This window comes from Labeo rohita, chromosome 25 (genome assembly GCF_022985175.1).
Source record: "Labeo rohita strain BAU-BD-2019 chromosome 25, IGBB_LRoh.1.0, whole genome shotgun sequence".
Taxonomy (NCBI): domain Eukaryota; kingdom Metazoa; phylum Chordata; class Actinopteri; order Cypriniformes; family Cyprinidae; genus Labeo; species Labeo rohita.
The window spans coordinates 23,995,417-24,067,505 of record NC_066893.1 but is presented as its reverse complement, the minus strand read 5'-3'; the positions used below and the strand labels follow the sequence as shown (position 1 = coordinate 24,067,505).

Sequence of the window (72,089 nt, the reverse complement as noted above, 5' to 3'; positions counted from 1 at the left end):
GTTGATAGAGAGAGCTTGAAGATTTCCTGCTCTTAACCAAGGTGAGCGCCGTAAGGGAAGCCGTCTCCATGGAGAGGGCACAGAACCAACCGACTGAAGGGGCTCAACGGATCTTACTGTAGGCAAGAAGGACCACAGGCAGATCAAGAGGGGATGTGGTGCAACCATTTTTTTTGGAACAAATCGTGCCCCACCGATCTGCCTTCTACCAAGTCATGGTAGCTGTACATGGACCTTGGTGTAGAAGCAGAAAAGTGCCTATCCAGGCCTCCTTGGAGGAGGGATAGCACAGATTTGATGCTGCAACTCCGTGGGTTCTACCCTTAGGAAGAACACCTGCACCATTTCCAGGACATGTCACTGCCTGGTGAAGGGGGCTCAGTCCTGTACAAGGTGCTAACCACTGCGTGTGGAAGGTTTCTGGAGGCTTTCTGGTCGCGTCCAGGGACCAAAGAAGGAAGTTCCAGAGATCTGGGCGCAGGTGCCAGATTGTGCCCTTCACCTGAGGAAGGAGGTTCCTTCTCAGGGGGATGTGTCAGGAAGGAAACGATGGTAGGAGCACAAGCTCCGAGAACCAAGTTCCGTTGGGCCGAACAGGGCTACCAGGAGAATCTGTTCTGAGTCCTTTGCACAGACATTGCACCGTGTCTGTGCAATAAGGCTCACTGGGGAATAAGCCGCATGGTCAGCTGAGTGCCAATGGATCTGAACCGAGGGAATCCTCGGTCAGGCCGTACCACCACTGGCAATGAGTGGATTCTGGTGAGGCAACAGATCTACCTGTGCCTGGCCGAATCGACTCCAAAACAGCCGGATCGTCTGAGGGTGGAGCCTCCACTCACCTCGGAGCGAACCTGTTGCCTGGAAAGTGAGTGGCACTTGAGTCTGTGCTGGCTCCAGAGCAGGAGATGGCGGGTGAGTTGTGACATGCGAAAGTAGCGTACACCATCCTGGTGGTCGATGTACACCACAGTCACTGTGTTGTCAGTGCAGACCAACACATGCTCGCCCTCAACAAAGGCCAAATCCCCTTCAGGGCCCAAAGCATTGTCAACAACTCCAAGCAATTGAATGCCCAAGCAGCCGAGGGCCTAACCGGACCCTGAGGCTGCATACCCATTGCACATGGCACCCCAACTTAACTTGGAAGCAACTTTTGAGACAGTGCGTCTAGACACTTGTCCCAGGGGCACCCTTGCCCACAGAACCAATGTGTCCCCAAGGGCTGAAGGTTTGCAACACAAAGTGTGATGTACACACGATGTGTGCCTGGGTGCCATGCCCATCTCGGGACCAGTGTTGGGGCTAGTTACTCAAAAAAGTAATATATTACATATTACATATTACTCTCAAAAATAGTAATGCCTTACTTTACTTTATTACTCCCTGGAGAAAGTAACTAGTTATATTACTAGTTATATTACTAGTTACATTTTTTTTCTTAATTACTCTATAATTGCCTGAGATGCATCAGATGGAGGGAGAACATACAAAGGAGGAGTGTTCTTTAGGGTCTTTATTACGCCAACAACAGACTGGCACTGTCTAGCACAAATAACTACAAACAACTGTACTTGTGCAATCAAGTACAATGGGGCTGCTCGTTCATGTCACTCTGTCGCTTCGCAAGGAGCTTGATGTGTCCGTGCTGTCGCTGCAGGTGCTTCTTCAAGTTGGAGGTAGAGTTACAAGCGGTGGAGAGCAGCTTTCTCCCGGGCAGAGTGTGCACTTCACCGTCAAGTTATTTTCCTTCCGTTGAACATATTCAAAATAATGACTGAATCTCCACCCGTCAAAACTAGTTTTCTGTTGCTGGGAACTAGGGCTGCACGATTTGGGAAAATGTTCATATTGCGATTATTGAGGTCAATATTGCGATACGCGATTGCGATTATAATAAATGGTACTGTGAGTCAACTTGATGGGTTCTTAAAGAAAATGCACACACAGATTAGTGATAATGCGGAAATGTGTATTTGTAACACTAGAAATGGTTTCAAAATAAATTATTTTTACCAAATGAAATAGCATTTGCATTAATGTAAACTCTCAAAAGTATAGCTAAATTAAATAAAATAAAAACATACACAGTTTCACAAAAATAAGATATTTTAAAGATTTTGCCCAAACAAACAGACATTTATGAAGAATTTAACATGTACTCTGTGTAAAATCTTTTGAAAAGGAGACAGGATATGTTTTTGGTCGATCGGATCACAAGTGGACAATGGAGACAGTCGTTTACACCTGGCGTTTTAATCCATCTCTTCTGTCCACTTTCGACCACTTCTGACCACATTCCTGCATTTACATACATTACAAACTCCACTGACTGGCGTCTCTCCTGTATGATTTCATGTGATTCTCTTCAGACATTAGAACTGTACATGAATTATGAGCTTCTAGAACGTTTGACCTCCTAACTGAAGATCTTTTTTACAAATATAAATAAAAACAGTTTAAATAAAAATAGTCTAAACAAAAGAATAGCTGTATTAAGTGCAAACAATAGTGCAGCCATAATCAAAGTAGGCCAGGCTACTCTCTCAATGTTCAAAGTGCAAATAGAGACCAATTTTTTTAAGCCTGATACAGAGCTAGACAACTACACAACCTATTATAGGATACATACAAATAACAACATATATGTGTTATGTAGCCTAATTTGCGCGCACTGTGGAACCGCTCTCTAAAAGCGCGTGTTAAAATTGCTTTTGAAGGCGCGTGCGCGTTTTACTTTCGGTTTCGTTTTAAGGATCGTGCGAATTCTCAGCGGCGCTGAGCGTGCTTTCTACAATACGAGACATTAATTTAACAAACGAATTTGAAAGTGAGGGGCACACAAACGGGATTTTGAAAAGTAGATGTGGTCAAAAGTGGACAAGCTGAAAACGTTTTACACCCCTATTTACACCTGTACTTAGCATTGTCCACTTGTGATCAGATCGACGCATCAGAAAACGCATGTTAATACCAGGTGAAACAGGGCCTCTAATTCTTGCACAGTACCTCTCTCTGGTCAGTGTCAGTAATCTCAAATCCAAATCCAAAACAAAAAAAAAAAAGTAGGTGTTCTCAAGTCCAAACTTATTTAATATAATCACACAGGCTGACATCGCGATTGCGATACGATTAATTGTGCAGCGCTACTGGGAACCTTCCTCTGAAAAAGAGCTTGCCGTTGTTGACGCTTCCATTTTTCCCCATCTGTCTTTGCGGGTGCCGCTCTGCTGCCGGCTGCCGGGTATCGACCAATCGGTGATGGTAAATGATACCTCGTGCCAAACCCAGACCAATCACTGTTCCATTCACGCCCCCTCCCCTTCCCTTCTGTTCTCTGTGTTGTGTGCCTTGTGTGTGATGAAGGTGCTACTGGCAAATGTAACGCAAGTAACTAGCTCGGGAAAACTGTAATAATATTACCATTTTCAGACGAGTAATGCCTTACACTACTAGTTACTGAAAAAAGTAATATTATTACAGTAACGCGTTACTTTGTAACGCGTTACACCCAACACTGCTCGGGACTCAGTATGAAGTCAGTGCTACAGCGGTTCCATATGCATCGGGTCCAGCAGCGTGACCGCGGCTGGGGATGCCATATGTCCCAGAAGCCCTGGTACATGAAGGGGGCCGCTGTATTGAATCTGAGTGCTCTCACACACTACAGCACTGACTATGCACAGTCTTGGGCAAGACGTGAAGAACAGTGAATGAGTCCACACAGAGAAAAGAGAAACCCCATACTGAACAGAGTTTACTCTTTTCCCAGATGACCTGAAGTCCCAGTCGAGCCAGGTGGTTGAGAACCACATCCCTGAGAGTGCAAACCGAACCTTGTGAGTGTGCTAGGACAGCCAGTCAGATTCTCTGGTCTGAAGAAACAAAGATTAAACTCCTTGGCCTGAATGGCAAGTGTCATGCCTGGAGGAAACCATCCAGCCAATACTATCCCTACAGTGAAGCATGGGGGAGGCAGAAACTGGGAGACTGTTTCAGTGGCAGGAACTGGGAAATTAGTCAGGATTGAGGGAAAGATGAATGCAGTAATGTACAGAGACATCCTTGAAGAAAACCTGCTCCAGAGCGCTCTGGACCTCAGACTGGGATGACCCTAAGCACATAGCCAAGATAACAAAGGAGTGGCTCCAGGACAATTCTGTGAATGCCCTTGAGTGACCCAGCCGGAGCCCAGATTTGAATGATTATCTAAATTGCACTGGAACAACATATAAAAGTTCTCTGTTGTGTTTTACCAGAAGTAAAACCAGTGTTTGCTAACTGTGTTCTTGGTGGCACGCTCACAGTACATATACTGGATGTCTCTTGTGAGGAGATTAATCAGCTGTGTTTGATTAGGAACAGTTTGTGAAAATTTGTGTGTTGTTGTGTCTCCGGTAATGGTTGGAAACCTCTTTTTAACTTAACTCACTGCAACGATTCGATTAAAGGTAATAGGATTCCTTCTCAATAATAATTTTGTATACTTCTAATCATTCAAGCAATGAAATAAGCTAATAAGATATGGGTGGAACTACTCAATTGAAAATACTGGAATTTACTCAATATACCGTAATTGAGTTGATGTAACTAAAAAACACTAAATTTAACTCTTTTCCTTTTCTTTTGTTTTGTTTAGACATGTCAACAGGACCTAATGATTGACCAAATTAAATGCAGCACTCAGATGTAAAGCCTTAGATATCCCAGAATCAGGTTCGGTAAAGATATCACTTGAGATGTAAAATCTGATAGAAACTATTCATTAACAGAATTTACAGCCAAATAAACTTGTAATTATGTCAGTACAACTTTCTCAAGGATCTTTGAGATAAAAGGTAGGTTAGAAATAGGACAAAAGTTTATGTTTTGTCACCACAGCATATTCAAGACTGATAGGGAAGAAGCCAGTAGACAAGCATTTTGGTGGCCGGGGAACAGTTGGGGGTTCTGTGACTTGCTTTTGATATTTGTATTGCTCACTTACATGGCACTTAAGTTGCAAACTGTCCTGCTGTAGTATCGATTTGAGCCAGTTGCCTGCTATCTTTTCGCCTTCAAACTTTTCAGACTTTTACCTTCTGGAAGGTATTATAATCTGGTTAAACTACCATATTTCAGAATAGCTTTTTTCCAGTAGCCCTAAAGACTCTAAATTCTACCATGTACCTGCGTGACTCAACCAAGTAATGACACAGACAAGGCACTTAAGTACCTTTTATTTTCCCTTTTACACACTCTCCTTTTTTGCAGACGGCAACACAATCTTGCTAACCTGCGTCGTATCTGCACCTCTTATATTGCACCTCTTTTTTTCTGTGGGTCTCTGGAATTGTCAGTCAGCTGTCAACAAAGCAGACTTTATTCCAGCAATTGCCTCTTAGTCTACATTTAGTATCCTGGGCTTGACTGAGACCTGGATTTGTCCAAAAGACTCAGCAACCCCTGCTGCTCTCTCGAACAACTCTTTCTCTCACACTCACCATCAAATTGAGAGGGGTGGGGGTACTGTTCTTCCCATTTCTAACAACTGGAAATACTTTACCCACTCTCCCCTATGCAATAATAACTTCTTTGAATCTCATGCTATTACAGTAACAGCTCCTATAAATCTCTATGTTGTAGTAATTTAACACCCTCCTGGTCAGCTGGGCACCTTTATAGAAGATCTGGATGGGCTGCTGTCCTCATTCCCTGAAAACTATTTGTTGTCTTTGGCAACTTCAACATCCGTCTAGAGCAGGGGTGGCGAACGTCGGTCCTGGAGAGCCGCAGCCCTGCAGAGTTTTTCTTCAACCCTAATTGTTTTTATTAGGGTTGGAGCTGAACTCTGCAGAGCTGCGGCTCTCCAGGACTGGAGTTTGCCACCCCTGGTCTAGATAAACCTAATGCTGCAGACTTTCACTCACTCTTAGATTCATTTTATTTCTTTATAACATTTAACCTATATCTTACTACCTGTGTGCCGCCAACCCCTCTACTGGTTAGTTTTAGCCAAATCCTACGGTCCCTCACCCAACCATTTCTCATCTCTGGATGTGAATGCAGCAACTGACACTTTATGCTCCATTTTAACTTTTTGCCTAGACAGTATATGTCCTCTCTCTTCTAGGCCAGCATGTGCTACCTCTTCTAATCCCCAGCTATCTGATGTTCTTTGTGAACTGCGTGGCTGCACAGATGTCAGGCTGCCTGGCGGACATCTCGGCATGGATGAAAGAACATCACCTACAGCTCAACCTGAAAAAGACTGAGCTTCTCATCTTCCCTGCTACTCTGACTCTACAGCATGATTTCACCATCCAGCTAGGTTAATCAACAGTTACCCTTTCAAGTTCAGTCAGAAATCTTGGTATAATCTTTGATCACCAGCTGACTTTCGAAGACCACATTGCAAAAACTGCTCGATCTTTGCATTGCACAACACCAGAAAAATCAGGTCCTTCCTAATGGAGCATGCTGCACAACTTCTTGTCCAGGCCCTTGTCATTTCTAGGTTGGACTACTGCAATGCTCTTCTGGCTGGACATTAGAAAGATCAGGCCCTTCTTAACGAAGCATGCTGCACAACGTTTGTCCAGGCCCTTGTCATTTCTAGGCTGGACTACTGCAGTGCTCTTCTGGCTGGACTTCCATCATGCAAAATCAAACCTCTACAAATCATTCATAATGCAGCAGCATGACTGGTCTGTCACATCTCTCTTTATCTCAGAGAGACACAAAATCACTGTTTTTGTTGAACGTTATTGTTCACCATTCCTGGCTGGTGGAATGATTTTCCCACCACAATTTTCAACACAACTTTGCGACAGCTTAAAACACTTTTTTTCTTGAAAATCTCTTTCATCAATGTAGCGGCGTATAGTCAAATAACAATATAAAAGCCGCAGCAGGCTAAGACACAAGGAGATTATACTAAAGACGCGTCATACTGAAGCATTACATCTGATGTTATTTTTATTACTCCGTTTCACCAGCAGAAGAACAAACACCAATCACTTACTTTGGTAGATGCATTCAGTCAAGGGAAGATACATCAAACAGCGCATAGAAACAGATGATGATGGTAGTAACGTCATTGACAGTAGTGACGGTCAAAAGAAAGTTTTTTCCCCATGCTCACCCTGCAGCCATGCTCCAAACAACCCGCCATGTCCCACAGGTGAACACACACACTAATATAAACACCACGCCCCCTCACGGTGCCATAGTTACAAATGACGTCACACCACACGTGCACATACACAACAATATAGAAGGAAAGAAGAAATATCACAAGAGACTAATAAACCCGATGTATGGCTCCTACAATCAACATTTGACTGCACTGTCGGAAACTTTGTATTACAAGCACTTTGTAGGTTTGTTTGTCTCTTTATGATGAATTGCTTGTTGTATTCCTCAATTGTAAGTCGCTTTGGATAAAAGCGTCAGCTAAATGAATAAATGTAAATGTTCCTTTTACACCACTTTCTTCACCCATCCTTCCTTTTACTCAAGTCACTAATTCCGAATACCATAATATAAAGTTCTACATAATGTCACGGGAAGGAGCAAAGCGACAGACACAGTGGGCGTGACGTCAGGCCTCGGAGAGGCTTTTATTAAACAATATCAACAAAAAGTGTCCAAAAGGGGGAAATAAGAGTGTCCAAAATAAACAGGGGGTCTGGTGTCCTCGGCGTGAAGGGGTTCCATGAAGGAGGGGCAGTGTTCAGAAGGGAAGGGTCCAGGTAAGGGGCGGAGTCCGGCGGCCGCACACGCTGAAGTCCGTGATGCACGGGGGGGGCGGCTTCTTCTGAGCGGCATCATCCACCATCCACGGACTTTCCACTACGGCACTTCTGGAACGGCCCGGCATCCTGGCCCGCAGCCGTCTCACGTCCATTCGGCGGCGTCCGTTCCCTCAACGCACCCTTCCTGGACCCACGAGGACACCAGCGTGCATGCATGGGGAAGAGACCGGTCTCCCGAGGAGAGGCGCGCTCGGCATTTTAACAGCGGCGGTGATGAGGCTTCATTCACGTCAGGTGTGCCTCATCACACGCCGCCAGACCTGGTTGTTTTCGCGCCCCTCCTCCTCCCACACGCCCACTCCCGTCGGGAGCCTGGTGAAGGGCGGCGATTACCGATGGGGTGAAGTTGATAATTAGGGGGGAGGCAGCCGACTCGTCACAATAAATACAAGTGATATTTGCAGTCATATCTGGTATGATTTGAAATGCCTCAGTGCAACTAAAACATAATAAAGATCCTCAGAGTTTAGAGATATTTTGATTATTGTAGAGGGTGTGCCCTTTCCCAGTGTTTTTTATGCAAATCACCATCTGCCCCCCCCAAACTCTCCACATCTAGGCCTTGATCAATGCAAATTCCATTGGTTAGTTCCTGTCTCCATTTGGAGGATGTTTGTCTTGGTCTGAGTACTTAAGTGAAAGTTGCAAGAGGATCAGGGCGCTTCTTTAGCCAGATAAGGCCGTAATGTGGAGTGTGTCCTATGTAATTGGCATAATACATTTTACCTGACTGATAATAAATTGTGACACTTGAATTGATTGTGTTTACTCTGAAATGATTGACTCTAGTAGAACACGTATTCTTGTTACCGCATATCTGTGTCAGGTTAGAAACAGACCAGTTGAGATGGAGAATGGGGCACGCCAACTGAGATTTTAGAGATCCAGCTAACACTTGACATTAGTTTAAGTGTACTTAGACTGTAAGGAATTTCTGTTTAGGTCAACTGGATGTTGTTCAACCAACCTAAATTTGGATGGGCCTTACCTTTGTTTATTATAATATTACTCTAGCTAAGTGTACATGGGAATTCATGTATGGCATGACCATACCAAAACTATTATTAGAGTAAATAGTTCAGTAAATACTTAATAAGATTCATTCATTTCATTAAATGGATTCATTAAGTAATGAATCCAAAACTGATCTATGATGTTCTGACAATGTCACCATCAATGGTTTCCTGCGGACCCAGGAGCATAAATGGCTTGTTGCCACATAAGAAGCATGTTTGGAGTTTTAGGGTTGGAATCAGCCACGTCAGCCAAAGCGTATCCAGGAGGCTTGGAATTGAGGATAACTTCCACTTCAACTAGGATGGTGTGTAGTATGTCCTCTGACAATGATTGAGTTCTCACTGTGACCTGAAGTGTGTCATTGATGGAACAAATCTCCTGCTCCCATGCCCCTCCGAAATGTAACGTATTAGGGGGATTGAATGTGAACTAAATCTGGTAACTTGCTATTCCAATTCTTCAGCTGTTCAGAATTCCCTGTCAGCCCCTTGGAAATTTGTGCCTTAATATGAAATTATCACTGCTGATTTGCCTCACCGGGCAATAAATCAGTTAAGGGCTAATCCGTGTCCATTGAAGGATATCCGAGTGCACTGCACTTCTTGTAAGTAATTTAAAAATCAATCCCAATGAATGACCCAAAACAATCAACACAATTAAGACGAGCTGATGGCAAATCTGCCATTTGAGTAGCTGCCAGTGTGCTCTTCATCTTTGATATCCTGGGAAGTGAAGCTGGTATTTTTTTAATGACCTGTCAACCTTCATCAGCAATACTCTCTCATGGCTAGTATGTAGCAGAGATTATTCATAATGTTTGATTATAAGCATAGTAGCATGCTGACAAAAGTGAAGTATGGTTGAATGGATCTCGAAGTCACTGATCTGCTGTAACTGCCGTCCCTTCCACCTACTCTGATAAGATCTGTTGTTTGATCCAGCTGTGGTGCCAATAATAAATAGCATATAATTAACATGCTGTGTCTTGGCTATCTGTTGTGCTGAGTACTGATAACTGTGCACCCAGATGACTATGACTTGCCGAGTATGGATCAGGATAACTAGGATGACAGTCTGCATTGGTCCAAGGACCATGTTCTGAGTTAGAAGATGAATGCTGGTTTGATGTGAGCAATCCACTACAGTGCTCCCATTAAAGAACCCAGAGTCATGTATAGATGATATGTAGCTTTAAAGGTAGGGCAGATGATTTTGGAGAGGCTAGCAATAGCAAACTAGTTTTGAAAACATTAGATCCCACCCTCCCTGCAAATCGCTCTCCAAAGCCACAGCTCTTCCAAAACACATTGGTCTGCGTACACAGGCAGACCAATCAGCGACAAAATGATAGAAGGCGTTGGTGGAGGGTTGCATGCAATGCTCATGTCTCATTCACTGGTGCGAAAACATTACAGTACAAAGTGCATAAAATTACAATATTAACACCTTCTATTATCGCTCTGATTAGCAGTTGAATCACTGAAATGTCCATGTTGCAATAAAATAATCAACATAACTTAGCATTGGATAACAGGGCTAGACAATATGGAGTGCCCGATGGCCCGGGGCCAGCGTGAAAGACGAATCTGTCACTGACCCGATCGGACCACTGCTACGTCATCACGAAAGTTTATTATCTGAACTTGTTTTTAGGTCTTGTTCCTTTGAAAACTTCAAACGATCACAGAAAGATGCGTCATCTCATCTTTTATATAAAGTAACAAGTTTAATTTCACCAGAATATCTTTATTTATATAGCCTATATGACGCACAAGCACAGGATTGTGGGAAATCGAAGGCAGCGATGGATACATCTGTGCTGCTTTCAAAATTCGATCAGAAGAAGGTAGCACCGGAGACATGAAGTGAAGCAGAATTTGAATTCGGACGTGCCTTGATGCCTTCCTGCAGTGCCGGCCCGTCCAACAGGCGATACAGGCGGTCACCTAGGGCCCCACCTTAAGGGGAGAGCCACGCGGCCGCGAGGTTATCAATTCGATTTTTAGGTGCGTTCGACTTGAAGCGGTGCTACGCAGAAAGATCCGTGTTTAAAATCACGTACCGCAAGAGCTATAGAGCGCAGGCAGCTCTGGATGCTTTCAAATTGCTCTTGTGGTACTTTAATGTCATACACCGGTCGGTGTGCGCAGCGCAACTTCAAGCCGCATGCAACTTCTGACTACAAATAGAGTGACGTGCCAGGACTGCGGCATGTGTCGAAAGTATGAAAAATATGTCTGTGCGTTCAAATTTACCTCAGTAGAAATGGATTTTACATGGGTTTGAGTCTGTTTACAAACCTGCTGTCTATTGAGAACATTTAAATGACATGTTTTTGCTCCAAATTAATTTAATAACATCAGCTGAGTGTTTGAAATAACTTCCTTTTGGTCTGACCTGGTTTCACATCACAGAATGAGGCAAAATCAATATTTTATATAGCATTCTATAAAGTGATAAAGGCGGTTGATTAGCATTGTGTTGTATCCAACGTTTATTCATATAAAAATACCCGATATGGCTTGAAAAACAGAGAGAAACCATTTAGATGCAGTTGTACAGATATGTCTCCATATTTCATCAGTTAAAACGTCTCTATCTGAGTTTTATTCAGCTACGCGAAAGCATATTAGAGATATCCTGTATGAATAAAACATAATGGTGGTATGCAGCTGATAAGTCATGGTTGTAATCCGCCATAAAACTAAAAGAAGAAGAATGAAACATTATATGTGTGCACTCACTAAACACCTTATTTTGGGTAAAAATAGGAATAATAATACTTCTCTCCAAATTTTTTTTTTTTTTTTTTTTTTCTCCAGTGTAGAAGAGATTTTCCCGCTCTCGCTGTGAATACAAAAGATTTTCTGACAAAAAAAATAAATAAATAAATAAATTTAATCATAATATTATAACAAATCCTTACTTTCTAAACATTTATAGTTAGGCCTCCTTGCATGTTAACAGGTCATGCTGCAGTTTTCTGTAAAATATATTGATAATCATTAACAGTAATTATTGTTTTGTTTAATGTTTTTATTTAGCAATAACAATAATCTGAATTACTCATATTGATAAAAACAACATTTTGGCCAAATTGTGCAGCCCTACAAACAGGCACAACAAACTTAGTGTTCTTTGTCATTTTTGTCTGAAAACCTTTCTTGTTATGGTTTATTGTTATCATTTACATTTTGGAATTCACTTAATATTGCCTCTCAGAATAGTCTCTCAAAATGAAGTCTTGTTACACATTAATGCTATTTTTGAATTATTTGAAATGAAAGAATGATAGAGAGATTAAAGTGAAGTTGTGGTAGAAATGAAATCCTAGTGATATCTTTCCAGAGCTGGGAAAAAAGATGTTTTGAGTGCTATATACATATTTACTGCTGTAGTACTTGTTTTATACATGCAGTGATGCCCATGATCAGACCCGGATCCAATTTCTAATGCACTGAAGGTTTTTTTTTGTTTTTTGTTTTTTATATCATCAATAAATCCCTAAAAACAAGCAAAAAAGCCTGCATTTCTTATCATTTATGAATAGTAGTAGGCCTATGTTTATTTTGTTAATGCTCTTTTTATTTAGTTTCCTTTATATTTAATTTATTTGTGTTACACGTGTAACTTATTCACTTGCACTTCTTTTTTTTTTTTTGTTTAAATATTTTTGCATATATGTTCGTTGAATGTGTTACAATTAATACACATTCACACTTAAATATTGAAATAGGCATGTAATGTGCTTTCTCTTCACTTGTCAAATTTCTTTAACAGTTTTTTACATTAGTGGGGCCCATTTTCATCATCTGTAGGGCCCCACAAACCTACAGGCCAGCAGCATTTGCGTTTATTCAGTCCATCTGCTGATTTTCCCTAAGCATCATTTCATTTGTAATAAAATAATTATAATAAAATAATTTTAAAACAAACAAATAATGTTTGAACTTTATATTTGTTAGGCTAGTAGGTTTTGCTGTGATATCGAAATTGGAATCAAGAATTGTACAATTTAGTTGGTATGTAAATTTTTTATGTCATATATAAGCTTATTTATTAAAATAAAAGATAACATTAACATTGAAGAAATTAAGATGCTTAAAGGTTCCCTTAAAACCTTCAGTAGAACCTGGGGTTACCTTCTTGAATTTCATTAAAGGCTTGCTTTGTACCTCTGACACATACTCACGCTTAAGAAATGTCTCTTTTAGGACATCACAGAATGTTAAGTATGAGAGAGCATTATTTCTGTGTGTGTGTGTGTGTGTGTGTGTGTGTTTAATTCATTTGTTTATTTTATTTATTCATTTATTTTATTTTTTTATTATTATTGTTGTTGTTGTTATTATTATTATTATTATTATTATTATTAATTAATTTATTTATTTATTTATTTTTTACTCCCTTTGTAGGGATGGTTAAGATCTGGGGTCAGACATGGTAAGGACATTTCGTTGTTTGCTGATCAGTTTGATGTAAGTGAAATTCATACTGTCCTGACAAAATGCCAATAAAAAAGACTGGAAATAAAATAAAAGATAACATGGGTCAAAAACAATGATAACAGCAACCTTTTTTTTTTTTTTTTTTTTTTTGTGCAAGTAGAAAAAATCGTTAGCGTTGAGCCCTGGATAATTAGTATGGGATAACTCATAAAGCTAACTGTAGTTTCAGTGTCACATGGCAAAAATTGTTCGCCAGATATAGTAGCAATTTTAAATTATTTTTAATTAATCGTAGCAGAAGTTAAGGCCATCCACCACAATAGAACAGTATTTACAGTTGGGTGACAAGGATGTGCAAATCAGTCTAAAAATCTCAAACATCTGTTATCTCAAAAGTGCTCAGAATGCAGATAGGGCCTTATAATTCTAACGCAACAAAATGTAACTTTTATTGTAGATCAGACTTTCAAAGTCAACATTACTAAGTTGACATATAGCTTCATCCAATTTTATGCGCTCAACTCACTCCCATATTTATGATACAGCTTAGTTACTAGACAGTTTGGTTTGGTTACACCTTGCTCTGTCACCACTTGAGTTATTACTGAAATAAAAATTAATGGCTTCTTTGTTTAGGTTAATAATTGTTCATAAAAATGCTGGAATATGGGAATGTGTTGGGAATGCAGATGCAAAAAGAGAGCATTTTAGAAAGTGTGTACCTCCATGTCCAAGGTTTCTGACACTCAACGACACACATGATCTACAGTTGCAGTTGAATTTATTCAACCCCTTTGAACTGCAAGACATTTTGCTGCAAAGACCAAAATTTTGTGAAAACAATTCAAATCAGCACACTAATGGAGAAAGTTTATTAATACACATTTGAGTTATTCTGAGAGCGTAAGTTGATGAACAATTAAAAAATCAAATTGGTTCTAAACATTCATGTTCAAAATTACTCAACCCCCAAAAGTCAAATTTGGTGCAGAATCTTTCATTCTTTAACCTTTTATCTGTCACTCGTCCCCTCAGTGGGACGCCTATGTTTACTTCATTATATTACAAATAAATCCTAATCATGACAAACTATATATCGTTGGAAAGGTCTAAGAATACTGAATAGATATTTTACCACTGCTTTTTGTTACAAGTTTTGTAGAAACAGTAATAGATTTATGACCAGAGTGCACCTCAAAAATCTGCACGTTTTAGAAATCATCAGAAATTATATATCAATTGAAAGCGTAAAACCTCAAAATTCATCCTGTGAAAACCATTTTAAAATCTGACATTACATTACCATGGAAATGGGACAAAATTATATTACATATTACAAATATCATATTACAAAATGTATTTGTTCATGAATTTTAACAATTTGCACAGTGCACTTTCATGTCTATGTTCAAAAATGAGGGTGACAGTTAAAGGCTTAAAACCTCTAATAAACACTGCTTCAAAGTGCTTAGAAACTTCTGTCACCTCTCTACTGCAATCTTGGCCCATTCCTTGCCTGAAAAAGCTTTCAGATCACTGATAATCTTTGGTTTTTACTTTGCCACTGCTTCCTTCAAATTTAACCAAATCTTTTCAATGAGAATTAAATAGACTGAACGGGCTACTCAAGAACATTCTATAACTGATCCCTGAACCAAGCATAGGTAGATTTAAATGTTTAATTCAGGATGATTGTCCTGCAGGAAAGTCCATTGATTATCAGCTTCAGTCTTTGCACCAAAGGCATCACAATTCTTGTCAAAATGGCCAGATACTTCAAAGAATCCATGATGTCCTTCATATGGTCATGATTTCCACTTCCTGCTACAGTAAAACAACCACATAACAGGACTGATCCTGACTGATGTTTGACCATGGAGATAGTGTTCTTCTGCTCATAAGCTTTGCTTTTTTTTGCACCAAACATACCGCTGATCCACAGGTCCAGAAAATTCCAGTTTGGTCACATCACTCTTTTAGCATATTCAAGTCACCGTTTTATGTTCTTCTTGGTCAAGAGTGGTATTTGGCAAGATGCCCCAAAATGACGTCCATACTTGTCTAGTGTTCTTCTTATACACTGCATTGAAATGTTTTTCCTCCTTTTGTCCGGTCATCTTGAAAGTCTTCGGCTGTACATTGCAGGTTTTTCCTCAATTGTTCTGATCAAACATTTTACGATATTGTGCTTTTTCTTCAGCACCCTCAAAGGTTTTCTGGTACAACACATTTTAAAGTAAGGAATAAGGCTACCAGCTGTGTCTCTAGGAACTTTTAATGTTTTAATTGGAAATCTTCATGTAGAACTATTTCTTCTGTATAACTTTTGTGAGAGCTCTGTTGACTTTGCCATATTTGCTACTCAACTTTAGCACATGCATTGGCTAAATGTATGTGTAAGCCCAAGCTAATTCTGTTTTTTTTTTTTTTTTTTTAATAGAGTTTCTAAAGGCTTAATTGTGTTTTAAGACAATTTTTTCCCTCCCATAAAATTAAGTGACTTAAAACAGCAATGTTGAATAGTGGTTAAATAATTAATGTGTGTTAATTAGTGTGTTATTAAAAAAATCCTATAACTCAAAACATTATATTATGTATTAACATGATCACTTTTAATATGCCAGTGAACTGTTGTAGATGCAATTTTTATAAAGTCCTGGATCTTTAGAAAAACTTGTATTTGTAAAGTACTGCAGTCTCTGGGGGCTTGAATAATTTTGATTGCAACTGTATGCGTTATGTGTTTGGTGAGTAGCTTGCATGTTCGGTGCTCGAGGGCTCTGAATACACTCATTGTGAGAATTTTGAATAAGACAAGCACCTGTGTCTTGTGATTCAGGTCCCACTGCTGCTGAGGCATGTCGAAGATTCAGATCGCTAGGTTCGCAGGTCGAGCTTGCAGAAAAGTTTGAGAAGGGTATGGGTAAAAGTTGAGTCAGAAAAGTTTGAGAAGGATACCTGTCTCCGTGTTTGGATTCGAACACTTGACGGCATATTCTGACTTCTGCGTTATTGTCTCGGCGAGGAACACGCATGTTCAGTGCTATGTGCTCACTGTGATTAGTCACAATGTCAGGGCTCCAATTGGATTTGTTCCTGTTCCTAAAGTGTTTCAGGATAAAGTGTCTGTGTCTCGTGGATCGGTCCCACTCTTGCTGCAGCATGGTTTATCTCAGCTCGCGGTGATTGCTTTGATCTGTGAGATCTGTAAGGGTGCCTTGATCTCCTCGTGAAGCTAAAACTCAAGAAGTTCTCACAACACATGCCGTGCAACAAAACAATAAACTTTCTAATCTGACAGGAAGATCTGAAAGAAAGACCATTTGGTCATCTGTCCCTTCACCCATCCTTAAGCCCCCTCCTTGCCCCCTGGGCATATGGTCCAGGTCATTAAAAGGTGACTTAGAAGTGTTGGGAGACACTTGCATAATGCATTTACTCTTTCTTCAAAATCCATGATCATAACCTTTTCATGTTTGGTATCATTTTTATGGTCTCATTGCGGTTGGAAATATGATCTCAGACCCATGTCAGTGGAACAGACCAAAAATAAAGATCTCAAATTTGAGAAGAACTCTGTTCCACTGGTGTGGGTTGTGCCTCTGATAAGGTCTTTGCCAGATGTTACTTTTTCCCTCCAGGTTAGATATGGCTTTCAGGTCACCTCCTGTCCTAGCAAAAGTCCTGTGAAGTCTTTATTATACTAAATTTATGATTGTTTTGTTATGATTTGGGTATTTAAAGAGGATTGGCGAAACAGTCCAGGAAGCATCTGTAAGCAGAACTTCCCGCACAATTGCCGTGTGTCTCTATTTGCCAGGTATGCTGACTCTTCGAAACTATTTCTTATTCTATGTTTTATGCTGATCAGTTGTGTAATCCATTCTTTTTAACTGATGTATTTGCTCCATTGATTGATTGAATTTACTGTTTTTTAATTGATGTTTCTCTATGCCTGGCAAAATAAAACGTTATTTCTCGATTCATTTTAGACTCCTCAGAAATCATTATTTCTAGTAGATTAAATTGCAGCCTGGTATTTTCCGCAATTCTGCATCCAGGGCAGATCACACCGAAGTACCAATGGATGAACCATGGGGAACAGCATTATGGGCTTCCGATTTCTGACTGCCACTGGCTTAACACGTTTCAGTTCTCATGATTATAGAAAAAATATATTTTATGGCAGGGACACGCAGAGTGCAGTCCACTTAAGATACATTATAATCATCCCTCATCCTCTGAGTAAGTCCAGAGCTGGCGAGTTTGTGTCATGGGTTCACTAAACGGCCAAGTGAATTTCTAAGTGATACCAGATCATTAATGAACGGATAATTGAAAGTATAGTGAGTCCGAAATAATCAGACGTCTAAATTATGACATAACTGACATTACGATCAGCGCCTAAAATTACTATCACAATTGGTAAACACTTAAAATTGGAGTCAGATTTAAACGAGGAAGAAGTCAGAGTTAAAAACAGAGGACAAAGTCTTAATAAATCAAGTTACTTTTTACAGAAGCGCCAGAAAAGACATACACGCAGAACACCTTCACCCTAGCTGCTGGACCTCGCTTTTGGGCCAGTGGGTGGGACCTTACAGATCTGTTTGCGAGCTTTCTCTTCCAGGGGGTTTTAGTGACCTAGATTGGTTTGGGGGTGTCCTCTGAGACAGCTGTTGTGTTGCGCCTCACTCAGTTTATTTTGGCAATGCTTGAGAGCATTGGTGGCCATGATGGGCATGATGTTGCATTCCTAGTTAGATTGGCCTTCTGGAGGTTAACCAGTTTAAGTCTTCTTTACCTCTGAGGGGTCAGGCCCGTCATGATCTGAGGATCATAGACAGGGCTAGTGAGTGAGCACTCTCCCCTAAAGCCTCAATCTAGACTGTGCTATTTCCCTGCTAGGGTTTCTAAGTGGGTAGCCTCTATTTGTGGTCCTGGTATTATCAGTCTAAACAAAAAAACAAAAAATGTTTGCCAGATATACTAGGGCTGTCGCAATGCTGTTTTTTTTTCTAAATAACAGCAGAGGTTAAGGACATGTACCACAACAGAACAGTATTTTACACTTGGGAGACAAGGATGTGCAAAACATATGTTTGACTTTTATTATGGATCAAACATTTAAAGTTAACACTACGAAGTCGACATATGGCTTGGCTTCATCCAATTTTATGGGCTCAACTCACTCACATATTTACGATACAACTTTTGGTTACTAGCCAGGGGTGGTTTCTCCATTAGGACAATAGGGGCGACGCACCACCCAAGTGTGGAACGGAGGGATTTTTTTTCTGTCACATTCAACCACCGTGCTAGCTGTCACTGTTCTAGACTGTTTGCTCTGCCCCTGGATATATAGTCCCATCAGCATCAAGTCACATTATTGCCCCGAGTGTTCTCATAGACTTCCATACAAAGATTGCAGGGACTGCAATGCGAACTTTGTGTTCTGGGAGGGCTAGTAACATGCTAACTAACACTAACAACGATTCAATGTGACTAATAAACACACGGCTATGACAATATATGCAGTGCTAATCGACATAGCTTTCATCACTGCTTAGAATACTATGAAATATGTTGCATGTGCCTTATTCTGTGTAAGAAGCCATCTCACAGAAGGATTAATTTCAAACACTCAACTGACATTACGAAGTGAGTTTGGAGAAGCTACGCAAGCAACTTTATTATCGTAGTACGATTTGATAACATCAATGTATAGTATCGATGATATCGTCTGCGTGGTTTTGCGTAGTTAGTCAGTGAACTACGGCTCTGTGTAGTAAACGCTGCTCCATCTGAATGCATGAATATGATGGAAATTTACTACTGATTACAGAACCGGCTTTTACTGACAAGATGCGCATGGATATCGCATGCAAATTATCGTGCAGCCCTAGTTAATATACATATGGGCATCAGCATTTACTCTGACAGAGGAACTGTTTACTGGTGATGTCGATCTGCCTTCAGATAACTACATTCGACAAATTCAGAATTTACTTTTTAATTTCTGTGTTTAATAATTCTGAATGGATCTGTATATATATACTGTATATACAGTCAGGTTAAGATGACTGGTATAGCATTCTGTTGGCATCTCCGTGTGGTCCTGTTTGGTATTGCAGTTTGACTTGTAGTTATAAAAAATGCTCTGAACAAATCTGACATTTATTTTTTTCCTCACAGTTTTTGCTGTTGCACTGTATACATAAATTATGAATAATGAAAATTTAAAAAAAAAAAATGTTTTAAGAAATGAAAAATTTTGGCAGAAAATGTTGTTTTGTGAATCATTTCCACTTCCAGAACAACAGTTTACAGATAATGTACTCACCCCCTTGTCATCCAAGATGTTCATGTCTTTCTTTCTTCAGGTGTAGAGAAATTATGTTTTTTGAGGAAACAATTTCAGGATTTTTCTCCATATAATGGACTGCTATGGTGCTCCGAGTTTGAACTTCCAGAATGCTGTTTAAATGCGGCTTCAAGCGATCCCAAATATGGTTGTAAACGATCTCAGCTGAGGAAGAAGGGTCTTATTTAGTAAAATGATTGGTTATTTTCATAAAAATAATACAGTTTATATACTTTTTAATGTCAAATGTGCTCTTGCTCTCCCTAAACTCTGTGTATTGTGGCTCAAGACAGTTAGGGTATGTCGAAAAACTCTGATAGTTTTTTTCTGATCTTCTGATCTTCTTTGCATGTTTACTTTGCAAAGACTGGGTCGGAACTTCTGCAGCGATGTAGGATGATTTTGCAATGATTTTTGAAGTTGAGGGAGAAAATACGATCTGAGATTTTCGACATATTCTAACTCTCTTGAGCCAGAATAGACAGTTCAGGGAGTGCAAGACAAGACGAGTGTTTGAGATTAAAAAGTATTTAAACAGTATTTTAAAATAACCGATCGTTAAATCCTCGGCTGGGATAGTTTACAACCGCATTTGGGATCGTTTGAAGACGCATTTAAACTGCATTTTGGAAGTTCAAACTTGGGGCACCATATCAGTCATTATATGGAGAAAAAAAAAACCCTGAAATGTTTTCTTCAGAAAAACAGAAAGAATGACATGAACATCTTGGATGACAAGGGGGTGAGTACATTATCTGTAAATTGTTGTTCTGGAAGTGGACTGATTCTTTCATCTTGAACTTGGTAAAACAGGTATCTTCATTTGAAATGTTTCAAATCTTAATATTTTTCCTTTTGTTATATACTGGGATAATTCATGTGCGTTAAAACTGTTGGACGTGGCGCCTCACCTAGAAAGTTTTTCACAGGCTGCCACTTAATGGTACATCTGTAAACAGAACTGTACTTTAAATGTGTCTCAAAGCAGCGACATTCACACACATCAAATGGAGGTGGCATCACTGCTGGTGGCACGGTATACTATAATAAAAAGTTTTTTGTTTTTTTTTTAGATTTTCAAGATTATTGGAGTATGTTTTACAAGGAAATACTGTTCCTGTCTTTCTAATTCAAAATTCATGTTTAATTAAGTGTGTCACTTGTCATTTCTTTGTAATTATTTGTGAAATTTACTACAAATTTCTAAGTAAAAATTGATTCACTGCCAAATTTTGTACTAATCATTGGAACCCCAATTAGGCATTCAGCCACTGAAACTAATATGTGACCCTGGACCACAAAACCAGTCATAAGGATCAATTTTTTTAAACTGAGATTTAAGCATCTGGAATTCTGAGGGTGCAAAAAATAAAATAAAATAAAATAAAATAAAATAAAATAAAATGTGAAAAATCACCTTTAAAGTTGTCCAAATGAAGTTCTTAGCGAAGCATATTAATAATCAGAAATTACATTTTGATATATTTACAGTAGGAAATTTAAAAATATCTTGATGGAATATTAATATCCTAATGATTTTTGGCATAAAAGAAAAATTGCAAATTTTGACCCATACAGTGTATTTTTGGCTTTTGCTACTAATATACCTGTGCTATGTAAGACTGGTTTTGTGGTCCAGGGTCACACATTATCATCATTTGTTTTCTGTCCTAAATGTGTCTGGCCAGCCAAAACCATTAACACAGCAATGTAGACTATTAACTATAGTGTGCACAAAATGATTATCTAAATTGCACTGTAACAACATAAGTGCTCTATTGTATTTTCATAGGCATAAAAAGGTTTACAAGGTTGACAGCAATATACCCTTTAAGGCAGTGTTTGCCAACTGCGTAGTTGGTGGCACACACACAATACACACGTCTCTTGTGAAGAAATAAATCAGGTGTGTTTGATTAGGAACAATTAGAAAATTTGCATGTTGTTGTGCTTCCGAGAACAGGGTCGGAAACCTCATAATTCTAGCTGAACTTACTGGGACGGTTTGATGAAACATTAGGATTCCTTCTCAATAGTTCACAAGACAAAACGCAATCATCTGATCTTTTATTGATGCACTTGACTTTGCATGGTCTTTTTCCAGCACGTATCAGCTGAGGGGCAAAAAAAGTTCATGTTTGGAAACCAAAAAGTTTCTTAAAAAAAGTTCACTAAAATATATGATGATAGGTACACTGTATATAGGAAGATGACAAACAACATGTCCATTAAGTTAAGATCAATGAATGTATGAGTGAATGAGTGTATATTTAGGGTGATATTTCATCAGCTGAACAGTATTTTTCATTCTGTTGAATCCACTGTATATAGGTCCATCACAGTTATGTTTTCTGGAATTCCTTCCAGAAATTAAATATGGCTTTACCTTGACTAGGTCTATTAAATTTGAAATTTAAAATGCTTGAAAAACTACAGGCCTGCCCTTTTGGCAACACTTTCTACATGCATTGGCAGCATCAAGAATGTTGCTGTGCCAGTTTTAAGAAAGTTAAGGATGACCAAAATTACCTTAATGTTGCCAGTATTAAGACATGCACTGTAAAATCTAACAAATGTGCTAACTTAATCCTTTTTGTTGACTTTACTTAAAGTGCGATTGTTTGTTTACTTTACTGATGTAGATCTATTAAAGCTTACAGTTTATGTTAAAAGTTCTAGTTACTCAAACGTCCCTAGTTAAGGTTACATGATTTGTTTGAGTGCTGTGAAAGTCATGTGACCACTGACGTCATCAAGGTTTGGATTGAGAATTTTCTGATCAATGGCCATCTTGTTTGGTTGAAGACCTCGGCTGATAAACGATAGAACTGGTGAGTGTTTATACATATACTTTTGCGTTTAATGTTAAGGAACCTGATGATATGATATTAAAGTCAAAGTTAATGGATTAGTGCATGTGTTTTGTCGAATATTTGTTTGTTTTTTAAAGGCTAGTCAGAAAAATCGGCAGAGATTATACTTAGCAGTAAATTAAGAATAAAGTCACTAATGTACACCTTCTTTCTTAAAATGTAAGTCTTCTAATAACAAGCCATTGTTCATATAGTGTATTCTTGAGGCAATATAAAGTGTCATTGTATATTATATTTTGTTATATTGTCTATGTCGTGCCACAAAAATATATCTGCACAGTTTTCAGCGGTCGAATTACTGACACGTTACAGTGATGAAGCACAGATGAATGGGAAAACAAAGAACAGGACGTGCTTGACTGATAACTAACTTTAAAAGACGCGAAAGTTCGGCACTCCCGCACTTAGATGCCTGTCAGTATTAAAGAACAGAAATGTGACCCTGGACCACAAAACCAGTCTTAAGTCGCTGGGGTATATTTGTAGCAATAGCCAAAAATACATTGTGTGGGTCAAAATGATTGATTTTTCTTTTATGCCAAAAATCATTAGGAAATTAAGTAAAGATCATGTTCCATGAAGATATTTTGTAAATTTCCAACTGTAAATATATAAAAACGTTATTTTTTTTGATTAGTAAAATGCATTGTTAAGAACTTTATTTGGACAACTATAAAGGTGATTTTCTCAATAATTACATTTTTTTGCACCCTCAGATTCCATATATTGAAATAGTTGTTTCTCAGCCAAATATTGTCCTTTCCTAACAAACCATACATCAATGAATGTTTCAGATGTTGTATTAATCTCAATTTTGAAAAATTGACACTTATGACTGGTTTTGTGGTCCAGGGTCACAAATGTGTTCTGTTTCACGGCATTTTAATGTTTAAATAAACGCACAGTTATGTAAAATACCAATCTTGCCATTTGGCCATTACATGCCATTACATGTCTAAAACAAGTAGGAGAAAAACAGTTGTGGACCAAATTATTTCCTTCTGTCCAGTTAGTAATGGCTATGCTTGTCTTTTTTAGGAAAGAGATTTTTCAAACAACTTTGCACAACAGAGATGTTGCACATCACAAACAGTAAGTGCTTACAATTTTGGATATTGTTAAAAAGTTTTGTATTTGTCAAAATTTGGAATTGATTTCAACTTCTGGTTTCCATGCAATTCCAAAATTCAGCACTGTGAAAACACCAAAGGGTCAGGTGACTGTTGCCAGTAAGTTGTAACGTTATTAGGATTTACAGTATCATATCTCTATTTTAGTTTTACAGTAACTACATGGTACTATAATCAAGTAACACAGTGCAATTATACTGTAAAAAAAAATCATCCGTATACAACTGTAATTCATTTAAATATAGATTATGTAATTTTTACATAGAATCCATTTTATTTCTATCCTACATAGGTACTACTGACATTCAATTCAAATTATTACAAAATATCAAATTCTTTATTTAAAACATTGCATATAAAACACTTATAAACACAGTCTTCCGATAATGGAACAGTGCATCTTCACTATCTCTCCTGTCTTATGACTTTTTGCAATGCATTATGTTGTATCCTCTGGATTTAGCCTCACAAAGAATATTTAGGGAACAGAAAAATAATATATGTATATAAATGTATATTAATTTACCCATTACCAGGCATTATTTGGTTAAAGGGGTCATATGATGTTGCTAAAAAGAACATTATGTCCACATACTGTACATTATTGTTGCTCCTCTCTGCCCCGCCTTTCTGAAACGCGTCGGTTTTTACAAAGCTCATCGTTCTGAAAAGCACGGTGTGCTCTGATTAGCCACCTATCAAGTGCGTTGTGATTGGCTGAATATCTCAAGCGTGTGACGGAAGTGTTATGTCCCTTACCATGTTGTGATGCCGTGACCCGGCGCGACAAGACAAAAACAATAAAACCCATTATAAATGAGGCATTTGTTGCATCCAGTAAGGACATAATTACTGATTGTAATGACTTAAGGCGTGGTCACACTGCACTTTTCGTTCCATTGACTTCCATTCATACACATGTGAATGCATCAGACCAGAAACGCAAGCCTGTGCGAAAAGTTTTCAAGACACTGTGCGACCAACAGCATGTTGATATGTCACAGCATTACCTCATAGCTGCAGGGCTGCAGGAAAGTGTAGTAGATTGTATGTTTTTACATTTTAGATGTATCACAACCGTTGCAGCATCCAAGGGAATTTCGCCTACTCAAAATCTAGTGTGACCGTTGCGTTGTGTAACATAAACCCATGTCTGCATTGTGTGATCGTAAAAATGACAAATAGGGCTGCACGATAAATCGCGACAATATCGCAATCGATATTAAGGAAAGCTGCGATATTGATGTGCGCATCTTGTCAGTGGAGCACGGTTCTGTGATCAGTATTAAATCGCCATCCGAAGGCCACAGGGCGCTCTCGGGTGGAAACTCCAAATATGCCCCGAAGAAGAATCCAGGAAATAACGATCGCTGCAGCTGAATAAACAGAAGATTTAACTGCTTTTATTGATTTAACGTGACTAATAAACACACAACTGCGACAATATATGGTTTATCTGACTTCTTATTATAATTTTCATTATAATACGGTATATGATAATGCAGTGTTATTCGACATTGCTTTTATTACTGCTTAGAATGCTATAAAATATTTTGCGTGCCTTATTCTGTGTAAGAAGCCACATCATCTCACAGAAGGATTTATTTCAATCACTCGACTGAAGTTATGAAGTGAGTTTTAAGTAAAAACATGTTAATAAATTTGGTATTTACACGTGCTTTCAGATTTAGCAGCATTTACGCCGTAGTTCACGGAGAAGCTACGCAAGCAACTTTATTATCGCAGCGTGATCTGATAATATCAATGTATAATATCAATGATATCGTCTGTGTGGTTTTGCGCAGCTTGTCGGTAAATTACGGCTCTGTATATTAACGCTGCTCTATCTGAAAGCACGCACGTGATGGAGATTTACTGCTGATTACAGAACCGGCTTTAATGACAAAATGCGCAAGGATATCACATGTGATATATCGTGCAGCCCTAATGACAAACAAGTACTACTTTACACTGCTCAAAATTCATGTTTGATTCAAATTCTATAAATTTTAAAATGTACTTACATGCTGTGAGTCAGAAGCACCAGACTGTTCTTGCAAAGTTGGATTTGCCCTATTGGAATTGTAGGCTACTCTCCCAGGTTCCGGAAACAGTCCTCCATAAAATGTGCTGTACACACACTCAAATATTTGCATTGTACTGTTCCGGGAACAGTGTTGTAAATATAACTTAACCACTGATTTCAAGTTGTGAGTGTCAGGCGTTCACCTCATCCACCTGCACAAGCCACTTCACAGGAGGCTCCGCCCAACCGGTCCACGTCACCCGAATTCTAATCACGAGCACCTGTTCTCATTAGCCACTCCCTATAAAATGGACTGGTTTCCAGTGGTTGGTTGTCTGGTCTCAAGTTCACACCAGACCGCTCTGCTCCCTGTAAGGATTCTCTCCTGCTGTTTGGACTGTGTTGTCGTCTCCTGTGATCGTCGTGTGTTACACTGTTTGGACCTGTGTCACTCATTCATTCAGGAAAGTCTACCATTCCTACCATTGCATCGTTTGTTATTTCTCTGCTCATACTACGCCATTAAACATTGTAATCATTTGCACTTACCTGTCGTCTCCTCCTGTGTGTTTGTTCGTGTGTTACGTGACAGAAGACCAGACCGACACACACAACGATGAGCACCGAGACGCCTGCTGCAAGCGATCCATTTTTGGAGTTGGTGAACGCCTTTAAAGCGGCTTTAATTCCACCTACGCCGCCAGCTGCCTCAGGAAGTCCCATGGCCGTACCCGCTAAATATGCGGGTGAGGCAGCCGAGTGTAGCGGTTTTCTTTTGCAAGTTAATCTCTATATCCAGATGCAACCTCAACAGTTTCCTACCGAACGGACCAAAGTGGCTTTCCTCAACTTCGCTCCTCACTGGAAAGGCCCTGAAGTGGGCTGAGGCAATATGGAACTCCAAAAACCCGATTACTAATTCATATGAGCAGTTTGTCTCCCATTTTTCAGAGGTTTTCAGTACGGCCACCGGTACACTGTCTACATCGGACCAACTCTTCCGCTTACATCAAGGCTCTTCTTCGATTCACGATTACACTCTTCATTTCCGCACGCTGGCGGCGGCTAGCGGTTGGAATGAGGTATCGTTGCTGGGTGCGTATCGTCAGGGATTGAATCCAGAAATTCGCTCTGCTATGGCAATCTATGATGATAACATCGGACTGGAGGCATTTCTTCTGCGTACAACGCGTGTTTCCCAGCAGCTAGCCGCCTGCCAGCCTCCCGTTACCGCTCCTCCGGCTGTCTCGGTGGCTGCTAGCCCTCCAGTACCTGAACCAATGCAAGTGGATTCCACACGTCTTTCTCGCACCGAACGAAATCGCCGAATCAGTCTAGGTTTATGCCTGTATTGCGGCCAATCTGGACACATTTTCCGTGCCTGCCACGTCCGACCCCCACGCCCGATGGTGAGTACGATTACTACTGAAATTGAACCTACCATGCTCACGTTATTACCAGTTACCTTGCGTACTTCTGATCAAATTCTTTCCACCTCTGCTTTGATTGATTCAGGTTCCTCAGGCAACTTCCTCTCCTCGGACTGTTTAAAACAACTACAACTGACTCGCCTACGTCATCATCAGGAATACGCAGTTACAACAATACAAGGAAAACCACTCGGGCGTGGGAGGGTACAGCACTCTACTCCATACATCACCTTGCAAATCTGACTTTTTCACGTTGAAGAAATTAAACTACTGGTACTGGAGGGCTCTACTGCTAGCGTAATCCTGGGACGCCCCTGGCTGAAATTACACCATCCGGAACTACGCTGGGATACCTGTGACGTCACTCGCTGGAGTAAGCACTGTTTCATCCATTGTCTGGTATTCCCCCTCATCTTGTCAAGTCTGTTCCGTTAGCTTCCACCTTGGTTGAAAGTCCAGAAACACTCTGCACTCAAGAAGTCCCGGCCGAGTACAGGGCGTTCCAGGACGTATTTAGCAAACAAGCAGCCACCAAACTACCTCCGCATCGGTCATGGGACTGCGCCATCGATCTGCTGCCTGGGGCTCAACTACCTAAGGGTAAAGTCTATCCACTGTCCATCCCGGAGCGCCAGGCGATGGAGGCTTACATCACAGAGGCTCTCAACCAAGGATTCATTCGACCTTCTACCTCACCGGCCGCTTCAAGCTTCTTCTTCGTGGGCAAGAAGGATGGAGGTCTCCGCCCCTGTATTGACTACAGAACACTCAACTCCCAGATCATCCAACAGCCCTATCTGCTCCCTCTGGTCCCAGCCGCCCTCGAAGAGCTTCGTGGGTCCCAGGTGTTCACGAAGCTGGACCTGCGGAGTGCTTATAACCTCGTTCGTATTCGTGAGGGAGACGAATGGAAGACCGCCTTTGTAACACCCACGGGGCACTATGAATATCTGGTCATGCCTTATGGCTTATCCATCAGTCCTTCTGTCTTTCAAACGTTTATGAACGAGGTGTTCCGGGAGTTTCTCCATCAGTTTGTCATAGTCTACATCGATGATATCTTGATTTACTCCCGGAACATGGCCGAACATCGCCAGCACGTCCAGCAGGTCCTCCACAAACTTCGCCAATATCAGCTGTACCTCAAACTGGAAAAATGTGAGTTTCATCAATCTTCTGTGTATTTCCTGGGGTATAACATCAGTGCCGAGGGCGTGCACATGGACCAGAGGAAGATTGATGCCATTCTGAATTGGCCACCTCCCTGCAATGTCAAGGAACTCCAGATATTTCTAGGTTTCGCCAATTTTTACCGCCGATTCATACAAGGTTACAGCTCCATCACCGCTCCTTTGACCTCCCTCCTGCGGGGTAAGCCGAAACACCTCACCTGGAACCCCGCTGCCCACGAAGCTTTCCAGCACCTGAAACATCTCTTCAGCACAGCACCCCTCCTACGTCATCCAGATCCGGAACTCCCTTTCACGGTGGAAGTCGACGCTTCTACAGCGGGGGTTGGTGCTGTGTTGTCGCAGGCGGCCGGTGATCCTGCCATCCTCCATCCCTGTGCTTTCTACTCTCATAAACTGTCTCCGGCGGAGCAAAACTATGACGTAGGGAACCGAGAACTACTTGCCATCAAGTTGGCCCTGAAGGAGTGGCGCCACTGGCTGGAGGGGGCTAGACATCCAGTCACGATTATTACCGATCATAAGAATCTACAATATCTCCGTGATGCTAAAAGACTCAACCCCCGTCAAGCACGCTGGGCCCTGTTCTTCACACACGCTTTCACCTCCGGATCACATACAGACCTGGCTCCAAGAACATACCCGCCGACGCCCTCTCCCGTCTCTCATCTCCGGAACCCTCCACTGATCCGGAGCCTATCATTCCCTCTCACCTCTTCGTCAGCCCCATCATCTGGGATATCGATCAGGACATCCAACAAGCCACTCTCCAGGAGCCCGCTCCGCCAGACTGCCCAGAAGGCAAGATCTATGTCCCCAGCTCCCTACGTCAACGCCTTCTGGGCACAGTACATCAGTCTCCGGGCTCTGGACACCCAGGCAGCAAACGGACCTTCTCGCTCCTAGAATCCCGTTACTGGTGGTCCAGTATGCGCCGGGACTCCATCAGGTACGTCCAGAGTTGCTCTGTCTGCGCCAGGTCTAACTCCCTCCGCATGTCCCCCCGCAGGTCTCTTGGTCCCACTTCCCATCCCGGAGAGGCCCTGGTCCCACCTGGGGGTAGATTTCATCACCGATCTACCCAGATCAGATGGTAACACCTGCGTCTTGGTCGTCGTAGACCGGTTCTCCAAGATGTGCAAGCTCATCCCGTTGAGTGGTCTACCCACGGCTATGGAGGCTGCGGAACATCTCTTCAATCAGGTGTTTCGTCAATTTGGCATACCTGAAGAGATCGTGTCGGACCGGGGCCCTCAATTTATTTCTCACGTCTGGAAGGCGTTTTTCAAATTACTGGGTGTTTCTGTGAATCTCTCTTCAGGATACCATCCGCAGACCAATGGCCAGACAGAGAGGAAGATCCAGGAGCTCGGACGGTACCTCCGGGCATACTGTCAAGAGGACCAACACAGCTGGAGCAGGTTCCTCCCGTGGGCCGAGTACGCACAGAACTCCCTACGTCAAGATTCCACCGGATTAACACCATTTCAGTGCGTACTCGGTTACCAGTCACCGCTGTTCCCCTGGACGGAGGAACCCTCCAATGTTCCAGCTGTTGACTACTGATTCCGGGAGAGCGAGAGAGTGTGGGACTCAGCTCACCACCACCTTCAGCGGGCAATTTGCAGGAACAAACGTTTCGCGGATGCCAGACGTAGGACTGCCCCACGATACCAACCTGGTGACTCGGTCTGGCTCTCAACCCGCGACCTCCGTCTCCGGCTTCCGTGCCGCAAGCTGAGTACCCGCTACATAGGTCCGTTCAAGATCCTGAGGCAGATCAATGATGTCACGTTCCAGCTTCAGCTCCCTCCCAGGTACCGCATACACCCCACTTTTCATGTTTCACTCCTTAAACCCTACTTTCCGTCTGTCACAGAAACCCCGGGAGCTGAGGCTGGAGCCCCTCCTCCAGAAATCCTGGACCAACCATCTATCTACACGGTCAACCAGATTCTGGATTCACGACGCCGAGGAGGCCGTCTGGAATATCTTATTGACTGGGAGTGGTATGGTCCAGAGGAACGCTCCTGGGTGCCTCGGGACGACGTATTGGATCCCAGTCTACTCACAGATTTCCATCATAACCATCCAGAGCGTCCTGCCCCTCGTGGTCGTGGTCGTCCTCGGCGTCGTGTTAGGGCGTCGGGAGCCGCCCCTGGAGGAGGGGGTAGTGTCAGGCGTTCACCTCATCCACCTGCACAAGCCACTTCACAGGAGGCTCCGCCCAACCGGTCCACGTCACCCGAATTCTAATCACGAGCACCTGTTCTCATTAGCCACTCCCTATAAAATGGACTGGTTTCCAGTGGTTGGTTGTCTGGTCTCAAGTTCACACCAGACCGCTCTGCTCCCTGTAAGGATTCTCTCCTGCTGTTTGGACTGTGTTGTCGTCTCCTGTGATCGTCGTGTGTTACACTGTTTGGACCTGTGTCACTCATTCATTCAGGAAAGTCTACCATTCCTACCATTGCATCGTTTGTTATTTCTCTGCTTATACTACGCCATTAAACATTGTAATCGTTTGCACTTACCTGTCGTCTCCTCCTGTGTGTTTGTTCGTGTGTTACGTGACAGTGTACTCATTTGTAAGGCCAAACCAAGTAGTTTCGCTTTTGCAACAAAAACTGCAACAATACTACAGCGAGAATAAAAGTTACACCGCCTTTCTTTGCGTATACATTTGGGTGATGTTATGCAAATCTTTTCACACAGTGACGTAGATTTGTGGGGGGGTGTTTGAATGAGCCATTTTAGGAAGGCTTAACTTTTAGAAAGAATATCACTTTGGATTTGAGACTTTAATCTTTGCAACTTCACAGATCTGAAATATGCATGAACAGCTTGTACCACTCCAAAGACAAAAGAAAAAGATGAAATCGCATCATATGACCACTTTACATTTTGGTTGCAACATCGGGTGACCAAAATTCAGTGTCAACTCAATGTCTAATGTCAACGTTAATTTGACATCCAATACCGATGTGAACTGATGATATTTTGTTTTTAGTTTGTGTAACAAAAATCCAATGTTAAGTCAGCGGCAAATTGCCGTCAAATACTGACGTCAATCCAACTTCCTTGCTTAACCAAAATGCAACGTCTGTCCAACGTGGGGGCCAATGTCAACCTAGCGTTATATTGACGTTCGGTGCCTGCTGGGTATAATCAGTGATACTATCTACAGTATATGCCGGACAGTCTGTTTGAGCATTGTAGACATGGAGTAAGGCAAACCCTGTCAATCCAAATGTAAGAAATGAGGAAATAAAAAAACCTCAATGGAATGGTGCCACAGTGGCTGTTACAGCAAATGCAGTAGCATACAACAATTAAAAAAAAAAAAAAATCAGTAAGTCTCTGCATGTGGTGTTTGATGTCACAGAAAATTTAGTTTAGAGTAGTCAGACCTTCAGACTGATGTCAGAAGGTCTGGAAACCTTGGCCGCTTTGAATGGCCAAGGCCCACACAAGAGGCCACATGACTGACAGTTAAAGCAACCAGTCAAGTTTCGTTTTGTGCCGCGTCATGTTTAGGGGCATGGAAATGTTTCCATAATGACAGACCGGTGTGTACATCTCTTGTGTATTTTAAAGATTTTGTGCTGTGAACTTTAAAGTAATATTTACTTTAAAGTAAATATTTCACATACTTTTGAAAATCCAGCATTTAGTTGATCCTGATAAGCGCTCATCATCACAGCTGTAAACACGACGGCTTTCTTCTTCCATGAGGAGGTTTGGGGTCACAGCATCTTTGATTCCAGGTGGAAAAATGTGACATACACGTCCCATAATTCCTGTTTAATTCAACCAATCTGATGATGACTTCGAAACTCCTAAGTGTTTCCACTTTTGTGTGCCATATGCTTCAACCAATTTTATGTGCTTACTCACTACCATATTTACTGTAAACCTTTTGGTTACTCAGGGTTCTACGCTTACTTTTTATTTTAGGAGCACCTTCTAATCAGTAATCAAAAAATCTGATCAAAAATTACAACATGATATTTGTCTCCTTAAAGTAATTTTGTTTTTACCTTTGCAATGGCATTTTTCTAACTTTATTAAAAGTATGTCATCTTTTATGTCCAGTTTTTAAAAATAAATATTTTATAAGCTTTTTAAAATTTCTAATTAAAACAACAGAAAAAGAACACGTAGAATAAGAATATATAATGTTTAATTTATTACTAACTAATTTGTACTACAAAAGTGGCACAGAAGAACACAAAAGTGGCTTGTAGGTGTATTTTCACATTATTATCAAGATTTGGTTTGCTGCTCCTTCGTACTTTTACTGTTTTTGTTTGTTTGTTTGTCCTGTCTTAAGCAACGTTTTTCCGATCAGCTTCTTTAGAAACGAGCTCTTGGACATAAGAAATGGCACACCAGATAACTTTTTGCCAACGTTTGAACATTCAGACGTCTTACTGGACATTTAGTCGGAGGGGCTGTGTTCCTATAGAAGCCCTCCAAGAGACGCAAGCGAGGGAAATTCCGACAGAGCGGTTTTAGGACTCGGTTGCCGAGTATTCATCTGGCGAATCTCCGCTCCCTTGCATATAAATCAGACGAACTACAACTCCTCACCCGCACAAACAATGACTTTTTAAACTCTGCTGCGCTTTGCTTCACGGAGACCTGGCTAAACGGAACCATTCCGGACAGCGCGTTTCATCTCCAGCTGATCAGAGCGGACCGCGTCACCGAGTCGTCGGGGAAAACGAGAGGCAGTGGATTATGTTTTTATATCAATGAAGGCTGGTGTACAGAGGTTACCGTTTTAAAGAAGGTGTGCTGCCCAAACTTAGAAGCTGTCTTTATTAACTGCCTTTTTATTCGCCGCCGGAGTTTTCCTCGTTTATTCTGGTGAGTGTGTACGTTCCTCCTGACGCGCGTGTAAGCGCGGCGCTAAAACTGTTGGCCGATCAGATCACACACACAGAGCAGCGTTACCCGGACTCTTTCATTATCGTTCTCGGTGATTTTACTAAAGCTCATCTCACCCGCGAACTGCCTAAATATAGACAGCACATCACATGCCCCACCAGAGACAGCAATATACTGGACCATTGCTACACGTTTTAAAGGATGCATACCACTCTTTCCCTTGTGCAGCGCTGGGACCCTCTCTCGCCCCTACTGTTTCTCAACCTGCCCTTAAGATCTGTGAAGGTGATGTTTGCAAAGTCTTCAGGAAGCAGAAGATAAGGAAAGCCAAAGGCCCAGACGGTGTCTCTCCAGCCTGCCTCTTAAAGCCTGTGCTGTCCAGCTATCATCCATCTTCTCAATGATCTTTAACAGATCCTTGGAGTTGTGTATAGTCCCATCCTGCTTCAAATGTTCCACCATCATCCCTGTACCCAAGAAATCAAAAATCACAGGACTTAATGACTACAGAACGGTTGCTTTAACATCTGTGGTCATGAAGTCATTCGAGAGATTGGTGTTGGCCTACTTGAAGGACATTACTGGACCCTTGTTGGACCCCCTGCAGTTTGCTTACCGAGCAAACAGGTCTGTGGATGATGAGTCAATATGGGATTACACTACATCCTTCAGCATCTAGACAAACCAGGGACATATGCAAGGATCTTGTTTGTGGACTTCAGCTCTGCTTTCAACACCATCATTCCAGATATCCTTCAGAATAAACTGTCACAGCTCTCTGTACCCACCTCCATCTGTCAGTGGATCACCAGCTTCCTGACAGACAGGCAGCAGCTAATGAGGGTGGGAAAACTCACATCCGGCACCCGCACCATCAGCACTGGAGCTCCTCAGGGCTGCATTCTCTCCCCACTGCTCTTCTCCCTCTACACAAATGACTGCACCTCTAAAGACCCCTCTGTCAAACTTCTGAAGTTTGCAGATGACACCACAGTCATCTGTCTCATCCAGGATGGCGACAAATCTGCTTACAGACAGGAGGTTGAGCAGCTGTCTCTCTGGTGCAGTCACAACAACCTGGAGCTCAAAACTGTAGAGATGACAGTAGACTTCAGGAGAAACACCCCTGCACTCCCCCCTCTCACCATCATGAACAGCACTTTGGCACTGTACAGTGGACTCATTCAAGTTCCTAGGAACTAACATCTCCCAGGACCTGAAGTTGGACATTCACATTGACTCCATTGTGAAAAAAGCCCAGCAGAGGTTGTACTTTCCTTGTCAACTGAAAAAGTTCAATCTACCACAGGCACTGATGACACAGTTTTACTCAGCTGTCATTGAGTCAGTTCTGTGCTCTTCTATAACTGTCTGGTTTGGGGCAGCCAGCAAAGCAGATATAAGACGACTGCAACAGACTGTTAGGACAGCAGAAAGGATCATTGGTGTGCACCTGCCCAACCTTCAGGACTTGTACAACTCCAGAGTGAAGAAACGGGCAGGAAACATAATCAAAGACCCTGGACACAACCTGTTTGCACTTCTTTCCTCAGGCAGACGCTACAGATCCCTGAGCACTAAAACATCTAGGCATAAAAACAGTTTTTCCCAAATGCCATCTCCAGCTTAAACAGCTAAAACATGAATCATTACCTGTGTTCTACAATTCATTTCTGTATTTTTTTTTTCTCCATTTCTAATTATTGTCTCTTTCTGTAGTATTATTATGTAAATACACATGCACATCTCTTATTTATACAGCTGTATATAGAGTAATGCACAAATCTGTACATAAATCTTCTGTTCCAGATTCATACACATTATTATTTATTAAGTTTTTATTTTATTTAAATGTTTTTTTCTGTTCTCATGTCAGATATGTATGTATGTATGCATGTATGTACCAAGAGCACCTTAAAAAACCATAACAAATTCCTTGTGTGTTTGTGCACACTTGGCAAATAAAGCTAATTCTGATTCTGATATGTTTAATGAGGCTCAGAGGTGGCATGAGTGAAATCAAATTCATCAATTCATGTTGAGATTAATGTTTTAAATATAAAATTTTGAATATAGAAATATTAAATGGTTTAAATTACTGAAAAGATACTTTAAAATTAAACTACAACTGCCACTAGGTGGCGGCAAGTCACTGAATTAATTACTGAATCATTAATTTATTTGATTTGTTCGAATGGCTGATTCATTCAGGGAAATAAAGCGACTGTCTTTATGAGTGGCTAATTGAATCATTGACTCACTAGATTCGTTTAAAAACATTTATTCATAAACGAAACACCGCTGTGTTTAAATGGGGATGCGCAGCAGCACAGTTGTGACTTTATTTCAAACTATTTTTGAGGAAATCAGGCAATAGTGTTATAGTCAGACAATGTAAGTCACTAACTGTTGTATGAAATCAATGTCTCATTTACGAACTCCCTTAAAAATCATTAAAAGCTGTCTCATCTTAGTTCATCGCGATCGTTCCATTATAATCAACAAAGCTCTTTACACTGCACAATGAATCTCTTATTTACACTCTCTCCACACTTTGTTTATGAAAGGATTCATGAGATATGTCTGTGATACATTACTCAACGTTGCAAAAAACACGTAGAAACCTTTGAAGCTCCTCTCAGCGAAAACACACGCTGATCGGGTCAGTCGCACTGGTGGCCCGAAATATTTTTTCATAGTCGCAAATATGATTGAAATGGTCACACTGTAAAGCCCTGTTACTACTTTGGTTTGATTCTGTCACCACTTAAGTGATTTAAAAACACTTGTCTGTTAATTTAGTGTTACGTCCTCGGACGTACATTATTATTTGTATTTATTTTTGCATTCATTGTCTGACGTTTTTGTTGTATTGCGTGCTATACATTCTGCGCAGTTTCTCTCTCCCTCTCTCTCTCCTTTTGGCGGCGCTTGATTGGGAGCAGCTGCAGGAGATTACGTTGTGAGCGGGAGCGTTTGAATCCTAGGAAGCAGAGCAGTGTTGGAGAGCTTCTGTTGCGAGCGCTTCGTGAAGCTCTGTCGTTTCGTCCTCTGTCTCCTGCCCCAGACAACTTTTTTTGGGGACTGCATAGTGTTGCGAATAACGTTGTTGTGGACGTACTGTTGAATCTCTCTGTGAGTAAGTTGTGCCGCGGAGCTCTCGCTTCCACGATAGATTGAAATAATTTTTAGGGTGGCAAAGGGGTGGTATGGGGTCTATGATGGGTGGCAACTCCCATGCGTAGTTTTTGGGGATTTATAGTCTGACATACACAGTTGTGTTTACAAATATTGCATTACCATCAAGTAATCCTCTATACTATTTAAAATGAAAAAGAAATAACATTTCAATGTCCATCATGGCACCAAGTCAATAAACATATAATATATATATATATATATATATATATATATATATATATATATATATATATATATACAGTAAATGTTTCTGAGCTTGTATCACTAAAGACGACATGCGATTCTATTAAATTACTACTTAGATGGTAAAAATCACGTTTTAGTGCAAGTTTAAGATGTCGATGATTTAATGTTAATTTCCTAACATTAGAAAGAAATATTATAATATCAAAGCACTGAAACTGGATAAGTTTTGGAAACAGTGTTTGATTTTCTTAACAGAGGTGGGAATGTCTGTAATCACTCATAACACAGAATCAACCATAAAATCTAGCAACACCCCAGCAACTGCATAGCAAGAGCCTAGCAACCAACTAGCAATACTTTAGCAAACATCTAGAACATCTAACTGACCAAACAATTTATGTTTTTAAACAAGTCTTAAGACAAGCCAGCATAAATATCCAACATATGTCTTTCAAACGTTTCAATCTAGTTATTACAGGAATTTTTAAATAATTACACAAATACAAGGATGACTCTCCTGCCCAGTGAACACTCATGAGATCAATAACACTAACAAAAAAGTCTTATTAGGAATTAATTCAATGTCTATTACAGTATACAACATAAATTAAATTACAGATTGCTAATTCAGCAATTAACTTTTGGGAAAAATATTTTCATTTTACTACTGTAAAGTAATCTTGCAGCAGATGAAAAGCACTAAAGTTCAAATAACAAAGAACTGTATATGAACTTGGTATGTACCACAATACAGTACAGTACAAAATAGATTTTACATTCAGCATCCTCTGCACATTTGGCTAAATTTCATTAGAGTATACAGTACTATTTGGTCTCCTGAAACAAGATTATATCTCTAGGTAGTCATTTCTCAGTTCTGCAAAAATGCAGTAGGCTACACATAAAAAATGGTTACAAATAAAATTTGACAGTCACACTTCTGAAGGTGTACAACATGTACTACAGTTTACTGTACATATAGAATAGTGAAATTTCCATGATCTAATATATTGGTACTGTACTATAATTATACTGTATGTGTAAGTATAATACCCATCTAAATGATTCGTTAATTTCTCTCCTCTCTCCGTTGTTAGATGCAGAGATTCTGATTGGTGTGTCATCAGTTTTGTTACTTAATGTTTAACTTATTGTTAAACTTTTTGAGAAATGTGTCTTTGTTTTTAGCAGTGAATGAATGGTTTGGGAATATAAAACAACTAACATCAGTTACATTGTGTTAATCGAGAAAACTGCAATACGACCAGATGCTTCTTAGTTTCTTCTTATTGATTTCATGCTATTATTGTTTCGTCGGATACGGCAAAAAGGCCTGATGAACGTGTTGCGAGCGGTCGGAGAGTCGGATCACCAAACAATTACGCGATAAATCTCAGACATATACGGACGGGATTAGATGTCTCAGGAGACGTCTGAGTTAGCCGAGAAGCAGTAATTATCTGATTCACGAACAAATGTAAAACAATTAGTCATAGTGAACTGGGCCGCGCTTTGTGTTTTTGACTCAAAACGAACCGGTTCATAAGAGAAGTCGAATACAATGGGCGCGCTGCATGCGCGTGCAACTATCCTGCACATTTTATTGAAAGACATGTTTTTTGCCATTATTTTGTGTTTGAACATAATTCGTTTGCCCTGTAACCCGCAACTAATAGATTTCAGTTTCTAAGCAGTTATTCGTTGTTTGTTTTAATTATTCGTTATTTGTAAATAATCTTTTGTTAATTTTGAAGCAAATAGGTTGGGGATTGCCTCCTTTTCTTTCTGATAGGTAATTTAGTTCTAAACCCTTAGTTAGTTTTCCTCCTCTTTTTTTTTTTTTTTTTTTTTTTTTTTTTTTTTTGGCCTGGATCCCCTTCTGAAGATATATGCTTCTAATTACTTGATTTCTGTAATAATAAACCTTTTGTGAAACTTCAAAAAAAAATAAATAAAAAAATAAAAATCTGTTTGGTGGTCATTGTGAGATGGGACAGGAGAAGGGGTGTAGTCGTCCTCAAAATTCTACTTGAATTAAATTAAAATTGAATTGAATTCTACTTGTTAAATTAATTCATAATTAGTGCTGTGTTGGGAATGTGGATGTGAAAGAGAGCATGCATGTCATCAAGTTGAAATGGCAGTGGTTCTCTGCGCCAGTAGAACTTTGCTTATTTGTATGACAGGAAATTGTGTGTAAAAATACAAGAAAATGAATTGAAGTGGAGGGGATAGAGAACTTTGAAACGGCTTGCCTGAAGTGATCTAATATAATGTCCAACTGTATAACGTCCAGTTGCAAATCATTTAGAAGACTATGAATAAAATGAACTTTGTACTTTGTTGTACGATTAATTCATAAAGTCAGTCTGTGGGCACAATACCCTGTATGTTGGCAGGTGTATTAGTTTGCTGCTAAATATTTTACAGCCTTGTGTGTTTAAAATTCAACAACAGTTGAGGTAATTGGTGTGGATAGGGGTTGGCAGCAGTTAGGGTGGAGCACTTGTATCTCTTTAAATCATAGTGTGCCCTCAACTCCGGCCCCTTTGCTTGATGCCAGAGCGCTGGTGATCACATCTCCAGTCTCTTAATCATAAATCAGTTAGTCAATAAAATAAAAACTAACAGTTAGTCTACAAAAATGCCTGCTGAGTTTGAACTTTGTCCTGGAAGAAAAATCGGGGGCTCCAACCCCTGTTTTATCATCGCTGAGATTGGACAGAACCATCAAGGAGACATAGAAATCGCCAAAAAAATGATCCGAATGGCCAAGGTAAAGATCTGAAATCTGATACTGTATTGATAACAGTCATTTTTTATGTTTGAAAACACAGGGGAAAAAACACCACAGCTTGCATTAAAAGGGGAAATATAAGTGAGAAAACAGTGGGATTTTTGTTTCTATAATTATTTATTTAATTTTTCTTCTGTGCTTTGTTAGTCAGTTAACAGTTCCTAAAAGAACAATTTTGTTAGTGTGAAGAAGATCTTAAAAATCTAAAGGTTTTTTTTTTTTTTCACTTTAAAGAATCTTTTGTTGGATTGAAAGGTTTTATGGATGTTAAAGGTTCTTAATGGAACCATCAATTCTCTTTTTCCAGGCCAGGGTTTCTAAATTGCCTAAAATGCTCTGGTTTTGACTTGTTTTGTTTTCCTATGCTGAATGAACAAGAAGCAGTTTGACCAATAGTGTGCAGGCATTGTATGTAATCGACCAATGGTGAGAAAGTGGGATTTACAGAAAAGAGCCCATAATATAAAACCTATATGTATAAGAGGACTTTAAAGAGCAAAAACAAAACCAAAATCTAGGCATTTTAGGGAATTTGTCTGGGAAAAACAGGAGAAAGTATGATAACCCTAATCACCAAATTCCACCTCTACTTCTCCTTTTGTCTCCATGCAGGACTGTGGAGCTGATTGTGCCAAGTTTCAAAAGAGCGAGATTGAACACAGATTCACCAAACAAGCTTTAGAGCGTCCCTACACGTCCCCTCACGCCTGGGGACCGACCTACGGGGCTCATAAGCACCATCTGGAGTTCAGTCACCAGCAATACAAAGAACTGCAGCAGTTTGCCAATGACATTGGCATCTTCTTTACAGCATCAGGGATGGATGAGGTGAACAAATAAAGAACATTTCTAATATATAGCAAGAAAATACTTAAATGTCCCTTGAAGAAAAAGCAGATTGTAATGCATTAACTATTTCTCTCCCTACCTCGGTCAGATGGCTGTAGAATTTCTTCATGAAATCAGTGTGCTGTTTTTCAAAGTTGCCTCAGCGGACACAAACAACATTCCCTACCTGGAGAAAACTGCCAAAAAGGGTAAAACTCACTGAAGTTGACATCCATTTGACATGCAAAGTCCTTTTTAGAAGCAGTCATTACACACACATATTTGTATTTATATTGAATTGTGATGTGTGAAAATGAAAAAGTAGAAGCAGAACTGAGAACTGAATGTCAGTAGCTTCCCATGTGCATTTGAAGTCTGTCTGATGTACCAGAAAAATTATGTATTGATGGTGCTGATTGGTCAGAGAGCAGAGAGGATGAAACCTAGAAAATCTGGTGTGGATTTTCTGAATTTTAATTCCTACCATGGATGATTGTGTATTTAAAGTCTGCAGAGAAAGCAATCAATGTATTAATGACTAAAACATCAATTTTCACCCAGAAGCAGGCATGTTTTAAAACAAACATTTTGGCTTGTTTTTTAGGTCATCCCATGGTGATGGAATGCAGACGATGGAGACCATGCGCTGCGTGTACCAAACTGTCAAGAAACACAATCCCAGTTTCACTTTCCTGCAGTGCACCAGTGCTTATCCACTGCCACTAGAGCATGTCAACCTCAGCCTGATCCCTGTAAGACAAGCCACTTTAATTTAGTTATCTATGTAAATTACTGGCCAAAATATTACATAATAAAGCATTTTTATTATTATTTTTTAACCTCTGATGAGAAGAAAAATTAGCATCAACATTAATTACATTTCCAATTTTGCACAATTTTTATATGCTAAATTAATAAAGAAAATGTTTTAAAGTTTTTTTTTGCAAAAATTTAATTATTCATTGTAGGTTAAGAATTAATCATTTCTTAAATTAGTTATTTGAAATGAATCTGATTATAAACAGGCAACATTCTTATTTAGTTTCAGATGAAGTACTAAAATAAGTAAAACTAGAATAGAATAGAATAGAATAGAATAGAATAGAAATATATAACAAAGCTTTTTTTTTAATTTCACCTCTGATGAGAAAAATGTGCATGAAGATGATTAATTACATTTTCAATTTTGCAAACTTTTTATATGCTAAATGAATATATAAATGCTTGAATACTTCTTTGCAAAAATTAATTATTCATTGTAAGTTAAGTATTAATAATTGCTTAAATTAGTTATTTGAAATGAACATTTCTCATTTTAAAAAGAAAAACTAATTTAGTTAAGTAATAAAACAACTAAAACTATAATATAATGTCATATAATATAAATTAAAACATAAGAACTATATAAATATCCAATTCTCATCTTTTTTTTTTTTTTTGATTATACTAAATTTAGTTTCAGGGCTGTCAAACAATTAATCGCATCCAAAATAAGAGTTTGTTAACATACTAAATGTGTGTGTACTCTGTATATTTATTATGTGTGTATATATATGTATGTGTGTATATGTATATACTTGTATATTATTTAGATTATATATAAATGTAAATATTTTATTTATAAATCTAAAATATTTTCCTTAATATATGTGTGTGTGTGTGTGTGTGTGTGTGTGTATACACAGTAAACACACACATATAGCATGTAAACAAAGTTTTATTTTGGATGCGATTAATCGTTTGACCTAGTTAGATTAGTCAGTAATATTGACTAATATGGGATAATGACTAAATTCAAAGAATATTTTCATTAAAAACTATGAATAAATAGCCCAGCTGATCTTGTGTGTATTTCGATAGAAAAAATTATATTTAATGAGTAGTTTGGGATCTTTCTGTTTCCCTTTACCTAAATCAGGAGTTCCAGAAGGAGTTTCCAGACATTCCCATCAGATATTCTGGACATGAGACGGGCATCCGTGTGTCTGTGGCTGCTGTGGCACTCGGGGCGAAGGTCCTGGAGCGTCACGTGACCCTGGATAAGAGCTGGAAAGGCAGCGACCACTCAGCCTCACTGGAGCCGGCCGAGCTGGCGGAGCTGGTGAGAGCCATCAGGACGGTTGAGATGGCAATGGGCTCACCAATCAAACAGATGCTGCCCTGTGAGGCTTCCTGTCACAGCAAGGTCAGATACAATGCTTATTTTGATAGATAGAGCAATAGGTGGCTTTTCAAATGTATTTAAATCACTGTTTATGCCCTTTTCTGCAGTTGGGTAAGTCGGTAGTGGCCCGGAAACCATTGAAGAAGGGCGAGATATTAGCTCTCGACATGCTGACAGTAAAAGTGGCTGAACCACATGGTGTGAGTCCAGAGAACATCTTCAAACTGGTTGGCAAGAAAATCACGGTGGACCTGGAAAAAGATGCCACCATCACTGATGCCATGATAAAAGGTTAATGATTATACACTCCATAACTATTCTCCATAACTAAAGTGACAATGAAAGGGTCTTTATCATGCTATTAATAATTATCAGTAACAGTATATAAAAATATATTTACATTTAGAGGCTTATTCACATATATTGTTGATTCCACTTCCACTTCTGATGTTTTCGATGTTTCTTTGAGTGCCAAACTAAAAGGCCTGACATGATAAAATGTCAAAATGACCTGCATGTTCTTGCTTGCTGATGAAAACAAGGTATCACAGGGAAAATGCTACGTGGCAAATCAAACATATCATGCATTAGTGTTTATCCCGCTTTAACCGTATGTAGCAATATTAGGGAGATTGTTTGTGAAAACATGAGGCCAAAAGGGTATGTGTTTAGTTTAGATAGTTTAGTGTAGTTTAGTTAAGGGTATGTAAGCAGAGAAGCATGCTCATTTCTTTTAGTTCTTTTTGTTTCTTTTTCTGCAGAACTCAATGCTGAAGTTGTCTGATCTTCTTGCAAGAATAAAATTTTAAAAGACTCTGCCTCTGACCGTGTACTTTAAGAAATATTTAATAAAATTTCTACATATAAAACAAATTCATACAAAAATAAAACGCCAGTATTACAAAAAATAAAATGATCTAAAATTAAATGTTTAATATTGTTAAATAAGGCCATTACTGCACATTCATTCAGTCATTTTAAACATGGAATAAGCAGCAGGGGCTCGGAATATGAGCACCACCACACACAAACAAATTAGCCATGGTTTGACTACAAATAACTTTAAGTTAAACCATATAACCACAAATTAACTCGTTTTACTACACTGACCATAGTTTAATGATGGTAGGCTATTTGTAGTAAAAGTGTTGTTAAACAAATGGTAAAAATGGGGGAAAAAACATGGCACTTTTACTATAGTAAAACCATGGTTAATTTTCGTAAGGGTATCAAACTCATTTAAAACTGTACATTCAACTGGTATGAAATACCAGAAAGAAAAATACTGTTCATGAGAATGCGGCAGGTAAGTGGGGAAATATATTTATTTATTATTCAGCACGTACATACGGAAGGGAAATATATTTCTAATAACATTTCAGCAGGTTGAAGATGGTTCATGTTAACGCAGAGAGTATAATTCAATGTTTTTTTTAAAGAAATGCCAGCCCTAAAATGTAGTAATAATCTGCAATCTGCATTCAGATCATGTTCCATTTCCTACTGTAAATCTATCAAAACCAAATTTTTGATTAGTAATAATGCATTTAATGAAATGTACTTATACCAGCATGAAATTGGTCACCTACAATGACATTAGAGTTGATGCATTTTAATTTGTTAATGGTCACTTGTTAAAGAGCATTCCAGATCCATCACAGGCTATCTCCACTTTTGCAGCATCGGGTCCTGAATGGTAATGTTTAAGATGTCTCCCATATTCTGTAGCATTAAGCTAACAATATATGAAAGTTTATGAAATGGTAGATGAAAAAAGACTGTGAAAAGTGAAAAGTCAGACGTTTCCTAATTTAATTTGCATACATTACACAGTGATCTTGTCAAGAAACCAGTAGGCTATAAATGCACTTCAAAACTTCTGCACTATACTATGTCTCCTGGTGACCACTAGATAGCAGCCAAACACTGTTGTTTGTCATTTAGAATTTTTTCTCTCTCCACAAAACCAATAAAACCACCAAACTCTTCTACATATAGAATATGTCTGCATCCAACTATAAAACCACATTACTTTAAATGTATTTTACAGTTAAAGCTGTAGATGCATGTGGTTTGGTAAGCATATTTGAATGTGTAAAATAATTATTATATACAGTACTGTGCAAAAGTCTTAGGCCACTAGTATTTTCATCAGTTAAAAAATGGTTTAAAGTCAGTTAAAGTCGGTCTTTTCCTGTAGTGTGTCAGTAGGAAATATCAGATTACATTTCCAAACATTCATTTTGCCGTTAATCGTAATAATCCAGTGAGATTTTTGTTTGCACAAGGAGTCTGACAACAGCGAGTGCTCCGCACAGAGATCTGATCTCACCATCATCCAGTCTGTCTGGAATGACATGAAGAAACAGAACAAACTCAGACAGACTAAATCCAGAAGAACTGTGACAAAGTCTCCAGGATGCTTCAAGAAATCTACCTGCAAAGCTGCAGCACTGTTAAAAGTTTTAGGCACTTGTGTAAAAATGCTGTAAAATGAGGATGCTGTCATAAATAGATTTTCTTCATCAATTATCTTCTATTAACTAAATGAAATCAACATTTGGTGCAACCATTCTTTGCATTTACAGCAGCTTTGCAGGTAGGTCTCTTGAAGCATCTTGGAGATGTTGCCACAGTTCTTCTGGATTTACTCTGTTTCAGTTTGTTTTGTGTCTTCACGTCATTCCAGGAAGACTGGATGATGATGAGATTAGATCAGTGTGGAGCACTGGCTGTTGTCAGACTCCTTGTGCAAACACAAATCTCACTAGATTATTACAATTAATGGCAAACAGAATGTTTGGAAATGTAAACCAATATTTTTTACTGACACACTACAGCAAAAGATAGAAATAACTTACTTTAAACCATTTTTTTAGCTGGTGAAAATGCTAGTGGCCTAAAACTTTTGCACAGTACTGTAAACTCACATTCTCTTCAAAATGGGTGGCACTTCTGTTCAGTTTATGATAGTATGAATGCATTTAATCACGATGTTATCACATGAAGCACATTTTTAAACAGTGTTGGGGAAAGTTACTTTTAAAAGTAATGCATTACAATATTGAGTTACTCCCTAAAACAGTAACTAATTATGTTACTTAGTTACTTTTATGGAAAGTAATGCGTTACATTACTTATTCTACTAATTTAATGAGCAGTGCATGGGACATCGCAAAATAACATACACACTGTGTGATGAGGGGTGAACAGCCATAGGTGTAAATTGCAGGGGGGGAGTATCTGAGGGTTGTCCCCCTTAAGATATCGTTACAAGCGACTCTGTGTATTGTAAACAATTGTGTAAGTAGTACAACAGTATAAACAGAAAAAGCGTTTTAAGTTCAGAAATGTTTTGAATCCCCCCTCCCTTGCCTCACAGTGGTTTGGTCCACTGCCTGCTTTCCCCCTTTACCGATACACAAGTCCAGTTCGGTGGGAGAGAGTAAAGTTTGTTAGTAGTTATATGTAAGTAACTAGCCTGTCATGGCTATTTTATTCACTTTAAACATCGGGTGAAGTGATTCTTTCTCTTTAATACAGATGATGCTGGATCATTAATAAATTAGTCATGACAAAATAAAAAATGATTATATACAATGTATTTTTCTATGAGTGATTATAAAGTTGTCAAGCTTAGCTTGTTAGCTTGTCACCCACTACAACTAGCATGGTGATAAGCCTGTGTATGAGCTGATATTAGGCTAATATTGTAGACCTACGGATGTGTCTTGCTCAATATGATGTTAAGTGGCAGATCAGTGGGCTTGCTGCAGTTGAATATCTAAATTAGAGAAGTCCTCAGTCCCAGACAAAACCTTAAAATACTATGTGGAGGATGCAAAATAATTAAATAATTATAATATGACCGCATGGTGAACCTATGAACCGAACTCATATTTAAACACGGTCTCCATGCTATGTACACATGCTGTGTACACATATCCTATCACACATCTATCCTTGCAAGTACAGTTTTCACTGTATTATTTGTGTCCCTTCCAAAAATTGCTCTTTAGAAATTTTATGTACTTATTGCACATTAATCAGGTATGTAAACTTTATATTTCATGGGCGTAGCTTGGCCTAAAATGACTTTACTTCTGTTGGAACTCACAAATAACCACTTATATATACATATATATACACTTTACACTATATCACATATAAGTGGTTATTTGTGCGTTCCAAACAAGGTTTACAGTACTTCAAACGACTGTCAAATTTTATTTGTAACCATTTTTTATGTGTATGGCATTTTTTATAAACTGAGAAATGACTGCCTAGAGATCTTGTGTCTTGTGTCAGGAGACCAAAAAAATGCTAGTAATGTAGCCAAATGTGCAGAGGATGCTGAATTTATTTTTTGTATTTTATTTTTTGCTGTACTGTATTGTGGTGCATACTAAGTTCATGTACAATTCTTTGTTATTTGAACTTTTTTAGTGCTTTCATCTACTGCAAGATTACTTTACAGTAGTAAAATGAAAATTATTTTTCACAAAAGTTCAATCCTGAGTTATACATCTGTATCTGTGATTTAATTTATGTATACTGTAATACACATTGAGCTGCAAAAATAATTCCTGAATCCTAATAAGAGTTTTTTTGTCACAGTGTTGTTCACTGGGCAGGAAAGTCATCTGTGTATTTAAATTATGTGCAAGCATTTAAGAATACCTGTAATAACTATTGAAAAGTTTGAAAGACAAATTATGCTGGCTTGTCTTAAAGTCTTGTTTAAAAAACATAAATAGTTTGGTCAGTTAGATGTTCTAGATGTTTGCTAGTGTTGCTAGTTGGTTACTAGGAAATTATGGCTGGTTGTTAGGCTCTTGCTATGCAGTTGCTGGAGTGTTGGCTAGAGCATATGGTTGATAGTTTGTAGTGGGTGATTACAGTCATTCCCACCTCTGTTAATAGAAGAAAATCAAACATTGTTTTCATTACTGATTCAGTTTCAGTGTTTTGATATTATCGTATTTCGTTCGAATGTTAGGAAATTCTAAAGTAGCCTATGTAATTTTAATAGAACTGCATGTCTTCTTTAGTGGTACAAGCAACTTGTATACATGTATAACCTGTTGAAGCTTTTTATATTGTGTATTGACTTGGTGCCTTGATGGATATTGAAATGTTGTTATTTATTTTTCATTTTAAACAGTATAGATGAATACTTAATGGTAATGCAATATTTGTGAACACAACTCTATGTCAGACCATAAATCCACAAAAACTATGCATGGGGGCTTGCTTTGGTGTTGCCACCCCTTTGCCACCCTAAAAATAATTTCCCCTGATATTAAGTGTTTTATTCGCCGGGGAGTCCTGGTTTAATGCGACTGATTAATTGTTACTGGTCCACATACCGGTTTGTATGTGTGAGTGTGTGTGTGTCCCGAGCAGAGTGCAGTCACCACAGCAGAGAAGTTGGTAGCAGAGATGTTCTGCAGATTTGGGGCCCCAGACGAGATCCACAGTGATCAGGGAAGCGATTTCGAGGCTGAAGTGTTCTATGAAGTGTGTTGACTCCTGAGGATATGCAAGACACGCACAACTCCCCTCCATCCACAGAGTGATAGATTGGTGGAATGCTTCAACCGTACCCTGACCACCCAGCTAACCATCCTAACCAGTGAGCACCAGCATGACTGGGACAGACACATACCCCTGGTACTCTGGGCCTACCGAACGGCAGTTCACGAGTCTATGGGGTGCACACCGGCTGCCCTTAATGTTTGGCCAGGAACTGCGAAAAACTGGGATTCGTTTTTTGGCCCCCCACCTGAACCAGAGATTCCTGGGCTACCAGGCTTGGAGTTTTTTCAACAGCTGCGGAACAGACTCCATGTAGTGCATGAGGGAGCCCAGGATTGACAGACAAGCAGAAACGGGCGCACGATGTCCACGGTAACAACAGAGACTTTGCGTTTACTCCCCGAAAAGGAAAAAAGGCTACTCTCTGAAGTCACTGGCACAGCCCATGTGAAGTGCTGGCCAAGATTTCTGATGTTGTGTACTGGGTCAAGCTGGGAGGACGACGACGGCGAACAGTGGTGCTCCATCATGATCGACTTGCCCCGTACCGTCCCATGGCTGTGGAATGCTCTGAAGAGGACCAAGGGGAAGAGATACCGCAGGCAAGCATGATACCACATGAAGACTATTCCCCAGCTAGTCCACCTGCTACAGCAGGGGAGGGACGGTCTCAGCGACTGCGGAGACAACCAAGATACTTAAGAGACTACATCTGTGACGCTGCTGGTATAAAAGTACAGGTGAAGGACTAGAGTTGTCATAATCAGACATGATTGTGTGCTACTCAGTTCCTTTATGGACACTGGGACAGTTGTCTCTTAAGGGAGAGGTAGTGTAGCGCACAGACTTTATAATCATTGGGAAATTGCTGTTATTCGTTTTGCACCTGCAGTGCAAACAGGGTAATGGGCGCTGTTCAACAGAGAGAGACGAGCAAGGTAGGCTGGTGCGTCTGTACAACATATGTTCTGCGTTCTAATTAAAAGAGTGAAGACACGTTACAATATTATTTGTATTTATTAATGTTGTGTGCTTGAGTCTCCTTGGCTATATGCCCAAATAAATGATCTTGTCCTGTCAGGAACATTTTGTTCTCTTCCTTTATTTTCATTAGTGTTACACACGTCCCTCCTCTGTCACTTCCTTTATTCACCTGCTGCTCTTTAACAGGAAACATCTTTAAAAATGCATTTTCGACGCTTATTGGCGTAATTTGAGTTTCGAAGCTTTATTTCGATGTAGGAATAGACCCCCTAGGCTGTATAAATAAGTTTATTACATTTGTTTTTAATCACGACAGATTTAATCATGCACGGATGGCTCAAAACTTTGTTCATCGTCATTCTTTTCATGGGCTTCCTTTTCGCTTTATTTTATATTGAGGGAGATTTTTTGGAGTAAAAGTTCACCACGGATAATGAGGTAAGTGCCCCGTGTCAGTGAACGTTAAAATTAATTTTGTTGTCATGACCAAATTAATTTGATTCAGTCAAAGTAATATTTCTGACTTGGATGAATCCAATGATGTTAACACGTGAAGCACATTTTAAATCAGGGATTTTTAAAGTTTTGATGCTTGATATAACGCATAAATATTTTGTGTGTATGGACTCTTAAACAGTGTACCTTTTTCCCCGTAATTATCAGAATACTCCGTGTCCATAATTTAAAAATGATGTTTTTCATACTATTTAACATTTCATATTAATTCCAGCTTTATATGGAGCACGTTCATACTATTTAATAAGCTATTTCTCATTATTAATTCCAACTTTGGGAGCAAGCTAAAGCAACAGTGCAGAATGAAGGAACAACGACCTATAAAGCTAACTACAAATATACGGAACCCCTTAAGGGACATGGTGGTGAAAAAAATCAGAGTGAGTGAAAAAAAAATTCAGGGTGGGAGGAAAAATATTTTTCAGATTTTTTTGCGTTCCCTCGCAAAACTTTGCGTTCTCTCGCAAAGTTTTTTGCGTTCTCTCGCAAAGTTTTTTGCGTTCTCTCGCAAAACTTTTGCGTTCTCTCGCAAAGTTTTTTGCGTTCTCTCGCAAAACCGGTTGGGTTCGGACAAACACTTCCTGTTTACTCAGCTCAGTATGTTCACAACGGAGCGGTTCATATAAGTTTTATACTGAACTTGAACTCAAGTGGCCTATTATAGAAATACAGTCATTTAATTGCTTATAGTTTAAGGCACGATTTGGGAAAATCCTAAAACGCTTAATGTGGATTAATGTACTAAAACAGTGACAGCGGAGGCCCAATTCGGTATTAATAAATGCTATTCATACTAATAAAAATTTTAATATTAATAGCATTACTCTCAATAAAGCAGTCATAAATGCAACTTGCTTTTCTTCCCACAGAAAACCTTTAGGATACAGAAAACGCTTAATGGAAGCTAATGGACGAATTAAGACGGTATTTGTAGTTACAGTGGTTTAAGTATAGTAACCATGGTTAATTTGTTTGCTGCTTGTTTAAAAAAAAATTATAAGTTTTTGAAAGGAAAAATAAAACAAACAAGTCACGTAGCCTGTTAGTCCCATTTTATTCAGAAATAATACTACCAGCAGGCCTACAGCGTGTTATAATACCAACATTATAAACACACATAGCCTAGGCCATTAGTTCCCTGCACTTCACAGCAAATCCTTTAAATTTAACCGTATTCAGAACAGACCAAAAACTAAAACCAAAAAACTATAACTTATTCATTTTTAATGAATACATATAATATAATGCAGTATATAATAATAGGTATAAGCTTATAGCTATAAATAAACTAAAAGAAATAATTTAAAGCGAAACTGAAAGTATGGGCTCACGTATGGCTCTCCTTCAGCACAAATCCAAATGTTTCCATATTCACAATGTATTTGCAGCTAAACCATTAAATTAACCGGGCTTTGTACGTTCCAATATCGACATGAAAAATCATAGTGAACAAAAATGTGCTGCAGTGGATTGGACCGGTGCTCACGCTGTACGACACAGACTAATACAGAATATTTGAACTGACTAGTGTAAGTTTGTATCTGTTTGGGTGATTCTGTGTATTATTTCAATAATGAACAGGCTGCGAGGCGCCAGCGCGATCAAACAGCTGAAATATAAAAACTGTAAAAAAAAAAAAAAAAAAAAAAAAAAAAAAAATATATATATATATATATATATATATATATATATATATATATATATATAATATAAAAACTGTCTTCCATACAGAAAAATACCCTGTGCGAGTTATTGTTTTCATGTTTAAAATAGGAGAATGCAATATCCAAACGACTGCAAATGCAACATTTATTTTATATAGCAGTTCAACAAAAAGGGTAATATTAAGTGACATTTTAAATGTAGCCTACATTTTAAACACATGTTTGTTATATTTAACGAAATAATAATAGTTCCAACGAAATCCGCAACAGAACTGGCGTCTCTCCAAGCAACAGCGGTGTTTCGTTTCTGAATTAATCTGCAGCTTTGAACCATTCGGAGAGTCCGTGATTAATCACCCATTCATAACTACAACCATTTGCTTAGTTATTGAATGAATGAATGAATGAATGACGGGACGCCTTGCTCATTAAGACAGTGACATGCCGCCACCTACTGGAACGTTTGAGAACCACTAGTTTAATGGATTACTTCATTAATTGCCTATTTTTAATAAAAAATAAAATGTTGGCTTTTTATATCATTGTCTTCTTATATTAAGCTAAGGTACATTGGAGAGCTTTCTGTTCATATTCGGGGCTTACCTGCTTTCTTACATTTAAAATGTATAACAAACTCTATACCGAGTTCGGCCTTTTATACTCTATTATCCCGTTAATTTTTCTTTCTGGGGGATACGCTTAACGTGCAATTTAGCGGGTTACGTTTATATACTGAGCTATTCTGGTATATAAGGTGTGTACTGAACTTGGTCCTACAGTGTTTTACATTTTAGAATGTACCAAAATCGTGCCTTGATGTATTTATATAATAGCCTACTTGAGTCCAAGTTCAGAATCAAACTCTATGAGTCGCTCAATTGCGAACGTGCAATGTAGGAACCACTACAAGCTGTAAAGTAAACAGATAGTGTTTGTCCGAACTCAACTGGTTTTGCGAGGGAACGCAAAAAAGTTTTGCGAGGGGAACGCAAAGTTTTGCGAGGGAACGCAAATGTTTTGCGAGAGAACGCAAAAAAATCTGAAAAATATTTTTCCTCCCACCCTGAATTTTTTTTCACTCACTCTGATTTTTTTCACCACCATGTCCCTTAAGGGGCTCCGTACAAATAAGGCATTACATTACAAAAGAGGAAGTTCAATAGCACAGACAACGGCAAAAAATGTATTATCTACGGTGATCGGGAGGGGACATGTTCGGTTTACTTAACTTTGTCGTGCCCACGAAATATTAACTCTAAATGATAGCCTACTGTAAATGCTGGACATGCCAAAATGCTTTGATTATGCTATATGACTGGGATTTTTACTGGGATGCAGTTTCAAGGTTGAACTTAACATATTTCTCTTTTTTTTTTTCTTTTTTCTTTTAATTAATAGACTAGCATAAATACTATAGTGTTTCATTGAGTAATGAATTCACGTAGTTTTATTTGTAAATGAAAATGCGCTCATGTATCGTTTCACCCGGGCATAAATATAATCATAAAATCAAAATGCTATTGGCATAATTGTCAGGCGTTTCCAGTACAGCCCTAACCAGTCCAGTCAGTCAGTTGCAGAACCTGATTTTACTAAGTACGACATGTTCCTGGATCAACATCTTTGTTTACCCTGGAACAACATTGTGATTAACCAATCAGATTTGAAAAAAAACAGTTTATAGTTTTTGTGAAGTTTACGCTTACAACCAGTGTTTGGTGGTTGTACATCAGTGTCATTCATCTATCATTTCCTCTGATTTTAAGGATTACTCATGGGTAAGTTTAGGTTTAGGTGTAGGGATGTGGTCAAGATTAAAATTTTTGATTAAAATGTTGTTCCAGGGTCAACAAAATATGTTGACCCAGGAACACATCTAACTCAGCAAAATCAGGACGTGCCTAACGCGTTATTAAAATAATAATAGCCTAATCATAATAATAGTAATAATAATAAATTATATAATAACTGGTTAGGGCTATATTTTTATATTTATTGTGTATCGCTTTACCCAATTAACGTTCTGTATATGCTAGTATTTGCTACCATATATTTTCCAAATGCTGTAAACGCCGGGCAGTTATGCCGATAAACTTTTGACTTTAATTATGCCAGTGTGTGACCATAAATGAGCCTGTTTTCATTTACAAATGAAACTACGTGAATGATTCATTCCTCAATGAAACACTATAGTATTTATGCTAGTCTATTAGTAAGACGATCAGTTAATGGACTTCCAAGACTGTGGGCTGAATAAAAATGTTTTCTTGTATTTTATTCTATGTACTTTATGTAACATTTATTTATGATAACCTTTCGAATGCTGTTTACATAGCGCGTAGACAGCATAGGGCGTAAATTTCAAATAACAGTAGGCGGGACAATAAACAATATTTCTCAAGAGCAATTTCTGAAGGGGACACAAATAATACAGCCCAAATTGTGCTTGTAAGGATAGATATGTGTATATAGATATGTGTATACAGCATGTGTACATGTGACTCAAAACATTTTTGACCTTAAAACGCTTTTTTGCATTTATATTGTTTTACAACTTAGACAATTATTTTATGTATATGTACATTATATTATTTACAATACACAGAGTTGCTTGTAATTATATTTAGGGGGGGATTGTTTATTTATGTTATTATCATTTATGTACGTTTATTACAATTAAATACCTTAATTAGTATAAGAGAAGTCTTAATTATAATTTCAGGAGGTCTTAAATTTGGGGACTGAAAGACAAAAATCGCGTTATGGATTAAATGTGCTAGTCGTTTGAAGCGCGCGTTATCCGCTACAGATCACAGTTTAAACAGCAGCGGAGCGCAAGTTTACTAGAGCAGAAGCGTTTACTCGCCAGCACTAAACAGCGCTGTGAGATCCAGAGTGAAGCGCTTGAATTCGGTGAAGAACACAATGACATGGCGATTTAAACATGAAACAGCGCTGACAAACAGGAGAAACACTGTGCGCAACGATAGTCAGAATCATTTAATATGGATTATTTTTACTGTAACACTGACTGCACTATGGTATTGCGGCAGAATTGTGGGACATATCGAACTGTTATATTATGTAGACATGTATTAAATCTATTAAAGGAGTAATGAAATATAATTACGGTATTTTGCGATTAATAGCGTTTGTGCATTTATACTAAGACCACTGTTCTTCATACAAATAACTAGAAGCCATGTAGTTCATGTATATACCATGGTATTGAGGTGAGTAATTATTTGTAATAATTGTATCATATAAAAATAAGGTTGTTACAATTTTTACAGATTTACATTATCTGAGCTGTAAATTAGGATATCAGTTTAATATATTACTAGACATCTGGCTTATTCCATATTAATTCTATTTCTGCAGGTTTTTAAAAAAGTAATAAAAAGCCTTAAATTTGATTTTTAAAAACCCTGCATAAAATTCCTTCCTTGATATTTGTATTTTGAAAAGGAGGAAAGACTGCATAGGGCTCAGAGGTTGAAAGGGGCCCAGAATGGAGGCTCAGAAAACTCAGTGGAAGGGTGTAGCATGGTCGAGGAAGAACACAGTATATTTTGACCAGGGGCAGTTCTAAAACCTTTTTTTCAGACTGTCATCAACTTTTTTGTTTGTTCAATTTGCACAATGAACATGGGTTGGATCTCGTATACTTTAGAGTTCTTAAAGTACACCAAATGAATGAATTTCGCTTTAAAAGGTATACAATTTTCTCCTGGGCGGGCATGCCCCCAGACCCCCCCTAGAGGGACACACGTCCACCCACCATTTGTATATGTGTCAGTATAAAAAAATCTGTTAATTTATTGCATTAAAAACGTCATTCATTTAATTAACTAACTTATTACTTTAGGTATTTGTGTATATTTACTGAACGAGGCAATATCTTGGTAAGCAGATTGACAACATTGTAGTAAATATTTTTGGTGAATCAAAAAATCATGCTTATTAAGATACCAGCAGACATGATAATACAGCACAAATTGGTGCATGAGTAGTCACCAAAATGAAGTATTTGAACCTCATAGTTAAATATAAAAAAGGGTGGGAACTGAAAAAGGTCCACTTTTTGGAAAAAAAGAACCCCCACTTCTGCTAGGCTGGCTACGGGCCTGCATTTTAAACTCGACTTGCTGTAGTAAACTCGACTTAAATCACATCGACAATAAATGCAGATGACATTTGTCATGTCGACAGAACCATCAGACATGTTTTGTATAGGTTCAGAAGACATTTTTATTTCTCGCATCCTTTGCTGTCTACTATGGCTGCATCTCTATTTCTCCAACTAAGAGCTAATGCACGGGTCAAACTGAAAATGCAGGCTGCATTAATCGCGCGTTAATAAAATTAGTGCCGTTAAACGTAATTATTATGCTTTGCCTGCTTTAAATGAATGTATGCTTTCACATGAATGAACCATACAGGCACCATATATCCAACCCAAACGCCATTACGCTCTTAAAATGCTGGTTGGGTCATTATTGGAGTTATTTTTTTCAGTGTTCGGTACTTTTTAGTCAGCTGCTTGGTCAATCTCGCTGACAGCTGAAGCATCACTCCTCCACCCCCAACATAATTCGGCGGGTTGCCGGTTGAACTCTGGTATTTTGGGAATCTTCAGGAGATTAGGTGCCTTTTTTCTGTTTGATTATAGGCAGGTTTCGGTATCAGTCAGCATCTTTTGGCTCTGAGTGAAACCAATACCCTTTCAAGGAAAATCTGTTAACTGGATTTGCATTGCATATCCAGCCAATGCACATGTGCAGTCCTTCCAGCACTAAACTGCTTCTTATTTAGAAGACGGGCCATTTGTACCGTCTTTGTGTGAACCCTTTTCTTCCCGTAAGAGTGGGCGCGGCCATTTGTAAAGTTTATTGGTCTGCATGGCTGCGGGTCTTATCCTCCTATTTTTTTAGCTGTACAAAACAGCTTGTTTTACTGCTTGATATTGCAAATTGGTGTGTCCTACCATGTTATTTTATTAATTAGCTTAATTATGAGCACCCCAGTTTGTAGCGCAAAGAGTTTAACCCTTTGCTGCACGTTGTTATTCTCGTTATTTCCCTATAGCGGATAATGAACCTCGCCCATAATCTTACTTCCACGGTGAAGAAAAAGGTGGATATCTAAATTCTTTGGGTTAGCTCAACATGCATTCAGTTTCACATTTACCTAGCAGATGGGCCAAAAACAACCAGACTGGGCAGTTTTAGACCAGGATTTTTAGACTGTATAGGCTTCAAATAAAATGTTACAGTTTCTAACTTAACACACAAATGATTTAGACATTCACTCCTGCTTTAGTTTTATTTGATTACAGAAAAATAAGTCCATGCAAATTGTACTCAATGTAGTTTTTTCCCCACTCACAAGTTTCTCAAGATTCTCAAATTGCAAACATGACCCAGAGATCCAAGACTTTCCCAAACCAAAGTAAGTAGATTAATTTCCCTGTGATGAGCAACCCTGAAGTGGTAACTTCCTTGTTTCTGATTTACATTTATTGTTTGTTACACGTCTCAGTATCGGGCCTTTTCGCAATGAGAATGCAACACCCTGTACCTGCCAAGACACTGAGCCAGCAAACCAGTATGTGTCAAAAGATGAGCTGGAAGACCTGCAGAAACGCCGGGCAGAAGAGTTCAGACAACACCAGATCAGGTTGCTCAAATTTCCTCTGATCAGTGTGGCACAAACTCAGTCATACCTCTGACTGAATGAACCATTAAAAAAATATGATACGTCTTCCAGATCAGGGAAGGAAAATGATGTTCTTATTCTCGCCCCCGCCAACACCCCCCTCCAGTATCCGATAAGAGGATTCAGAGTGACTCCCATGAATAAAACACTCATTCCTGGTGAGTCTGATTGCTGTTGATCCATTATTTGATTTCCAATGATTTCAGGTGTCTTAAATGCATCTCCAGAAGGGTGCAGAGAGACATACACTACTGGGCAAAAGTTTGAAATAATTGAGTTTTTAATGTTTTTGAATGCAACGTAGCTGCATTTATTTGGTCTAAAATACAGTAAAAGCAGTAATATATGTAAATATTATTTAAATATATTTAAAAATGTGATTTATTTCTGTGATGCAAAGCATTTTGAATTTTCAGCATCATGACAGTCTTCAACGTCACATGATCCTTCAGAAGTTACTCTAATATGCTGATTTGCTGCTATTAAAATGGAAGTGACATTAAAAAGTTAGAAAGAAATCAATTCTTTTATTCAGCAAGGATGTAATAAATTTATTAAAAGTGAAAGTAACAACAGATTTGTATCACAGTATTAAAACAGTATTTTAAAACATTCATATATAAAAGTTATTTTAACTGTAATAATATTTTACAATATTACTGTGTTTTTGATCAAATAAATGCAGCTTTGGTTTGGCTTTCAATCCTAATTAGTCCAAACTTTTGATTGGTAGTATATATATATGAATAAAAAATAGTAGGTTATGGTGTGGTTTAGGTGTTGCTATTATTGTTAAGCGAAATTCTTAACAATAAAATTCTAATTCAGTATGACATTAACTTCTATCTAACTTCTATCTATATTAATTAAAGAAATGTATCATTATTTAAGGTCTAGCACTGCAAACACAAAAGAGAGCAGTTTATAAGGTTTGTCCTGCTGAATATGGTTTTCTCACTAAAGGTGGTGGGTTTACTGTTATTGGGATCTCATTGGTTTGTTTCAAATGGTCACTCTATGGGGGTCTGCTGGTTTTCCTTCTCTTAATTGATGCTCTGTGATCTTTTGATCAAAAATAGTTAATATGGGTGTGTTTTGTTGTTGTTGTTGCAACTTAGGCTCATTGGAAATACATGCCTCTATATACATTTCTGCAAACCTGAAAGAATAGTTTCCAGTTAAAATTAATGCTAGAGGCAGTAAAACTTTTATTCCTTTTCACACATAGTATGATTTACACACAGTATAATAATGACACATACAGTTACACATAGTATAATTTTCAGACGATTACTACTGCCGAATATTGTATTATGGTTTTAAAAAAATTTTAACATCCTTTGCAATTTGAAAATTGATATTTTGAACATTGGTGTCACATATACAGCTTCATATATATGAGTTTTCCCAAGTAGTCAATTTGCTTGGTAGCTCACACGATACGGCGTTGCACTTGAGTGGTGAAGAGCTCCGGTTCGAAGCCCGTGAAACTACGGTTCGACAGAACAGCTCAAATCTAAATGAGGAAGTAAAAGTAGCACGGCTGCATCACAAAATGCATTCTTTAATCAGTTTTGCATTTGTTAACACTGTCGGTTAGATTTAGGGTTGGGCATTAACCTTTTGCGACGCCCCGAATATTTGAATTCGGAACAGCTGCAATACGTACCTCAAGAAGCATAATAAAAATGCAGCAATACGTGCCCGTACCAACATAATAAAAACATGCCAAGGTCACGTATTGAACGTGTGTTTTAGCGCCACTCTCTGGACATTTCACTTTGAAACCGCCGTGAAACGTGCAGTAAGGTACGTAATTACGGTGTTGCAGAAATGTATGTAGAAGCACGTATTTCTAACACTGTAAAAAGTGATACACTATATTTACTCAATATAATTGTGTCAACAGATTACAAGCAATATTATTAATTAAATTTAACACATAAGAATTAATTAGAATGAATCAAATGAGATGCTTACAAATAAGCCATTCAAAATGAGTAAAATTAGACAAAAAAAATTAAGTAAAATCTAAACAAAAATATTGGTTTTTATTGGAAACAAACAAACAAAAAAACACTATGCTAATGAATAATGCTAATGAACACTATGCTTTTCCACAAATTCACATTTATTGTTGTTTACATGGAGATGATACAGGCATCATGCTCAAAAGCTTGTGTTTTCAGGCCCCCGAAACAGAGCTGTTGAAGACACCTGATGTTAACAAACAATCACTGAAGGAGAAAATCATTTTTATGTTTACCATTAAAGGTGGTCAGTGTTTGCTTTAGTTGTGTTCTGGACACTTGACTTTTTAGCATTAGATATTGTTTGGCTGCTGTAACTAAGTTAAAACAGCTAGACAAGCCAAAGATGGTTGTGTGGTGTTGGTTATGTTTTCTTCATCTTTGTCATTTAACCAGAATCTGTGTGTTACCTTATTGATTACAGCATAAACCAGCAAAGGACCAGCTTAAACCAGCATCAAAACATACCTAACAGCATATGCTGTTTTTCCACCAGGGAATACAGTAATACAAGCACTGTATACAAAGTGTACTGTAAGGTTTACAGAACCTCAGACACTTGGATCTTCTGAGACGGACAATACACACACAGTGTATTAAGATACAGACATTTGTTTCCACATCTCACTGAGAGAAGATGTGAGAAAAGTCCCTTTTCACCTATTCCTTCCATCCACTTCCCCTCACCAATCTCCTCTCACTCAGCTCACTTAGAATGGTCAATAGCATAATAATATATTCTACATGAATATAAGTGGTATCCATAGTCATGTTTGGTATCATTTGAACTGTCACTGTGTGTCTGGTACAATGGTCTCGTTCTCACAAGAAGTAAACTAAAAGATGAACAGATCCTAAGAGTTCAGAGATATATTGCTCACTGTTGAGGTTGTACTATTTCCCAGTGTCTTTCATGCAAATTACCATCTGTCCCCAAAAGGTGCAAACTATCAAGTCTAGGACTTGATCAATGCAAATTCAAATCGTTAGTTCCTGTCTCCATTTCGGGGGATGTCTGTCTGGGTCTGAGGTACTTAAAGAAGTGTAGCAAGAAGATCAGACGCTTTCTGTAGCCAGAATGAGCCCATAGTACGAAGTGTGTTGACACACTTCGTACTATGTATTTTTCTCAAGTCAGGCATGCATCTTACTCCTAGACTTATCTTGGAGATTTCTTGTATTGATTTGATACCTATGGCTGTATAATTGGCATAATACACATTTACCTGACTTCTAATAAACGGTTACATTTGATTTTATTCTGACTTACCCTGAAATTATTTTCTCAAGTAGATTAAGTGAAGGCGTATGTTACCACAAATATGCGTCCAGGGTTAAGTACATACTAGATCTCAGGTTAGATGGAGCATGGGGCACATCAGGTGAGATTCTAGATTGCTGATTAACTGCTTGACTTTTTAAGTTGTTATGCAGTTGCATTAACTATGGGGGGCTAGACAAAATACTATTGGAATACTAGCATGGTTCAGGCACATTTCATAGTACTAGCCATAACCTCTGGTTACTGTCTCAGCTTTATGTAAGTTGTTATATAGTTAGACTAACTATAGGTGGCTAGATAAATCACGATTGAAGTATTAGCATACTTCATAGTGCTAGTCATAACCTCTGATTTTGCTTGAGCTTTAACTAAAGTTGTTACATAGGTGACTGTAGGGGGCTAAACAGAACCACTATTTAAAACATGACAAGCATGAGGCGGTCTATTAAATAGTTAGCCATAACCTCTGACTAATGATCAGACTGGAGAGTTTGTGATCGTGGGGCCCATGTAAATCGGCCGACATGAGGTACCCTGAGCGACATAGATTCCTAATAAAAGAGTAAATACAAAGTAAAGAGTTAAACAGAATAAGCAAATGTTAGAATAATAATTACAAATGGAGAAACAATCAATTCGTATGACAGCCTAAATTCGAGGTCATAATAAAATGGAGTCAGATTTAATTTAACTTCAATTAAATAACTTTGCGCACTGGAAAGACCCAACACGCAAGAAACCTTCAGCCACCATTGGATACCTTCCTTGGGCCAATTGCATGGACCTTACTGTCAGGGATCTGCAAGGAATGGGACCCAGATGCAAATGAGCAGACAAAGGTGATTTTATTAACAAGACGTAGACTACAACAGCAGGGGGAATAAGAAGTGAAACAGTCCAAACAGAGGGGCAGGGCAGATGACGACGGCGACGACAATAATACAGGCAGGAGGGGTGACCACTGAGACCGTCAGAGATGGCAATAGACTTGAGCACAGGAGAGGCAGCTCCAGAGGAAAGACTAGGCAGGAACCTGTAGCTTGATGTAGATCTCAGAAGCACCGGTCTTGCTGCCAGGAGGAGACCCACAGAACCAAAGACTAGATACTTGAGAGAGAGCTGCAGACGGGTAGGAGGAGTCAGCGGCCAGGGAACTCAGGAAACAGGACAGGACTAAACACAATAACAAACAAGACGAGACCCATGACAAAGACAAAAAAAAAAAAAAAAAATAAAAAGCAAAAGACAGACAAAATGCAAAAACAGGCAAGAAACAATGTCTAACAAAAACCAAAATAAAGGCGAGGAATATCCAAAACTAGCCAAATTAAATATAAAAAGGTAAAAGAGCTTAGATCCAAAAAAGGAACAGAAACAGCAGAAATAAAGAGATAAATAAAATACTATATCAAATGCAGAAAGTAAACTAGGCCAGAATGCACCAAAATCAAAAAAACACTAAAGCAAGACACAAAAGAACCAAATAGAAACAAGGATACAAATTTGCAGGATAAGAGATCAAAAAAGTCACTTAATCAGGATCAAAAGATTAACTTCAAGACCATAGATCTGAAAACACCACAACAAACCAGCAGAGACACAAGGGAAAGGAACCCAATATATTAAGCAGCACACATGAGGACCAGGTGAAGACAATCAAACAGACAAGGACTAAACAAGGGGGCATGACCAGGGGAAACAAGGAGGTGGGACAAGAGGAGCACATGGTAGACACAAACAAAGACAAAACCATGTGCTTACACACAAAACAAACAGAGAAACATTGAACAAAGACAAGACAGTCAGGGCAGGATCCTGACACTTACAGTACAATATACATGATTCTAAAAAAAGGCTGTGATTGAATGAAAAATACATGATTGAATGAAAAAAAAAAACAATAAATTCACAAGGTACTGTATTTTAACTTCTGTCAATTTCCATACAGGTATCTTTACTTTTGTCTTTTATCTAAGTATGGTACTTGGTAGTATGAACTTTTAAAACACTGCTGGGAAGTGCCTGTACAGGCTTATCAACTTACCATGCAACTATAAAAATGTGTACTGAAACCACCCAGGTAAGACTCATGTTTCTGCCAGTACAACATATCAGCAACTTTGACAGTCCGAGAGGGGAGAGGGGATAAGGAGGTCATAAATAAGCATGGGGTGGTGTTGTTTGCTCTCTTTGGATATCTCTTCTCCAGATTAGTTTTATTGTTTTGTTGCATGGCATATGTTACTGTGAGAGTTCCTGGACCTTAATTTCATGAGGAAATATTTCACCTCTTGCAGGAACTCTCACAATAACAGATGCAATGCAACAAAACAATAAAACTAATCCATATACCACTTATGTTATATCTTGTGAATATGTTGTTTTCCCCCTTCATGTTTAGTATCATTCTAGAGGTCTCTGTGCGATTGGTAAAATGGTCTCAATTTCACAGCAGTCACTTACACCATGAAAAAGATTGAAAACTTCTGAAGAATTCTGTTCTGCTGTGGAAGGGGTGTCCCCCCCTGAAGGATCTGGTGGGAATGTTTTTCTTTCTCTGGCCAGGTGTGATCCTGGGTCATGAGATCCTGACAAACCAAAAAGTCTTTTATGTTTTTACAATTTTTTGGAAGACTTGTTTGTTTCTGGTCTGGGTATATAAGCAAAGTGGCATTATTGTCCTTTGGGCAGAAACATGAGTCTTATCTGGGTGGTCTCAGTACATATTTTTATAGTTGCATGGTATGTTGATAAGCCTGTTTTTATTGTCTACAGGCACTTCCCAGCAGTGTTTTAAAAGTTCCCATCATACTTAGATAAAAGACAAAAGTAAAGATACCTGTATGGAAATTGACAGAAGTTAAAATACAGTACCTTGTGAAAGTTTTTTTTTTTTTTTTTCATTCAATCATGTATTTTTCATTCAATCACAGCCTTTTTTAGAATCATGTATATTGTACACTTTGTATACAGTGCTTGTATTACTGTATGCCCTGGTGAAAAAAACAGCATATGCTGTTAGGTATGTTTTGATGCTGGTTTATGCTGGTGTCAGGCATTCACCACAGCCACCTTCACCTGCCACACCACCCGGAGCACCGCCCACTCGTTCCTCATCACCGGAGTTTTGATCACGCACACCTGTAGCTGATTAACTCCACCCTTTATATAGAGCACTGGTTCCATTCTCACCTTGTTGGGTCTACACCTCCTATGTTAGCTCCTGACTCCTTATGCTATTCCCTTGGACTCTGCTCTCCGTGTTCCAGCTGGACTTATTGTGGCTCAATATCGGACTGATATCTGCTCATCACTACCAGGACTGTCAGCTAAGCTGTTTCTCTGCATTTCAAACTACTGCTCTGTTCATCCATTGCTGTAAAATAAATCTCAAACTCAACTATTACTTACCTCTCGTCTCCTCCTGTGTGTGTGTGACAGCTGGTCCTTTGCTGGTTTAAGATGGTCCTTTGCTGGTTTATGCTGTAATCAATAAGGTAACACACAGATTCTGGTTAAATGACAAAGATGAAGAAAACACAACCAACACCACACAACCATCTTTGGCTTGTCTAGCTGTTTTAACTTACAGTAGCCAAACAATATCTAATGTTAAAAAGTCAAGTGTCCAGAACACAGCTAAAGCAAACACTGACCACCTTTAATGGTAAACATAAAAATGATTTTCTCTTTCAGTGATTGTTAACATCAGGTGTCTTCAACAGCTCTGTTTCGGGGGCCTGAAAACACAAGCTTGAGCATGATGCCTGTATCATCTCCATGTAAACAACAATAAATGTGAATTTGTGAAAAAGATGACGTCATATTCATGTGTATTATGTTTTTGAAGGGTGTTTCTTGATTGCCAACTACTGGCCTGGCACGCATAACAGTATTCATTAGCATAATGTTTTTTTTGTTTTGTTTTGTTTTGTTTTTTTTTTTTTTTTTTTTTTTTTTTTTTGTTTTTTTTGTTTCCAATGAAACCAATATTTTGTAGATTTTACTTAATTTTTTTTTTTTTTTGTCTAATTTTACTCAATTTGAATGGCTAATTTGTAAGCATCTCATTTGATTCATTCTAATTAATTCTTATGTGTTAAATTTAATTAATAATATTGCTTGTAATCTGTTGACAATTTTGAGTAAATATAGTGTATCACTTTTTACAGTGAATGAGCCTAGGTTTTTTTTTTTTTTTTTTTTTGGAGAGTCAACAAGTTTGAAGTGTATAAAATCAGCTCACGGGATATGAAACCTCTCCAGGTATCTCTAAGGGTGCAGAAAGGAGTGCTCTCAGTGCTGAATGTTCAGGAGGGAGAGAAGGTGGATGGCCAGAATGAGAAATATCTGAGCGTTTCATCCAGCAGCCTCCAACAGCTCAATGACCTGCTGAGCAGACTGACCTACACCAGCACCATCTACCACATCAAGACCGAAGACCTCGGTACGTACAGTAACTTGTGACTTTAAAGGATAGTTCACCAAAAATGTATTATTGTTTACTCTCATGTTATTCTAAACCTGTTTAGTCTTTTGCTGCAGACCACAGTTTTTTTTTTTTTTTTTTAGAATATTGGATGCGGCTTGTCCAAATACCCACACTTGCAGTCTTTGCTCTTTGACCACTTGTCTACTTACATGACGCATTTCCTGTATTTGGCCCAAGTGTTCAAGTGGGTGTGAAGACCACAAGTGTGTGTAGAACTTTTCATTACCGCTTATAGGAACGGTTTCCCAGACAGAGATTACGCCTAGTCCTGGACTAAAATGGCCTTTTAAACCAGATTAACAGAAATCTGCTTTCTCTGTCAGGGATTTAAATAGTCTTAAGACTTATTCTAGTCCAGAATTTCATAGGCTGATTTTCTGAAGGAAGATTAGAGCTATTTCAGGACTAAATTGAGACTTAAATTAAACCTACCAGGAAGCAGGTGTAACTTCAGATTAACATTGTTTCTCCAGTCTTTATATATCAAAATTATTGGCACCCTTGGTAGATATGAAGAAAGATGGCTGTGAAAATAAATCTGCACTGTGAATCATTTTGATATTTTATTAAACACACACACACAAAACCCTAACCTCACATAAACAGTAAAATGGAAGGTAAGGGAAATCTAATTTTAAAAGAAGTGTTTTTCTCTAATATACATTGGCCACAATTAATAACCCTAACCCTAACCCTTTTACTCAGTAATTTGCCAAAATCCTTTTGCCAATTTAACAGCTATGAGTCTGTCTTTTAACGACTGAAGAGTTTGGAGAACATTTGACAAGAGATCAGAGACCATTTCTTCATACAGAATATCTCCAGAATATCTTTAGATTCTCAGCTCCATGTTGAACTCTTTCCATTTCAGTTTTCTGGCAGAACCTTTGATTTGTGTTTAGTGACCCATTTTTGTGTTGATTTTGATGGTCCTTTTGGACTATTGTTCTGTTGGAAGATACAACCATTATAAGGCATTCTCACCCCAAGACTCTATTCTGCAATTACTCAGCTTTCATCCTTATAGAGTCTTTGGCCACTCAAACTATCTTCCTCACGTTGCATTAAGACAATGTAGACACAATATACTGTAGTCAGATTTGTAACATTTTCTGTTGATTGGAACTCCTTAATTATTGTCCTAATGGTGTAGGCATAATCTAGAGTAGGCATAATCTAGAATAGGTGATCAAGGTTTTAAAAATGGCTTTCAGAAACACAGATTGAGTACAGATTACTAACTCCTGGACTATGGAGTCTTGAACTAAAATAAACTAGATTAATTCAAAACCAACTGTACTAATCTGAATTAGCACGACAGAGTTTAGCTATAAACCATGGAATGAACCAAGAATAGCTTAAAATTGTATGGAACTGAGAAGCAAATCCAGGGAAAACAATAGCGGTGGAAAAAAGACTGCAATCAAACAAACAAACAAAATGTTACTGAAGAAGATAACTTTTTTAAAGCAAGCAAAGTAAAGTGCACACATCAGGTGTCGAATAAAAGAAAAGGTGAAAAATCATAAAAACAACCACTAGTAATATGATTTAATGGGTATAATGGGGATATCAAATTGCGGTTGCAAGCGGTTCTATGGGCTGCCATAGACTCAAGAACCTTTGGTGCTTGGCCCCTAATTATATTGGCACCCTAACAGAATATGATCAAAGACATTTCCACTTACATTTACACCATTAGGACAATAATTAAGGAGTTCCAATCAACAGAAAATGTTACAAATCTGACTACAGTATATTGTGTCTACATTGTCTTAATGCAACGTGAGGAAGATAGTTTGAGTGGCCAAAGACTCTATAAGGATGAAAGCTGAGTAAAAACCGGCAGCTGTGGTTATCAGAACCTTTGTAATACACTGATAACCACCAAAAGCAGGTGGTGATAAGAAAATCACATGATGAACTAAAGGCCATCACTAGCAGCTTTTAAATATTAATATATATTAAAGGTGCACCGTGTCATTCACACAAACACTAAACACCATCATGGTAACACACATGAAACTGAAATAATGCAATTAACATTCATTTAACAACATTAGATGTAACATACAACCCTAATGTACAAAACTGATAAGAAAAAACTTAAGACAGAAGAAACATTATTTCAACAAAAAAAACATCAAATGTGAAACGTAACAGAGAATTCTGGGAATGTCAATTCACGGTTATTCACTGTAAATTATATGTTCTATTTCACTTCCAACTGATGCAACCAATAAACTGTACAACAGTTTATGTTTTATGACTAAATAATATGTAATATCTAATCAATGTTAATATTTTACCTACACTAAAAAAGGTTTCCATGACCCCTTGCAAGATCTCGGCAGAAGTCTCACCAATCTGGTGTGTGTTAGGGGCACTGTGCTTTAAAGTTTTTAAGACCTGGCATACACTTCCTGTTGCCAAGATGGCCAAGACTGCAAGTGTGGGTGTTTAGACAATGTAATGTGCAGTGTTGGGGAAAGTTACTTTTTTAAAAATAATGCATTACTTAGTTACTTTTTATGGAAAGTAATGTGTTACGTTACTTTTTATATCTGGCCAGGGCTTGCTTCTTTGTTTTTAATATAAAACAATTCTAATGTAAAAGCCCTTTTACACACCAAAAGTGAAATGAATTCACCTCAGGCTGAAGGAAAAGGACATTTATGCAGGAGATCACTCTTCAGCTATAAAAAAAGGTGCACGAATGTTAGTTTATCTAAAGTAATTCATCGAAGTTCAGCAGCAAAGGCACTGGTTAATAAAATGGGATTAAATACATATTGTTTTATTTAACTTATTTAATTATTGCAGGGTTGCGTCATATTCTGAGTTTGCATTTCACTGTTTTTATTCATTTTGAGGAATACTGAATCTGTTTTTTGTGAGTGAGATGAATTAATGCATGTTCACATTTAGTCTAGAATACAGTAACATCATGTTTACTCCCAAGTTCCAGACAGGAGACTTGTCAATCAATAAATGGGGAAAAAAGTAACTAGCGTTACTTATTTAAAAAAGTAACTCAGATGTTTTTTTTAGAAATTCAAAAGTAATGCGTTATTTTACTAGTTACTTGAAATAAGTAATATTATTACGTAACTCGCGTTACATGTAATGCGTTACACCCAACACTGATAATGAGTCACATGGACCACTTTTATGATACTTTTAAGTTAAAAGTATCATAAATCCTATACTTTATGTCAAACATCAATCTTAATGTACTGACATTATACATGTGTTAATTTCCTTAGCTCACTTCACTTTTGAGAACCATGAAGTTATATTCCCAATTGAGATAAGACGTTCGTCAGTTCCTGTTCTGTTTGACCCGGGAAAAGGTGAGCTCAAATACTCATACGTACATAAAAAATTAAGATAATATTTTACATTGTAATAAATAAATAAATTTTTACCATACCATCTGGGTTGCCAGGTTTTCACAATAAAACCAGCCCAATTGCTACTCAAAACTATCACATTTCCAGGGGAATCCCCCCGTTAAAAATCCCGTACCAGAGGATAAAATACACATTTTTTTCCCCTAGTAAATTTGTATTTCAGGGGCTAAATATGATGCTATTGGGGTCGCTTCAGCTCAAAAACAACCCGTGGCAACAGTGTTAAAGTAGCCCAATTCTGCTGGAAAACTACAGACTTGGCAACACTGCATACTATTAGGTCTTCCAGTAAAATGCAGTAAATTTTATTAACTTAACTTTAAACGTAACTTTATAATTTACTAACCATAAAACACAGGTGATATAACACAAAGTCATATTATGAGTCAAAGTTCATGCACACAAATGCCAAACTGTCATAACAGTTTAGAATAAGGTATCATTTGTTAACATTTGTTATTAACTAACATGAACGAACAAAGAATAATACATTTATTATATTAATAATCAATCTGTGATAATGTTAATAAAAATACAGTTGTGCGGAGTCAGACGCACCTTTTCCGCATTGCCGTCTGCACTAGGCTGCATTCGAGCCTTCAAGGCATTTTGAGGCCACAACATGATAGTAAGTAACTTTAACAAATGTTACAGTATCTACTGTAGTTGTCCGCTAGTAAAAACATAGTTTTATTAGTCATTATCCGTGTTTCGCCTTTATATTACATTTACTATAGTTAGTGGATCAGGAGGCTCTGGCTGGTGTGACTGCGTGGGGGTGGGGCTAATTTGCATATTCATAGATCTGCTTGTAGTAGATGAGGCAAGGGGGGTTTAAGCTGTTTTAAGGCATGAGAAAATTATTTTCACAAGAAAAAAACATTTAAATATGAATTTTGATGATCAAAGATCAGTTTTAAGTGATACAATTTTTGACTACAGGGGGACTTTAACAACATCAGATGTAACACAAAACCTAAATGTACATAACTGATGACAAAAAAGAAAAAAAAAAGAAAAGAAAAACCATCAAATGTGAAGTGTCACGAAGGAAATTATACTTGTTCTTTTCTGTTGTGTTCGCGTACCCCCTCCGTCACCTCATGTACCCCCAGAAGAATAATGGTTCATTTAATAAGAGTAGAATATATAGATTTTCTATATAAAAATTTTGCACATTACGTTTGTTAATAAGTAAATTTTGTATGCTTCCCAACTCAAGCTTAGTGCTTTACTGTCAAATCTGTATAAACATAATATACAAGAAATGAATATGTAACTGCACTTATTAACGCAAAACAACAGTATTTTTTTTTTATTAAATGACTTGCCGTTATTGATTTAGCGTTATGATTGGTCAGATCACCTGTCAATCAAGCTGTTTGCAAACCATCAGTTGTCTTTCTCTCTCTCCATAGATGTAAACTCTCAGGTGACTGTACTAGTTAAAGCATTTTTGCGATACAAAGAGCTAAACGTCCTCATCAACAGTATCCGTTGGAACTACCCAAAAATAAAGATCATTGTTGCGGATGACAGTCTGAACCCAGAGAAGGTGGTCGGTGATAATATAGAGCACTACATAATGCCCCCGGCACAGGTACAAACATCTCGTTTTTAAAACTGAATATTTGTTTATTTTTCTTGAAGTGTAAAGCTTGTTTTCATTGTTTGGCTTTGCAGGGCTGGTTCGCAGGCAGAAATCTGGCGGTGTCGCAGGTCACCACTAAGTATTTTCTGTGGGTGGATGACGACTTTGTGTTTCTGAATGAGACACGTATTGAGAGCTTTGTAAACATTATGGAAGCCGTTCCTGAACTAGATGTGGTAATGATGTCTATTCTATCATCATCTTTGCAAAAAAGAAACATCTCAATTTCAACTGCTTTGATTTCCAGCAAAATTTGTGACATGGAAGTATTTGTATTAACAGAGACATTATAACTGTGAATTGCATACTGTCTGTAAACCTCTGAATTATGGAATGTTTCACAGGTGCATGTGCAATAATGTTTATAATTAATTAAAATATGAAAAACATTGTTCAAATCAATAGAGATCTATACTGTGTCCATTAAAGACAAGATAAAGATCTCATTTTTATGTTTGCAACCTTGGCTGATTATGACCTTCTTTTTTATGTAGTTTATTCTTTCATTTTCTCCATCAGATTGGTGGTCAGGTAGAAAGTAATCGGTTTTCCTTTAAGTTGCAATACGAGGAAGGGAGCAGTGAGGAAGGCGGCTGTATCACACGTGTCAGTAGTACCCACGCGCCCCTGCCGGGTTTCGACAGCTGCTTCTTTGCAGATGGAGTCGTCAACTACTTCCTGGGCCGGACAGAGGCTGTGCGGAGGGTCGGTTTTGACCCATTCCTCAAAAGAGTGGCCCACACTGGTAAGTGGACCTCAAAACATTTAAATCAGATGAAGCCACCCAATTCATTTTCCATAAGGTCTATTATTAAAGTATCCCGAAAAGACCTGCCGAAAGTGAAACAATGTTTTAATATATTATTATGCCGGTAAAATGATGGCATAAAGATTTGCAAGTGCAGGGTATCTTAAAATAAATTTGCATGCACAAGAGAAGCTTTGCGAAGGTGTAAATCATGTTTCAAGTGTAAGAAAAAAATTAATTGCAGCATTTTACTGTTATTCGTAAGTGTTATTTATGTGTTGTGAAACTGCAGCTCCATGCTAACGCAAAATAAATGTAAACTGTATTCTTCCTTTGACACGTTTTTCGCCAAAATATGTTTTAAAGCACTGCAAGCCTGTGAACAGTGATTTTCAAATGTAAACACTGATACGTACTATAAACATAAACCATCTTGATTCATTGTCCAAGACAGTTTATGTTTTGGAGCTTATTTATGATCCATGGTCAACAATCCATGGAAATGTCATGGAGATAAGCATCTGATTTATCATTTTGTTTTTCCCAACTATGTACAGAACTCTTCATTGACGGACTTGGAGATTTATTAGTTGTCACCTGCGAAGGTCTCAGTATTGGTCATCAAAAACGCAGTCCTACAAACACGTATGATTCGTACAGGTATCCTCCCCAAAGGGACTCAGAGGCGAAAATGGCGCACCATTTTTTCAAGAACCATCTGAAATGCATCAAATACTAAGGAGAATCTTGGGTGAAATATGCCATTCTTCAAACCTTATTAATCATTGGATTTTATATTTACTCTACAAATCAAGTGTTTGGATCAACTCATTCATATGAAAGCTTGTTTTTGCCATTAAATAACTAAGTTTAACAACTTCCACAGAATAAATAATTGTGATTTTTATGACTTTTCTTTGATTTTTTTTTTTTTTTGTTTTTGTTTTTTTTTTGTTTGTTTTTTTTTGTTTTTTTGACAATTCTGAAATCCCCCCCCCCCCCCTTCTCAAAATTCAGAGAAAAAAGTCAGAATTGTGAGATAGAAACCCAGAATTGCAAGATACCAAGATACTTTGTCTTTTCCTTTAGTATCCACTTCAAAATCTTCTTTACATAAAATTTAACTTGTACCCATGAAGTAATATGAGTTGGAACTGGTTACTAAAGATCATTTGAGATGTTAAGGAGTGTGAAAAATGAGTGTTGCATTTATTTTTCTTCTTATTATGTAGTTCTTATAGGCTTTTGATGGAGCAGAGTGGAGCATACAAAAGTGTACACAGCTAAATACGGTTGCTAAAACAGTCGTTTATAAAACTCAACAGATTTACAGTTTAGCAAACAGGTTATGTTGGGATTTGGTTATGTAGATCGGGATGCGCATTCCATTCACAAACCAACATACATCTTCAGGGCTCAGATGTCGGGAGTAAATGACAACCATTATTACATCCAGCAACATAACACCTCAGTGGCTCAATAGGAGATATTATTGTCTAATTTACATCACTGCTCCGGCATCGAAACAAGGGCGGACTGTGACAGCTGGTCTGAGGTAAGACGCTCATGTCAATAAACTATCATGGGAGCGGCCTCTGTGGGTGTGATGCCACAATGACAGGCATCTGAGAATGGACTGATTTGAAAAAGGGGATATTATTTTTACAGATTAATTAAAAACCACTCCATGGATTTTTATCATTATAGGGT

General features: G+C 38.5%; 2 protein-coding genes across 2 annotated transcripts; both read left to right on the top strand.

Annotated features, from left to right (window-relative positions):
• Positions 1–39,105: 39,105 nt before the first annotated feature.
• On the top strand, positions 39,106–43,119 carry nansb (N-acetylneuraminic acid synthase b). The gene is given in 7 exon segments (XM_051099152.1): positions 39,106–39,330; positions 39,964–40,179; positions 40,289–40,388; positions 40,784–40,795; positions 40,798–40,931; positions 42,098–42,364; positions 42,451–43,119. Coding segments are annotated over 7 exon segments (1,050 nt in total). The 5' UTR covers positions 39,106–39,198; the 3' UTR covers positions 42,640–43,119.
• Positions 43,120–48,860: 5,741 nt separating this feature from the next.
• On the top strand, positions 48,861–71,286 carry LOC127156354 (beta-1,4 N-acetylgalactosaminyltransferase 2). Its single transcript, XM_051099139.1, has 11 exons — positions 48,861–49,303; positions 56,437–56,496; positions 56,587–56,724; positions 56,815–56,921; positions 57,655–57,692; positions 64,342–64,522; positions 67,834–67,920; positions 69,399–69,580; positions 69,664–69,807; positions 70,151–70,376; positions 70,937–71,286. Exons 1-11 carry the CDS (start codon positions 49,299–49,301, stop codon positions 71,116–71,118), a joined length of 1,350 nt encoding a protein of 449 aa, XP_050955096.1. The 5' UTR covers positions 48,861–49,298; the 3' UTR covers positions 71,119–71,286.
• The last annotated feature ends 803 nt before the right edge of the window (positions 71,287–72,089 follow it).

What these genes read in the sequence shown, in the direction of transcription:
- LOC127156354 (XM_051099139.1), top strand. An exon ending in GAATAAAACACTCATTCCTG is followed by an intron (nt 56,922 to 57,654) that starts GTGAGTCTGATT and finishes TCATTATTTAAG; the next exon opens with GTCTAGCACTGCAAACACAA. An exon ending in CCGTTCCTGAACTAGATGTG is followed by an intron (nt 69,808 to 70,150) that starts GTAATGATGTCT and finishes TTTCTCCATCAG; the next exon opens with ATTGGTGGTCAGGTAGAAAG.